Source organism: Choloepus didactylus, assembly GCF_015220235.1.
Source record: "Choloepus didactylus isolate mChoDid1 chromosome 5 unlocalized genomic scaffold, mChoDid1.pri SUPER_5_unloc2, whole genome shotgun sequence".
In the NCBI taxonomy this organism is placed as follows: Eukaryota; Metazoa; Chordata; class Mammalia; order Pilosa; family Megalonychidae; genus Choloepus; species Choloepus didactylus.
The window spans coordinates 339,510-411,598 of NW_023637574.1; the positions used below are offsets into that span (position 1 = coordinate 339,510).

The 72,089-nt window shown below is 36.5% G+C and overlaps 1 pseudogene; it reads right to left on the reverse strand.

The window, feature by feature from the left end:
• Positions 1-17,952: 17,952 nt before the first annotated feature.
• LOC119524354 lies at positions 17,953-36,191 on the reverse strand (annotated as a pseudogene).
• Positions 36,192-72,089: the final 35,898 nt, after the last annotated feature.

The following is a 72,089-nucleotide window of genomic DNA, read 5'->3' on the forward strand; positions in this document are numbered from 1 at the left end:
ACAGACCTGTTTGTTTTTTCAACTGATCTGCTCTTATCTGAATTATCTCTTTATGCATTTAGCCTATTTTCCCATTAGCTCATTCTTCTTGTCCATATAAGAGTTTTTTATCAGGAATTTTTTTGAATCTATTATTTGTTCTTTAACTTATTTGTCATGTATCTTGTCTTCTAAAAGGCTTTACATTGTTTATTGGTAAACATATCCTCACTTTTGGAGGAAAATGAGGGAGACTGCACAGAAAAGTTTATAATTTTCTGGACATAGGAAACTGAAGGAGTTCACTGGGCAAAAATAAAGAATTCAGATAGAAAATATTCAAATTTACAGTATTTTTTATATAAAAATACATTCCTAACTAGAAAGACAAAAACATGGGTTTGGAGAAAAAACCTGGAGACATTACTCTAGAGGCAAGAATCTGGAAAGGATACATGAGGTGTTGACGGAGTTTAAAGAACTGGGTACTTGAACGCCTGAAGATGGCTGGGAGTGGTGCCCAATGGGTAGCAGGCTGAGAGAAGGCAGGAGATTGCAGAATAAAATGCTTGTGCAGGAAAGTACAGTGCCTAGGGATGTAAGGAAACAGGAAAGTCCAGAGCCTGTTATGGAAGTTTTGTGCATGAGCATAATAAGACTGCGTGCGGGTCATTAATGAGGAGCACCAGTTAGAATTAACAACATGAATAGATTTCCTCTCTCTGCCTCCTCCAATTCTGTGGTTACATCTAGTTTTAGCCTTTCTCTCAGTTCCCTGTTTGGTGACCAGTTTCTGACACATAAGACCATCTCCTTCCATAGTCATATTTCACAGTTGAAGAGGACAAGACCTAGAGTCATTGCCTTGGTCATACACAAGCCCCAATGGGCTTCCAGAAGACTGTTGTGCCTTCCCAGTGGAGAAAATAGATACACTAAGATTCAAAGTCCAACTACTTCTCTTAAATTTGCCTGAATTATTTGGGTTGCAAACATACAGAAGTAACATTGGGTGAGAAGTTATTTTGGTGGTTGGCGTAAAAGGGTTAAGGATTCACACATCATATTTTAAAGCATCGCTCTCTGAAAGTCATGAAAGTCACCCACTTAATCCATGCCAGCTTTTGAAAAATGGGAATTTTTATAATCAAAACCACCTCCTTTAAGACTGTTTGAAATGTTTAAATAATTTCATTAACGTCAAAGTAAAATTAATTTAAAATGTCATCAACTCCAGATCCCCCTCCCACCTCCAACTCCCAGTTTCTTGTTCAATCCCCCAGACAGGATGTGCCTACCAAAGAGAAAACTCAGTGTGACAGGTAATAAGTGAGCCAGACCTCCGTTTCCGAGAGAATTTAGGTTGGAAGTCTGCAGATTGACTACAGAGGAAAAAATGTGAATGGCTTTTTAGTGCCTGTCTAGTAGAATGGGATCTCTTAGGTAAGGAAATGGGCCAAAGAAGGAATTTTATTGACACTCATTCTCAACTCAAATATGTCAAAGTAGAGAGTTTTGCTGATATTTTAAAACAATTGTTCCCTTATTTTAAAAGAAGGTAATGATCATGTATTAAAATTTTTCTTCTACTCTAGAGCATGCAATCTGGGAATAGCCTTCCTGGACATAAATGATAAAGACTCCATTTATTATATTGGTTGTTATTTGACTTCTCTGAGCCCAAGTCCTCATATGTTTTTGCAAGGGTTAACTGAGACTGCGCTAAATGACTTAGCAAAATTATTTGCACATGGTAAACTCTCAAAATATATGAGATATTGTTCTTGTTATTATTATTATTGTATGCCTGTACCAGTTAGCAATGCCTTCAATTTACATCAGAAGAATCTTTTTGTTTACTTGATTATGGGTCCAGAAAAAGTCAACAGATGGTCCAGATTCCTTCAACTCTGCTGTCCTCAGAGTGCAGGACTTAACCTCAGGTTTGTTGTTTCTGTGTGTCAAGAATGACTCCATAGTCCCAGGAATCAGCTCCTAAAATGACTGTTTCCAAAATAGGGAAGGAGGAAAGGGCAAAACGGCTTTCTTAGGCCATAGCTTTCTTTTCTAAGGGAGGAAAACTCTCTGAGGAGCACAGCAGCATTCCCTGCACCTCTGCTTGGCTGCACCTAGCTGCAAAGGGTTTCAGGACTCCAAGGCTCTTAGGCCTCCACAGCAGTGGGTTGGGAAGGGAAAGGTAAACTGAGTTGGCAATTAGGTAACATATCATCCAATATTCACAATTTTAAGTTAATTAACAAATGTATCTATTCCTTTGGAATCATTCTATGACCTTTCTTATTGCCTTTCTGTTGTTCTGATTTCAATTAACAAATTATTAGTATATTTTAATAAATTTTTATTCTGATTCTTGCAAATGCAAATTAATTAAATGAAGTGGTCAACAGATGTCATTAGGATGAAGAATAAGTTCAATTACTGAGCAAGGCCAGCTGTCAGTTGGTATTTCTCAGTCGATTGCAAGGTGAGAAATGTGTCCCTTTAATGTACAGAGGTTTTGGTGAAAGGCAACGTTGTCACAGTAGACATCTCTTCACAAAAGAATAGAATATTACTGCAATAAACTTGAAGGATCTAGGAAACAATCAACTTTACCACCTACTCTTATTCACATTGAACAGTAACCATCAATTATCCCGTTTAACAAAAATTTTAAACTTAATTCTGTACAAGAAAATGTCTTTTTCAGCAAAGCTTCAAAGTAATGTTTATTTAACAAACAAATCACATACTAATTTTGTTCAAGTCACTTACCACATACTGGGGTCATAATAAGAATAGTTGCATGAAAGAATGATTAATTTTAGCATCAAAATAGTTTTTCGTCAATAGTTATGGAGTAAAAATCATCAGTAGTTGCTCTTTAAAAGATCTGTTTTGTACATATCTATGTTTTGGCATGTGCTGTGTATGTGTGTTGTGTGCAAATATAAACCAAAATGTTATTTTTCTATTGTCAAATATTCTAACTCATCTTAAATCAGAATTTTCTGAGCCTGCTCTTTTGATAGACTTTGCCACATCAGGACAGCTGCTGCATGAGTTAAGCTGCAAATTGGAAAAATGGAAAGCAAGGGTGGAAGAATTCCAGGAACAAAGTAGAAACAAAGCACATGATGCACTGGTTCCTTATTCTAGTCCCAGGCACCAGTTCTGACCCGTAGAAAGAATGAGAGATAAATAAATTAAAGATTCTGGATTCAAGCAGTGTCGTTTCAGCACCCACGTGGCAAAGGAAGATGCTGAGCAGAGATGCGGCTCCCACTTCTGTGCAAAAGCATGTGCTGTACCAACAGTGCACTGAGCACAAGGGGCATGCTGCATCATTTCACATCTTGGAGTTTTATAGCTCTGGAATGATTTTTGGCAAGATATAATATTGTCTCTGCCTTTGCAAAATGTCTCCAACAAGTGGATTCAAAGATGTGGATATCAGAAAAGATACCACACTGAAAAAAATTGGCAGGAATAGCCATTAATATAGAGAGACATGCTGGACACTTCCAGAAATGAACGTGGATACACTGATAGTCTGCTGTGCCTTCAATCTGCAGATGTGGACCACACTCAGTCAACTTTGGGTTCTTGTTTAATTACGGGCTAGACTTCTCCAAGACAAATATCCCAGTGTGCTATTTCCCATAATTCATCATATTTATCTAAGACATTTTGATTTCTATGATTTGATGCTATGTTTTTGACCCACAAAGACTCATATATTTAAATTCATTGTATACCCATTATGAAATGCAGCAACTGCTTAAAACTCTGGAGTCAAACTTCTCCACCCCCAAAAGACTCTGGGCAAGTGTCCTCATCTCTTGGAATCTCAGGCCTCATGTATTAAAAATGGGATAATGAAAGTTTTTTTAAGAGGAAAAGGGAGCAGATGCTTAGCCCAATGCATGGCTGGCATGTTTAAATGCAAAATAGGAGTTAATTATTATTTGTATTACTGTTATTATTGCTGGTGCTTTTATTATATGATCAAAGTAAAAATCAGCTTATTTAGAAAAATTGGAAGATTACAATTCTTGTGTCACAGAAAATTTTACCCAAATACATGTAAAAAACTTTTACTGACAAACCAACCAAAATATTACTGAGAGCTACTTTGTCTCCTACTGACTGCCATAATGGATGAATCCAGTTTACTGCATTGAATGCAAGCAGCATTTAAGATGAGCGTGCGAAAAAGACTCAGTGAGCTGTACAATACCTGGCTCACAGACTACACAAATTCCCAATTTTAATGACTATGAGATAACTTTGGCCAAACTCCTTCAATTATGTAAATATACATTCTCATTTCCCTAAAGAATAATATAATTTATATTCCATAACTTCATGTGTTCTGCAGGGGGATCAACACTGACAACGGATTCATCAAATCCTAGATTTCCAATCAACCTTTCACCGAAGGTGGGTTGAAATGGCTGTTTGCTTTGTTACTCCAAGACCTGAAAAAACACAGCATGAGAGCTATTCTAAATGAACATAAACATCTCAGTGGTACACATTTCAAATAATAAAACATTAGTAAGCTGTGAATCAACACAGAAGAAGGGCTCCATCTAATTGTGCTTCTCATATGGCTCAGCAGGGGGAAAAAGAGCCTGTGACAGTGTATAATAGACTAAAAAATAAAAAAATAAAAAAAGAAATGAAACAGAAATAAAGCAAAAAAGAGAAGAAATGCCTGTGGGCTGATATGATGAAACATTCATTACTTCATGGGAAAGCAGCCAAAGTGATTTATACTTCAATACGCCATGCTGAAATCAAAGGGAATGGGACAGAAGTGGCAATGTGTCTCTGCTTGGAGAGATCTGTGAAACAGGGCACTGCCAGGGAAAATTTTGATTGAGACACTTAATGGCAATTCAAACAGACTAATTATGAATTAATGTACTAAAAATGTATGTGATTTCACTTCTTAGGCAACAGCTGAATTTTTATTTCTAGATGCAATATTTGACTACCCATCATAGTATGATTGGGACAATATACCTTTATTGTATAAGTGGTTTGTGCCAATAATAATACGAAAACTGAATTTCAGGGCCTGCTTAGCTGCAAAATAGAATTATTCAACATATCAGTTAGACTCTCTTGGCATTCACAAACAAATCACATGAAAACTAATGTTTCTGATGTTTTTCCAAAAATATTGTTATTAGAGAATATTATTTTCACAAAAGTAAACATTTGAAACTTGACTATATGCACATAATGCATTATTCTCATGTTCTGCTTTATTTACTGAGGAAGTTCAAGGAAGAGTTATAACTATGAAACCAGCCTAGAGCAATAACATACATAGAGGTGTCCGCTTCCAAAACAAAGTACTACAAAGCGTATAACTTAAAACAACAGAAATGAGCTGTCTCACAGTTCTGTCTGCAATAAAGGTGTCAGCAGAGTCATGCTCCATCTGAAGCTTAGGGAAGACTCAGTTCCACACCTCCCCCCAGGTCTGGTGGTGGTTGACAATCCTAGTGCTCTGTGGGTTGTGTCATACTCCATCTCTCACTCCATCGTCACATGGCTGTCTTTCTCTCTGTGTCTCCTCACCCCTTCTGAAATGGACACTAGACATACTGAAATAAGGGTCCATCCTACTCCAATATGACTTCATTTTAATTTTTCTAATTCCATCTCTATTGACCATATTTCCAAAGTAGGATCAAATTCTGAGGTAGTGGGAATTAGGAATTCAATACATATAACATATATATTTAAGAGACATAACTCAGCTCAGAACAGGTCACCCTCTTATTGCTCCCTGCTCCCCCAAATCCATGTTCTTCCTACATGCAAAATAAATTCACCCCATCCCAACATCCCAAAAACCTTAATGCATTCCAACATCAACTCTAGGTCCAAAATGTCATCTAAGTCAGTCATGAATATGGTCCACCCTGGGGCAGAATTCCTCTCCATCGGCAGGCCTGTGAAATCTAGAAAACAAGTTACGTGCTTCCAAAGTACAATGGTAAGACAGCTATAGGCTAGGCACTCCCATTCCAGAAGGAAGAAATTTGGAAAATCCCAATTCCAGAAAGGAAAGGGGGGATGAAAGGTCCCAAGCAAATCTGAATCCTAGCAGGGCAAGTCCAATAGATTTCAAGGCCTGAGTGTCATCTTCTGTGGTTCGATGCTCTCTTCTCCAGGCCACTAGGGCAGGGATCCAAGGATGTCCTAACCCTGGCATGGCAGCCCTGCCCTCTTGGCTCAAGGATGTCCCTTCAGCTCAGGCTCTGCATCCATGAACTCTACCATTGGAGTTATTCTTCTTTCATTTTATTCCATCCCTGTCCCTTTCAGTCTAGATTGGCAGTGTTTCTGATGGTAAAAATAAAATAAAATAAATCAGTCTGGTATGCAATTCATGGGGAACCAAGCCACTGGACCCAAGGGTCCTCCACTAATCTTTCCTGGATAACTTCTTCTCCATTCCCAAGATGGGTGACTGGATCTATGAGTCACAAGTCTAATCTCTTAAGCAAACAGTTGGCCCTGGCTTCCAAACATGCTTTCTGGATAGGCTAAGAATTTTCCAATCAACTGCTTGTTCCTTTTGCTTAAGAGTTCATTCCTCAATTTATCTTTTTCTCCTTGTATTTTACTATCAGGAGAAAAGAGAAACCAGGCTGCACTTTTTACACTTTGCTGAGAAATCTCCTCAGCTAAATATTTAAGCTCAACATTTACAAATTCTGCCTCCATCTTTCCAACATCAGAACACAATTATTTCAGGTTCTCTTATAGCAAGGATCTTGATTCCTCCAGTTTCCAATAACACATTCATAGTTTCCTTTTAAGTCTTCTCCGTAAGCACCTCTATTGTTTATATCTTTAGCAACATTCTGTTGATGATTATCTATGTATAGAAGCTTTCTCCACACTTCTTCCTGAGCCCTCACCAGAATTGCCTTTAGCATCCATATTTCTACCAACAACCTATACAAGGCAATCTAGGCTTTCACAACTAAGCACCTCAAAATTCTTCTAGCATCCACCCATCACGAATTCCAAAGTCATTTCCATATTTGTAGGTATTTGTTAGAGCAGCAGCCCACTTACCAGTACCAAAAAACTGTTTTAGTTTCCTAGGGCTGCCATAACAAAGTACGACAAAATGGATGACTCCAAACAGAAGGAATTTGTTGTCTCACAGTTCTGGAGGCTAGAAGACAAGCACAGAATCATGGTGTCAACAGAGCCAGGCGTCCTCAGATGTCTGTGGAGGAGATTCCTTCCTCACCTAGCTTCTGCAGATCTGCCATCAACCACCGGTGTCCCCGGGCTGCGGCAGCCTAGCGCCCGTCACTGCCTCACTGCCTCAGTGGTTAAACGGTGTTCTCCTGGTGTCTGCCTCTTTCTCCCCTCCTGTCCTCATACTGACACCTCTCTTACTGGCAAAGGGCCCACCCTACTCCAGTAGGACATCATTTCAACTTGCCCAAGTCCATCTCTGTTGACTGTTTCCAAATAAGGTCACATTCTGAGGTACTGGGGATTAGGACTTGAACATATTGGGGTGGTCACATAATTCAACCAATAACATGGAGCACTTGGAGATTCATATTTTTAAATCCCTTGATATTATTTGTTTGCTTTTAATTCAGCTTTCATATAAACATACATGTAAATTTACATATTTTATAAAGGTATATATATATATTTACAGTGTTACATAATTTAGATTAGTGGAGTGGAAGGTGCATGTGTGTTTTTGAGGCACTGTGATTCTGGATAAGTAGCACATGGTATTTTATTGCAACACCTTGAGTGACTGTGGACCACTAACTCACTCTAAAAACATATCTAGGGCTTCATTTATAAGTTATTCTTTATCTTATCTTAGTTTTCTCTCTTCATTTGTGACTAAGTTCTCAATTCATGGTAGATTTTCACTTCCTCCTGAATTACAGAAATGAAAATGCCCAAATAAAGTTGATACCATATAAACTTTTACCTCTATATATTATTAAGACAAAATGAACCACATATTGCATCATTTTTCAAACAAAATATACAAAATAAAAGAGCTATGAAATTGGTTTAGAATATTAGTTTGAATATATTTTAGACATTGACTTAAAAATAATGAACTTTCAACTAATTTGGTTATTGAGGTCATTAATAAAAAAGCCATAACCCATAAAATCCTGTTTTAGTGGGAGTAATACATAGGGAGTGTTGTAATAAGGGCAACATATTTTTATTGGCTCCATTAATAGTCCTTTGTTCTTAAACTACTGGAAACATTATTGCATTTTAATTGCATTTTAATTGCTTACACACTTTTAATATATTTCTTATGTATCAACACCTGAAAATGAATATCTAATTTTAAGAGGATTTAAATTCCTCTTCTCCTGATAAATTATGAGAATTTTCTGTGCTTATCACTTATTCTACATATCCAACTCCAAACACACATTCATGTGTCACAATTTCATACAGATAAATCTAATTATAATGCAATAATGTATTAGAAACAACAAATGCATTTATCTATTTATAATTTGCTTGCTATTACTAATTTAACAATTTCCATTTAATTGAGCAAAACTCAATACAGAGAAACTTATGAATATTTTGATACCCAAAAGTAGATTATTAAGAAATTTAATTTGCTAAAAGTATTTTTAAAAATCTTAGTACTATTCATGAAGATGATCATGAAGACTAGAGAAACTTAATGACTCTCAATAGTATAAAATATTTATATGTAAATGGAAGAAAAACTACTCCAATTAAGCCACACTGAATAATATTTGAGTATTTTTCCAGTGGAAGAAGCTACTCTTGCTAAAAAATGCTAATATTAAGTACAGCAGGTCTGATGGAACCATTTTAATCAATGTTTAGGGCTATGAAGAAAAGAATCAAAAGCTGTGGGTGATTGGGGCATTCAATTCTGATTAGTCAATACCTCATGGTACTTTTAATGATCTGCTGGTTACCTTGAAGCATGTTCTTAATAAGGAATAACTTAATAACTTGCATCACCTGGCTTTAACATACTGAACTTCATTATTTCTACTATACTTGAAACCTTTCCAGATATTAGGCAAGATTGCCTGGTACTGAGGGTAATCAAGTACGGCAATGAAAACAGCAGTCTTGAATCAAAGACTCCATCTTGGTACCTTTGGACTTTTCAGCATGGATGTGTGGGATAAACAAAATGCCTTTTTTTACCCTGTGCACCTGATAGTCTTGTTGGTTCTTTTATAGTTAGATTGAATACGATTTATTTCAGAACCCCTTCTGGATTCCAAGACCCCTTTCTGTCTGCCTTCTCTCTGCCAGTATATCAGGCATATTTTATCACCCTCCTACCTGTTTTGAAACTACAAATCTTTATCAACCCAGTTAAGAATCAAGCATGAAGAAGAGGAAGAGGAAGAGGAAGAGGAAGAAGAAGATGATTTTAGGCATGCGCAATCTTAAAAATCAACTCCAAAGCACACTTTCTCAAGGAACTACTGGAGGAAATTGTCCATCAACTCTAAGGATTAAAACAAGAAACAAGTCATGGTATGAAACCACAAAGAATTTCTATCACGATGAAGAGAAGTTTCAGAGCAAAAACCTGACATCTGGCTTTTAAAGCAATAGTCATGTTGTAACTGAAGAATGAAAATACATTTATGGTGGGATTCAAAGTATTTAGCCCATTGTATGTCATCAGCATTGAGCAATGCAAACTAATGCCAGCCTGATCAGAAAGGATGCAAGCTGTAAACATGATGAATAGTTGACTATTAACTGACTATTAACCCTTACCAAGTTGGTATTTGTGGGTGTATGACTTCTGCATCCTTAGAAGGGTTCTTGCTTGGTTTAATAATGATTTTCAGTTATCAAATTCTTGATAATTTTATCTCTGACCTTGTGTTTTGTAAGTGAAGTCTGTTGGAACAATGGGACATGTGTGAGAGTTGTTGAGATACCCGGGGTGGCAGTGTGTATTAGTTAGGGTTCTCTAGGGAAACAGAATCAATGAGAGGTGTCTCTGATTATCAAATTGTAAAAGAGACTCACGCAACTGTGGGTATGCATGACTCCAAATTCTGTAGAGCCGTCAACAAACTGTCAACTCCAAGGAAGATATCCGATGAACTCCTCAGGAAATGAACCGGCAACTTCGACGAACTCCTCAGGAAATGAACTGGGATCTTTGACAAACGTATTCGATGAACTCCTCAGGAAATAAACCAGTGACTTCGACGAACTCCTCAGGAAATGCTTCACTGGGCAGTCGAAGAAGTGAAGGTCCTCTATCTTCTTGCTTGTAAGTCTTCAACTGATTAACTGGATTAAATCCAGCCAATTGCATTCTCTCACTGTGGAAGGCATACCCTTTGGTGAGTCATCAGTCACAGCTGCAGTCAATTGACTGATGATTTAATAAACCAGCCTGTTGGTTTACTAACCAGCCTCAAATGTCCTCACAGCAATTGCTGGGCCAGTGTTTGCTTGACGAGACAGCTGGGTCATCCGGCCAAGTTGACACATGAACCTAACCATCACACAGTGTGTGGACACCTGGCTCAGGCACTCAGGCATGGCATGTGGTGTGCACACTGAGGAGTGGGCTGGTGGCCTTGCCTGCACACCACACGTAGGGGCTACCTGGAGTGCTGGATATATTGGCAGCCAAAACATCAGCAACAGCAGAAGTGGCATCAACAGACAATGGTCTTGCTCTACTAGAGAGAAGGGATTCCACATGGGGGTTGTTGTCTGGTTTTGAGAACTGCTGCAACATTGAAAAGCAAATGGAAATTAAATTTGAACATCATCATATTAGGTAGAAAAGAACACCATTTTCATCTTGAAGCATTCATGTAATTTGAAGATGCAGCATTAAATGCACAAATGGGCATTTTAAGTTATACATAAATCATGAGGCTAGTTACCACTTCTTGTCCAGGAACCACTAGTAATAGGAAATGATGTACAACACATTAAAATGTTATTGTATAAATTAACATCTAAAATTAGATTGAGTTTTATATGAAACTGATTTGTGCAAAGAGTTAAATCTTTTTAGCAAAAATGTCCCACAAGAATCATCAGTTCTAGATACATTAATATTCACTATGTTGTCATAACTTATAAAAGATTTTAAATTCCCATAGCAATTGTATTAGCATAAAGATCTTCCTAAAGATTAAAAGTTATCAAAAATTTTGTGATTTTGCATTTGCCAAGAACTGAAGTCCCTTTCAATTATATTGATTCAGAATGAATTTGCTAAAAGTATACATTTTGTTGAAGTAATAAATTAATTTGCAGCAAAGAGAGCCAGAAAAATCTTATCAGTCAAGATATCACATTGATAAGGAAGGTTTTATTTACTGTACTATATAAAATTATGATTCCATAAATATTATTTTATTATAATTTCTAAGTTGATACCATCATATATCATTATTATTCCTACTATGTTTTATAAGTAATAAAATATTTTTAAGGGAAGTGCTTTATATTTTAGTATATTTAATGACACTTTTTTCTGCTCTTGAAAAAGAGGGCTTTCATTTTCCTTCTGTAATGAGCCTTAGAAGTTATGCAGCCTGAACTAGTTGTGAACAAGATAAAAACACAATAACAGAATTCTAGATGCTTTTTAAATATGAAAAAGAGTGTTATAATTGTATCAAAGTATTTGGAGATGAATTAATGATAGATGCATAGAAAACCAAGCAAACAATAAACATCAGGTCTTATGTATTCCAGAGAAAATGAAATTTCTCTGAAAAGAAAATTTAAACCTAACTTCATGCCCTACCATGACCTTTGTTTAGGCCATGAGAATAATGTGAACATTGTACATGACAAGCAGAAATTGTGTTTTAACTATAAATGGGAGCATTGTATTCACAGTAGTGGGAGGGATGTGTGTGTACTTGTGTGTGTGAATGGAGGTGTAGGTGAACTACATCCCACTCTTAAAAGCAACAAGTTAGTAACCAATACGCAAACTTCAAAAAAAAAAAAAACAAAAGAAATTTTGATGGATGCATGAGAAATTAAAGTACAGGTATAAATACTAGAAGAAATGTCTAATATTACCTTCACAGAGCAGGATGCGTGAGGACTGAAAGGAGAGATGTGGTGTAGCACTGTTTTTGTAATAAACCTTTAAGATAATTTTTATTCTTTAGTTGTATAATATACCATTTTGATAAGAAATTAAACTGAAAAAATAAACACTACAGCACATCATGGAGAACCATCAAGTAAAAATATAAATCAACTATTGTAACAGAAACCATATTTGTAGATGAGAACATAGAAAAATAAAACAATTAGGGTTTAATATTTTAAGAGCTTTAAAAAGCAATTCATACATCTTTTACCCGCTCTGCTTTTCTCTGTGAGAACCTATTTACATGCGAACCTTAGGTTACCCACAGCTGCAGTTTGTTAAAGCAGCGATCTTGACCTTTCTTTTGTTTTTCCTTTTTATTATTATTATTTTCCTGGAAGTGCTTCAAAACATCCTTCATGTCTTGTTCAAGACTTTGGAAGAGCTCCTAAGCTCAGATAGCTCTTCTCGCTCCTGTCATGTATTTTATTTTGCGGCAAGAAAAACTTCATCCCAGGAGTACTTTAAAAAATGTGAAATATGTGGAGTCAAGATATTTGTTACTTTCAATAAATAGGTTTCTGACAATTTTTACAATCTCAACAAAAAGTTGAGAGCAAGTTTTGGACTTAAAGGCCATTGTTTAACAGGAAAAAAACTGTGTTGGCTGTATCTATGTGTATATATATTTGGCGGGGTGCTGTATTTCTCTCTAGTAAGTGAATATTCAGATATGAGAGAAATCAGTTTATCTTCATTCAAATTCATAGTAATAAAAATTGAATCAATATTTCAGAATAATTATCAAACAAACATTTGTTCCCCAATGTTTGGGGGCAAACCAAATGCACTTGCTCTATATCTTCAAATCAGTGGCCCAGGTCAGAGAATCAGGTCCTCCATGGAACCGATTCCTGTAAATATTACACAGATGCATCCTCCAACTAGATTTTAGAGATAAATAAATAAACAAACAAATAAATAAATATATAAATAAACAAAAAAATTCTCTTAAGTACTAATTTTAGAAAAAAAAAATGGCTTCACAATCCAGTTAAGATCATGTCCCTGTTTTAAGGGAACTCTTAAGGATAAGATGTAACACTCTGTCTTTCCATGGTAATTAACCTGATTTTTTTCCTCCCATTTTAATGTCAGACACAGGGGTTTTCCATGAAGATAGTGGAAAGATGAAACAACTGAATTTTTCTCTCCCCGAAGACCACTAAAATACACATGAAATTAGCTGCAAAAGAAAATCAGAGAAACCAACCCCAACAAAACTAAATAGCCTAAAGTCATACAAAAAAGCTTATATATATTCAAGAGGCCAGAAAATAGAAGCATTATATTAGAAAATGTTTCTTCTATATGGAAGAGTCTAATAAAATAAGTGTTTCATTTTTCCTTAAAATTATTTGTGCTTCTATAGTATAAACAGGAACTGTGAATATATATTTGACCAAAACACTAGGCTGACTGGCTGGAAATATATTTACTATTAGTGTCATTGTCATACTGACAGGATGCCTTTTGACGTTATATATATAGGTATAATTTTTTTTTAATTAAATATATAACTTTGAAAAAAATACTTTCATAAGATGGTGACTGGATGGCCTGGAATGGTTACTGCAGGTTGTTTCTATCATCTTTGATTTTTTCTTCAGACTTACTTTTCCAAAATAAGCATATTGAAGAGTTATAGCATTTAGGTTGCAAATAGATTATGAAGTACTTTATATTAGGTTTCTATTGCTGTCACAGCAAATTCTCCTGATCTTAGTGGCCTAAAACAACACAAATGAATTTATCTTACAGTTCTGGAGATCAGAAATCTGAAATAGTTTTCACTGGACTAAACTCAATGTGTTGGCAGGACTACAATCCTTTCTGGAGACTGTAGGGGAGAATCCATCACTTTGCCCTTAGAAACCACCTGCATTTTTGACTTCTGGCCCCTTCCTCCATCTTCAGAGCCAGCAAGGACAGGTAGGATGCTTTACATATCACATCTCTCTGACCTACATGGGTGGGGTAAACTCTCCTCTTTTACAGAATCATTAGATTAGATGGGTCACACCCATGCAATCCAGGATAATCTTCCCATCTCAAGTCCGAAACTTAATAGCTTCTGCAAAGTTTCTTTTGCCATATAAAATAACCTATTCACAGGTTCCAGAAATTAGAAGATAGACATTTCAGCGAGCCATTATTCTGCCGACCACATATTTCAAAATGTAAAAAGAAGGAATTATACCTACTTACATGCTCTAGAAACCATCTATTGGAAGGATTTATTATAATGGAAGGTGGTAAAAAGAGCTATTTTATTTATTTTACTCTTCTCTATAGCAGCAGTTCTTAAAGTATGATTCCTGAACAATAGCATCAGTATCACTTGGGGACTTGATAAAAATTCAAATTTTTGGACTTTACTTAGAACCAACTGAACCAGAAACATGGAGTGGAGCCCAGTACTCTGTGTTTCCCCAGTCCATCCAGGGGAAGCTGACACAGTCAAAAGTTTGAGAACCATCTGCTCTATCTTGTAGAATTATGGATTAGAAGAATTAACTTAATCCAAACTCCTAAAAATTGTAAGAAAATTCCATCATTAGATTGTCATAAAATATCACCAACGAACTGAATATTGCATAGATTTTTATTAATTCATTTTTTCATCAAAGGATTTGTAAGCATTTATCATGGATCAGGTGTTATACAAATAACCAACTCTGCATCTCTTTGCAACTTTACCTTCAGTGACATCCTATGGGAGTATCTGCCCCAGGAAACACGGTGAGAGTATTTATGCCATGGAAATAAGTAAATACTGTAAACCAAATGAGGGTTTTTTTTTCCTCAGACAGCTGATTGCTAAACATTGCCAACAAAACTTTGGTAATTATTTTAGTTTCCCAGCTGCTAAAACAAATACCAAACAATGGGTTGGTATAAACAACAGAAATCAATTGGCTCATGATTCGAGGCTGGGAGAAGTACAAAAGTGAGGCATCAGCAAAGTGATGCTTTCTCCCAAAAGGTTGGCATTCCAGGGCTGGCTGCTGGTGATCCTTGGTTCTTGCCTTTCTGTCACATGGCAATGTATATGGAGGCATCTTCTTCTTCCTCCAGGTTCCGTTGACTTCCAGGTTCTTGCTACTCCCCATGGCTTCCTGTCTCTCTTTCTGAACTTCATTCTGCGTATAAAGTACTCCAGTAATCCAGATTAAATCCCAAGGAGATTCAGTTGGGCCACATGTTAACTGAAGTAACATCTTGAAGAGATCTTGTTTATAATGGTCCACACCCACCAGAATGCAGACCAAGACCACAAACATTCCCAAACCAGGGTACACAATCCAGTCTACCATTGTGATGCTAAGGTATAAAGCCCTTGTCCTCAAAGAGTTTATATAATCTAGGGTGAACATGTACTGGAGAATTAGATATGAGCATATCATACATGTAAGAATAAATTTTTCTTGTATAATTCAGGAAACATTGATGGCTGTTGTGTCCCTCAGTTTCCAGTTTTCTTTTTAAGATTAATTGTTGTTATTTTTATTATTCTATGAATCATATAAAATGTTATACAATGAAAACCAAATATAATTCATCCCAAATAAAGAGAGTCATCACCTATAAAAAGTAAAATTAATTCACATTGAAGTATAAAATATAATCCAATGATTCATTGTTATATACATATATATGCTATATATATATGTGCTATATATTATGTATATGTGTATGTGTGTGTATATACAGATAGAATATACATACTTAAGAAGGGGGAGTAAGAAATGATAAATGTTAAAGAGTGAAAAAAAGTACACCAGGCAAAGTCAAATAAAATCAACACTGTCTGGGATCATGTTATCCGACAAAGTGAAATTCAGAATAAAAAGCATTCAGCCAAAGGAGGACACTTTTAATGCTAAAGGAAATGATACACAGCGAAGATAACAATAATGAAAACTGTGGCATCAAATAAAAGAGCAGTAATGTTCAAAAGGAAAAAACTAAACAAAATATGCAATGAATCCAGGATTTTAAAAATAGATATTCTAAATCTAACAATGAAATGTCCAGGAGAAAGAAATCCTGGGAGCAGCGAGCATAGTTTGTGTCAATGTATAGCTTTCTAAATCCATTCTTAATCAAAAAGATGGCAAGTTCTTTGGAGCACTGTCTGATTCCAGGCCTGTGAAAGAGGATGAATGAGGTGACCCTTGAAAATATTTATTGGGCATAAAATTTAAAAATTGGTTAAGAATTATTTTAGATGTTTCAAAAGGATAACATGACATACGATTCAATTTGAAGGGCCATGGCTGGACAAACTGGAACAATTTGAACTTAAAAAATGATGTACTTTATATTATAATATTAACCAAATAAAAATCCAAGAATGAATAATGATAGTTAGAAAAGTAGGAAACAAACTAATCCCTTCCCCAAATTTCTCCATCTATACAAATGCTACACTTCATGTAAGGAAAGCAAACTACAGTTAAGTAAATCAGGTAACACAGGTGAATCTAAAGTAATAATCAAGGTTTGCTTATCTAAAGCAGAAATCATTGGAGCCAAAGACAGGGAAGGCATTTAAATGGTAATTTTCATAATCTGCTGGAGACTGAGTTTTGACTAGTGTGAGAGGGCTGTGGTCTTGGGGGAACTTCACAGTTTTGTAGGTTTTACCTCCATGAGCTCCACCAGGTACTAAAGGTGTAAATCCTAGAGTGATCACTCCTGGCTCTGGCAGGGAGAGAGGAAGAGTTATGATGAAGTATGATCAGAATGTTTTCATAACAAAGGCCAACTCTCCAGGGGAAAATACTTTATCAGAGCCTGACCTATCTGGAGGAATAGATTTTCTCCCATTCCCACCCTCTTAAATCTTCCTGTCTTCCATAAGAGGGCAGTGGGGGCTGTAGTGAGGAGTTGTAGCCTTATAGAAACACTTATGCAAATCACAGCCCTGGGACACAGATCCAGAAAATGACTGAGAATTGATCATAAAATTATAAAATGTTCCAAGTCCTCGCATCTAACTGTCACACCCACATGGCTCCAGATTAATAACAGGGGATTGAAGCCAAAAGGGTGATAAGGTGCAGATAGTGTATGAAGAGCAGTATGCAGGAAATTTTAAAATCAACATGTTAGACAAAAACAATGACACTCGAAGAATCTGAAGCTTCTGAGGGCTATAGCAAATATTATACAAAGTCTAAATCCACACAAGATAAACATAAATCCTCACTGTAAACAGCTATTTACCTCAGTTCTCCCATCTGATACTTCATGTCTCACCTTCAACATAAAACCACAAGGTGTGCCAAAAGGCAAGCAAAAATGCAATCTGAATGAAATAAGCTGGAAACAAAAAGGCAAATATTGTTATGATCTCCCTTATATATAAGATCTAGAAGAAGCAAACTTCACAGGGACAGATAGTATTTAATAGGTTACCAGGGGTTGGGACACGAAGAGGGAGGTAGAGCCCTGTGGGTGAAGAGTTTCTGTCTGAGGTAATGACAAAATGTGGCTGGTGAATACCAGTGATGGTAGAACAATATTGTGAATATACTTGATAAAGGGCATAGCTCAGGGATATTGCAAGTTCAATTCCAGACCACTGCAATAAAGTGAATATTGCAACACAGAAAGTTGAATGAATGTTTTGGCTTCCCACTGCATATAAAAGTTATGTATACACCATACTGGAGTCTTTTAAGTGCACCATACCATTATGTCTAAAAAAAAATGTATGTACCTTTATTTTAAAATATTTTATTGCTAAAATTTGGTAACCACCATTAGAACCTTCAGAGACTTGTACTCTGTAGTCTTTTTGCTGCTGGGGGGTCTTGCCTGGATGTTGATGGCTGCTGACTGATCAAGAGGTGGTTGCTGAAGGTTGGGGTGGCTGTGGCAATTTCTTAAAATAATACAACAATGGAGTTTGCCACATTGATTGACTCTTTCTTTTATGAAAGATTTCCCTGTAGCATGTGATGCTGTTTGCTAGCATATTACCCACACAAATTTCAAAATTGGAGTCAATCCTCTCAAACCCTGCTGCAGCTTTACCAACTAAGTTTATGTTATATTCTAAATCCTTTGTGTTCATTTCAACAATGTTCACAGCATCTTCAGCAAGAGTACGTTCCATCTTAAAAAACCACTTTCTTTTATTCATCCATAAGAAGCAACTTCTCTTCCATTAAACTGTGATCATGAGATTGAATTAATTCAGTCACATCTTCAGGCTCCACTTCTTCTTCTCTTTCTCCTAATATTTCCAACACACCTGCAATTACTTCTTCCACTAAAGCCTTGAACCCTTCAAACTCATCTATGAAGGCTGGAATCAGCTTCTTCCGAATTCCTGTTAATGTTAATGTTTTGACCTCCTCCCACGAATCATGAATGTTCTTCATGGCATTTGGAATGGTGAATCCTTTCAGAAGGTTTTCAATTTACTTTGCCCAGATCCTTCAGATGAATCACTATCTATGACAGCTATAGACTTACAAAATGTATTTCTTCAATAATAGGATTTGAAAGCCAAAGTGCCTCCTCAGTACTCCCTGCAGGATGGATGTTGTGTTAGGAAGCATGAAAATGACATTAATCTCATTGTACACCTCCATCAGTGCTCTTGGGTGGCCAGGTGCATTGTCAATGAACAGTAGTATTTTGAAAGCCATCTTTTTTTCTAAGCCATAAGTCTCCATAGTGGGCTTAACATATTCAGTAAGAGATGTTGTAAACAGATGTGCTGTTATTCAGGCTGTGTTGTTACATTTAAAGAGCACAGGGAGAATAGATTTAGAATGATTCTTATGCCCTAGGATGTGGGGGATGTTAAATGAGCATTGGCTTCAACTTAAGTCACCAGCTGCCTTAGCCCCTAACAAGCGAGTTAAACTGTCCTTTGAGGCTTTGAAGTCAGTCACTGACTTCTCCTCTTAACCTATGCAAGTTGTAGATGGCATTTCCTTCCAATAGAAGGCCAGTTCATCTACACCTGAAACCTGTTGTTCAGTGTAGCCACCTTCATCAACTGTCTTAGCTAGATACTTTGTATAACTTGCTGCAGCTTCTCCATCAGCACTTGCCACTTCATCTTGGAGTTTTCTGTAATGAAGATGGCTTCTTCCCTTAAACTTCATGAACAAATCTCTGCTAGCTTCACTTTCCTTATGCAGCCTCCTCACCCTTCTCAGCCATCACAGAATTGAAGTGAATAAGAGCCTTGCTCTGGATTAGTCTTTGGCTTAAGGGAATGTTATGGCTGATTTGATCTTCTATCCTGACCAATAAAACTTTCTCCGTATCAGCAATAAGATTGTTTTGCTTTCTTATCTTTTGTGTGTTCCCTGGAGTAGCATTTTTAATTTCCTTCAAGAATCCTTCCTTTGCATTCGTGACTTGGATAACTATTTGGCACAAGGGACACAGCTTTCAGCCTATCCTGGCTTTTGACCTTCCCTATTCACTAAGCTTAATATTTTCTAGCTTTTTATTTAAAATGAGAGACTTGTGACTCTTCTTTTCACTTGAACACTTGGAAGCCACAGTAGGGTTATTAAGTGGTGCAATTTTAATATTGTTGTGTCTCAGAGACTAGGGAGGCCAGAGGAGAGGGAGGGAGACAGGGAGGGCAGGTTGGTGGGGCAGTCAGAACAGACAACATTTATCGATTAAGTTCACCACCTCATACAGGTGGTGAATTTTGTGGCAGCTCCCCCTCCCTGGCTGAACAATTACAATAGTAACATCAAAGATCACAGATCACCATAACTAATATAATAATGTCATCATTTGAAATATTGTGAAAATTATCAAAATATGACTGTTCTGGTTTGCTAGTGCTGCCATTATGCAAAATACCAGAAATGGATTGGCTTTTATAAAGGGGATTTAAGTCACAAATTCCCAGTTATAAGGCCATAAAAGTGTACAAACTAAGGAATCAGAAAGAGGATACATTCACTGAAGAATGGCCAATGGCATCCAGAACACGTCTGTCAGCTGGGAAGGCATGTGGCTGGCGTCTGATGATCCTTTGCTCCTGGGTTGTGTTTAAAAATGGCTTTCTCCAAAATGTCTCTCTCAGTTGCTCTCTCTCAACTGTTGTGTGTCCTTGGTTCTTTCTCCCAGGACATTTCTCTCTAAACATCTGGGGGTCTTTTCTTTGTTTCTCTGGGACAAACACTGGGTCTCATCTCTTAGCTTAGCATCTCCAAACATCCTTTTGTCCTCATCTCCAGCATCTCCAAGAGTCTGCACCTGTGTCAGCTCTTAGCTTCTCTCCAAAAGTCTCTCTCAGCTGTTCTGAGCTCCATCTGTTTGTGAGCTCCCTCATAGGATTCCGGTGATTTAATTAAGACCCACCATGAATGGGCGGGGTCCACATCTCCCTGGAAATAGTTTAATCAAACATTATCTCCCACAGTTGGGTGAGTCATCTCTCCACTCAATCAAAAGCTTCCACCCTAAGATTGGGTAAAAAGATCATGGATCTTTTTGGGGGACACAATATAACTAAACTGGCACAGTGACAGAGAGACACAAAGTGAGCACATGGTGTTGAAGAAAAAATGGTGCTGATAGACTTGCTTGATGCAAGGTGGCCACCAACCTTCAATTTGTAAAAACAATGTCTGTGAGGCACAGTAAAGCAAAGTGCAATAAAGCAAGCTATACTTGTACTACTGCATTGTGCACTTCAAAGTGGAAATTTTTGAATAGCATATTTGTCACTATATTTTTTATTTGATAAATAAAGTAATTTAAAAAATTAATAATGTAAAATATACAATCTGAAGTGACAAAGCAAGCATGAGAACCAGACTCAGATATATGAATTTTCAGACCAGGAATCTAATGCTAAAAGAAGACAACATGAAAGAACAGATGGGTAGTGCAACCAGAGATGCAGAAACTGTAAAACAAGAATGAAGAAGGAAGGTTGGCAATCAAAAACCCTGTGACAGCAATGAAGAATTCTTTTGATGGGCTCATCAGATAACTAGATGTGACTGAGGAAAGAAAGAGCGAGTTTATAGACAGGTCAATAGAAACTTCCCAAACCAAAATCCAAAAGATAAAACAATGAAGAGAAAAAACAAAGGAGAAAGGAAGGCATTAAATAACTGTGGAGAAATTTTAAAGGTGCAGTCATACGCTTAATTAGAATGCTAAATGGGGAAGAAAAAGAAAGTGGAGAAAAATAAATATTTGAAATAATAATGGGTGAGAACTTTCTGTTATTAATGACAGACACTAAATCATAGATCCACAATGTCCTGAGAACATCAATCAGGAGAAATTAAATACAAACAATAACAATCAACAAATAAACAAAAACAGAAAAAAATACACATCGTTATATCATTCAAACCGCAGAAAAGCAAATGCAAAGGTGATCTTGAAAGAAGCTGGGTGAGTGGTGGGGAAGGGGAAAGCACACCTCAGCTATAGAGGAATGAGGATAAAAAATGCAGTGAACTTCTAAAACAGAACTTCTAATAAGAGATTGGAGTGAAACAAGTAAAGCATTGAAAGAAAAAAGAACAGCAACCTAGAATTCTATGTCTAGAGAAACTACACTTTAAATGTGAAGGAGAATGAAAAACTTTTTCAGGCAAACAAAAACTGAGGGAATCCATTGCCAGGAGGCCTGCTCTGCAAGAGATATTTTTAAAAATGTTCTTCAGGGGGAAGGAAAATGACGTAAGTCAGAAAATTGTATTTATAATTTTAGAAAGGAAGATCCCTGAAGAAGTATCAAATGAAGATAAAATAAAACTCCCAGTTTTTAATTAATTGATCTAAAAGATAATTGTGTGTTTAAAGTAATGAAAGTAATAACATACTGGATGGCTACATCATGTGGATAAGTCTAACGAAAGACACCAGTGTTACAAAGCTCCCAAAGGAGTAACTGGGAATATTTAGTTACAAGGTAACTGCACTAAACAGAAATGTGCTACTTGAAGGTGAAGTTAGAGGTGTTCAGAAAGTATATTTGAAACTATAGACCAGAAATTTTTAAAAAAATTAAATAAAGAGGTGTAATTGATATGCTAAGAGAAGAAAAAAAAATGGAACCTTATAAATTAAATAAAAAATAAAACCCAAGAAGGCAGGAAGAGTAGGTAAAGGAAACACAAAGTAGAAGAGTAACAAATAGAAATCAGTTACAGGCATGGTAGGTATGAACCCAACTACATCAATAATCACTGTAGATACTAATGATTTATAATAAAACAAAGATTTTCAGGGTGAATAAAAATGAAACCATACTATATGTTTTCTGTAAGAAACAGTTTAAACATGAAGACTAGATTGGTTAAAGGTAAAAGAATGGAGATAGATATACTTTGTTAGCACTAATTAAATGAATGCTGAAGTTGTATTAATTTCAGACAAATACTTCAGGAAAAGGAAAATTATTAGAGATAAAGAAGGACATAAGTTAATGACACAGGAATCAATTACCCAAGAAGACATAACATGCATGCACTTGACATCAGAATGTCAATATTTGTGAGACAAAAATGGATAGAAACAAAAAGAGAAATAGACAAAATCACTATTATAATGGGAGATATCAACACCCATCTTTCAATAATTATTGTCCCACATAATTATCAGCAGTGACTCTTTTCACTTTCAGTGGTGTGTTTGGACCGTCAATTATATTGTCATTCTATGAAAGACTAATTGCAGTCCTTCAAATGGACATAAGAGCTGGCTTGAAGAACTGTGAAGGCCAAAAATGTGACAAATGATCCTCTGAAAAGAATACTGTGGCAATGCAATATAAGATACTGAATAAAAACAAACAAACAAACAGGAATCTCAAGTGAACCCTCACACAAAAACAGAAAAGGGAAATAAAAGGAAAATTCTTCCCTACAGAAGAATATCAATATATAAACAGAAGAAAATGATGGTGAGTTAAAGAAATCATCATTTTGTAACCATAGTCTGACAACAGATTCTATTAAGAATCATCAGTAGATTAAATCTATTGGAGTAAGTGCTGTTGGGGAACAGAATATTCACACTAACTCAAAGAATCACCCCAGAGATTACGTCACGATTACTTTTGCTGTGGAGAAATCTCATGATCACTGCCTTAATCACATGGTCATACTTATCTTAACCTTCTAGTGGGGAAATCTGACATTTCATGTCTTCCAATTAGATGTATAAAGGTGTGTGATGCATCACCTGTGCAGTATTCTTTTGACCAAACCATAGTATGAGATATTCTACAAGATTTCTGATTCAGAGCCTTCAAAAAAATCAATCCAGTGAAAAACAAGGGTAGAATGATGCTCTAAATTATTATTAAAAAGAAAGATATAACCAAATGAAGTGCTCCAACACTGATTTGATAATGGATCAACAATGCCTTAGACAAAATAAAAGAGATATATTTTTGACAAAAGAGTTATGGATATTTGTTGATAACTAAGAAGAGAAGGTGTGTTGGAAATTTTAAGGTGAGAGGGAAAATCAGTGAATTAGGCATTATGAAGTCCAAGCTAACCAGAAAAATAGGGTAAGGTTTCTGAGAAGTGTTAAGTGCACTTTGAGGTTGATTATCTTCAATTTATACCAAGAAAGAAAAGCTGCCCTGTTTGAGTTTTTTCAGAAATGCTTAACCACTGTGGTACAAATGCAATTGTTTTATAATCAAATGGATGTCGAAAAAAGCTGAACAAGAGACTGTAGAGTATTGGCAAAAATGTTTTTGAAGAGATAAACTATGAGGTGGAAGATAGATAAGTAGGAAAGGGAATAAAGAAAAAGAAGGGTGGAAGAAAGGTGAGAATTAATAAACTAATAGGCTATAGATTCAGATTATGTAGAAACACAGTGCATATATTTGAACTAAAAGCCTGGAAAGACAGAATTTTTGTCCAAAACTGGGAAATTGAATTATGATTCAAAGCATAAAAAATCGATTATCACTCTAGTAATTCAGAAAATGCAAGCTAACAATCCATATTAGAGGAGGGATAATGAGATAGAGAGGATTACTTGGCTGTAAGAGATCGAATATTAGAATTAGAGGATTTTAGAATAGTGATCGAATTAGAGGACTAATTTGGTATGGTGGGTGAGAAAGGAAGAAAATTCATTTTCACCAACTGTACTCCTTCAAACTTTCCATTTTATGCATCCTACTCTTGGAATGTCATCTCTTACCTTTTCCAGTTAACTTGTAAGCCCACCTAAAAGTTGCTGGGCCCCAAAAGAGCCCTCCTTTCTTATTTTTACCCTTTTTTTTAACAATCCTCACTAATATCCTCACTTCCTTTATTAAACTGCTTATATTAGATTCCAAGCACAGTTGAGTTGAAGGGTAGGAGGAAAATGCTACAAGTAAGGGGATCAAGTAATAAACTATCTAGATAGTGAATGACAGATCCCTAAACCCTTTCTCTCACTTGAGAACAAGAATAATAATAGTTTATATGCCTTGATATCCATTGCCTGCCCTCTGATTTGCTATCAAAAGAATGTGCTCCTAAGTTTTATGGAGCAGAACTTCCAGGGATTTCCTGAGAAAATGTGCATGGGATATTTATTATTTATAACCTTTCATGAGTGAAAAAGTCCCTTTGATAGCTTTATGTTTTATTTACAGATTGGTAGGGTATAAAACTGTAGGGGTGGGGGGATAGTTGTCTTTTGGTATGTTGAAGGTGTTGTTCCAAATTTTCTTTCAATTTGCTATGATGATGTGTAGATAAATGATTCCATTCTGATACAGAATCTTCTATCATCAGGGTTCATTTTCTCACTGTTTTTGTATACTTGTTTAAGTGTCACTTGAATATAAAGGCCTGTCCTGACCCCCATTTTCTCCCTTACTGTACTTTGTTGTTCTACTCAGCTCTTATCATCAGTGGACACTGTGAAGGTTAAGTTCATGCATCATCTTGGCTGGGTTATGGTGCTCAGTAGTTTGGTCAAATAAGCACCGGCCTGATTGTCACTGTGAGGGTAATTCTTAGACTGATTTGCATCTATAATCAGTTCATTATATACAAGGCTGATTGCATCAATAAATCCACAAAGGATACTATCTTCAGCAGTGTGGGGAGTCTCCTCTTCCAATCAGTTCAAGGTCTCAAAAGTCAGATGGAGGGTTTCAGAAATCAGACAGAAGAATTTCTGCCTCTACTTCAGCCAGCCAAATTTTTCAGAGGAATTGAACTTCACCTTCATTGGCATTTCCAACCTGCAAACTGCCCTATGGTGTTTGGAAATGACAGATTTCAAAATCATCTTTTTTGGAGTTCTCTACAGAATTCTGGCTTGCCGATCCCCATGGTCATGTGAGACAATTCTTATAGACAATCAACCTCTCTTTATCTCTCCCTAACACTGTGTGTGTGTGTGTGTGTGTGTGTGTGTGTGTGTGTGTGTGTACAGTATATACATATCCTGCCAGTTCTGTTTCTCTGGAGAACTTTGACTAATACAGACATACAGATGTATTCTGTACTGACTCATTTATTTTTTTATTCTCCTCCCTCCCCATTAGAGTATTAGCTGATGTTAACTGAGAAGAGCAACATTTATTCTTTGATTGTTGCTATTTACTGTTGATTAGCCCATTCTTAGAACTATGGCTTGAAAAAATATTTTTAGTCAGTAAGTAAATTCATCTTTTACCCCCGGAAGCTTTTATATGACTCTTTTCATCATCATTGTTTTAAAATTATGCAAAGTGTCTTTTGCATTTCATCAATGTGCATGTGCCTCTCTGTGCTGGAAAATTAGTGGTCTTTTTCAGTTTATTTAGTCTTAATTCTAAAAAATTTTCCTAAATTTTGTCTTTAATTTACCCTCGTCCTTCTTCTCTATCCTCTTTCTGGAAATCCTATTATTAGGGTGTTCATACTTCTGGATTGATCTTCTAAGTCACTTTATCTTTCACTTTTCTTTTTCATTGTTTTCTTTTGATTTTATTTTATCAGATTTATTTACAAGTTTTAGTTTAATTTTTTCGCTCATGGTATTATATCTATTAATTTATTTAAATTATTATTTTGTGTACATTTTAAAATATCATCCAGCTTCTCTTTTAAGGATATAGTATTTTTTCTTTTCTCAAGAATAATTATAGAGAGGTTCTTGTTTGTCTTATACTCCTTGCACTTTTTATGTTTCTGCTGAGATTTTTTTATCATTTTATCTGACTTGACAAATCATTTTCACATTAGAGACTTTCATCAACTGATATATTATTAAAGATCTCATATATAAGAGAGAATTATAAAAAAAATTAAGTAGATGGTTACATTGACAGATAGAGCTTATTGCTAGTGGGCATTCTTATAGAATAAACTGGCTAGACACCCAAATATGAGAATCTTTATCATAGATTTTAGTTTTGTTTCCTTCTTCGATGCATTAATTTCCCGAAGAGAAGACTCCTGCTAGCTCTTGCAAGGGTATTGGGCTTTATGGACTAGGCTTTCCATTTCCTCAGAGCAAAATGGGAAAAAGGAGTTGGAAGTTTCATCATTCAGTGTGTAAATTTTCACTCAATTCTATGCTGTTCTGTCCATGCCCCCTCTCTCAAATGTCCTCTTGTGTTCAGCCTTTAACAAGGAAAGTTCTGGGGAGTCACCTGTGAGTTCAGGGTGGGACAAGGGAGCTGATATCTAGAGCACCCACCCAGTTCTCTTGTTTCCAGCCCCATGAGCAATTTATTTTGAGAGTTAATGTTTGCCCTCAATTCCATAGAAATCTTGGTTCAAGTTTGAGAACTGGTCTACTTTATGCTTCTAATTCTCCATGAACAATTTACCTTTAAAATCTTTCTTTGGTCTACAAAATTAGTTACCACCTGTCTCTCAGCTTTCTAGATTTCCAAAATGCTGTTGCTCTTGTTTCTTCTACCATTGTTTCTGTCCTTGTGGGTTTGGCCCTTTGCTACAATTTTAGTATGACTCCAGGAGTTTGGTGAGGAGGGGTTAATTTCTATTTTCCACTCCTTTAAAATTTTCATTCACCGAGGTTTTATGTTTTCATGTTATCCATGTGATCCTTTACCCCAAGAGATTATTTTTGTCATTCACTTTGCAAAATTTACCTCCTTGAAAGCTGAATTCTCAAACACTGCTTTTTCCCTCTCCATACCAAAAGTCACATCCCCTATTCCTATTATTTAAACATCCCCTTTATGCTGAAAATTCTCCCAATGCATTTGTTTGGTTGGCATCTGCACACATGACTATCTAGTATATTATCTCAAAATAAAAGTTACCCAAAATGTTTCCACTATCCTAAACCTACTTATAGTCAGAAGTCCTGTTAAGTACATGGCGACTTTAGTTTTTCTGGGTTGCTGTTGCCAAAGTTTCAGCACTTCCCTCTCTTTCACTCATGCCATCTCCAATATGTAAACATTCACTTTTAATTATAACCTAAACCCCAACTCTACTCTCACTACCCTTCTGGAAGCCACTAGTCTAGTGCTGTCCATTAGCCACTAGTCTAGAAGCTATTCCTTCTGGGTGCTCAGTACTGTCTCCATTAAAAAGAGATACTTTCGATATCTCACATACAATAATTCCCCAATCCAATCCTTCCGATGGCTTCCTAACTTAGAAATACACATTCCTTACCACATCCTCCAAGGTTCAAGCCTCTTACTAACAGAGAGGGCTTCTCCGACTACCCCATCTAAAATCCTGCTGCTCACTTGGTGCCAGCAGTGCTCTCCACCCCACTCCATCTCCATCGCTGTTTCTCTAATTTTCCTCAAATAATTTTTACTAATGACATTGTATTATATTTTTTGATTTATAAATGTAACTGTTTAGAATAATCAGTGAAATCCAAAGAAGGATTATAGTATGAGAAGAGTAACGAGCTGAAGACAAAGCTCTAGGGAACTCCATATTATGGGATAGAGAGGTAGACGCCACAGAGAGGTGTTTCTGTGATAGGATTCTACAGAAGAAAATCTATGTTGGAAAATATCTAATTTAGATGGCACTGAATGTGTTAATTCTTCCCATTTATTCTAATTCAACCTTCTGGGGAATACGTAAGATAGAGTGGTGATGGTGGTAGTGGCGGTGCGCGCGTGTGTGTGTGTGTGTGTGTTTGTGTGTGTGGAGATATTGGTGTACATTAGAAGGAGGAATGATGAGAAAGAAGTGATCAACTAACTTTGTAAAAGTCATTAAAAGAAACTAAGTTAAGAAAATAGGAGATAAATAATGTGATAAAGTGTATGACTCTCAAAGTGAGCCTACAAATTATTCTGAGGGCAGAAGCAAGAGAATATGTAGCCTCAGAGTTCAGATGGAAGTGGCCAGTCAAAATCTAAATATTCCTTAAAGACCCATTTAGGCTTAAAAAACACACAAATTTTATATTTTCTTCCATATTATATCTATTTAACACTAAAATATTTTAATCACTCTGCATTAATGGTTGTTCCAGGAAATGCACCACATTAATCACTTGGCAGTGAGTTCATCTTAGATCTCTGCTGTCCATACTGCTTTAGAGATTTGCATAACTTATGTTTGGGAGTTGGGACTGAATGCAAACCTAGATACATAAGCTATAATGTGCATAAATATAAAAATATCCTTTTAATTAAAGGTAGCAATCACTAGAAAAATGGTAAAGCAGTTAAGCATTCAGTGACTCTCTTTGTAAAATTCTGTGGATTACTGACAAATTACTTCTGTAGCACCAAAACACCCAGAAGTGTTTCTCAAAGTGTGTTCCCCTCAAGAATCAGGAATTCTTTACCTAGTTTGAAGCAATGAGTTTAATGTGCATTTTATGGAGCCAGAGAACTGTATCTAATCTTAATCATGGTATGAAAAATCATGTAGGAGTGGGGTTTGCATAGATTAACCAAATTTTATGATCTTGGATTCCCTACTCCCTAGTTAGACACAAGAAAATAAATCAGAGAAAGAATAGATGTCACTGGAATTTGAATGATCCCTCCTGTATCAGCTGAGGATATTTCCTAATTTGTGGAGAAAGCATTTCTAACATAAAAAAATCTTTCATGGAATAATGTGGGGAGGGGTGGGGAGGTGGAGAGAATCGCCATTATCCATATGTCAGTCATTCCTTCTTCTGGGGGCCTAAATGAGCTAACTCATCACAGATCACTTAGCAACTGACATGCTAAACTTTGATAAAACAAATCTTGCTAAGTTCTGAAGCTGCTCTGTCTCACAGCAGCCCTGAATCTCCCTCAGAAGTTTCAAATGGATCTTCTCCTCTTACAGACTTGAAGCTCCACCTGAGTGGCTTAGAAAGCCGCTGTGCCAACACATCCAACATTCCTCTCTTCCTACTTCATGTAAATTTTAATGCCCTGCTCATTTCTGTTCTCCCAGTTCTTTTTCTATTCCTTCTTTTGCCACTTTTTTTTTCCCTCCGAATTCATAGGTTTCATTAGCTAGTACTAAAGGTTTTTCCTTCACGCTGTCTTCTCATCCGGCACTTACTATTACCAGACAATCCTGACTCTTTATCTCGAGCCTCCACCTCTGTGTTTCTTCATTTGAATAAATACTATTTTTGACTAGCAACAAAACACCTAAGTGTCTAAGGCAAGTCCCCTTCAAACTGATAATCTTCAAATATCTTTTTAACAGATTTAACAGATTTAGATCATGGAATGGAAAGCATCCTAGCAGTCCTATGAAGAGTTAAACTTTCATCCATGATGTCAAGCATCCTAGCTCTGACCCCAAAGTTACCCACACTTAGAATACAAAGCTCTGTAACTAAATGTATTTCCAAAAAGAAGAAAAGATGAAGTTCATTCACAATCAGTTGGAAGAGGGGTGATAAGTTAATGACCTAATAGAAGAGAACACTTGGGAAATGCGTCCTCAACCCAGCTTAAACAGATTACTGATTTTCTTCAAACTTCCTTTAATGAGGGCAGTTATAAAGTTGAATATTAAATAAAATATGCCTAAGATTTTGTTCAGCAAATCTATGACATTCTAGTTCAGGGAAACATAGCGACTTTATAGGAACACTTTAAATTCCATTGTTTGCTCCTGGTGCAAACTAGGTCTTCTTTTTTTTTTTTTTTTTTTTTTTTTAACCATAGTGATATGAAGCAGTTCTAGAGAGAAGATGGGAGAGGGAGAGAAAGACTTTAGAGTGCAGTAATAATAGTGATGCTAGCACTATTTGCATGCTATGTCCCAGTCTTCTACCTACTTGACAGATACAGACTTGTTTAATTCTTCTAACAACCCTACATGTTTCTATTATTCTTCATATTTCATAGATAAGGAGAAATCAGATGTAAAATGTTAATCAAAACTTGCCCAGGGAAACAAAAACAACAAGGAAGTAACAGATTATCTACTATTTAGTTACTGGATGCACAATTAACACCAGTTAAAGGTGATTTAATTTTTATCCATTAGGGAAATGAAAATCAAAACCACAATGAGATACCAGCTCAAACCCATGAGAATGGTTATTATTGAAAAAAAAAAGATGGAAAATAAAAGGTGCTGGCAAAGATGTGGAGAACCAGAAACCCTCACACATTATTGGTGGGAATGAAAAATGGTAGAGCCACTGTAAAAGACAGTTTTTCAGTTCCTCATAAAGTTAAATATAGAACTACCATAGTTATACAGCAATCACACTTCTAAGTATATACCTGAAAGAACTGACAGCAGAGTCTAACAGAAATGTGCACACCAGTGTCCACAGCAGCATTATTCACAGTAACAAAAAGATGGAAGCAACCCAAGTGTCCATGAACACAATAATTGATAAACACAATGTAGTATACACATGCGATATAATACCATTCAGCTACTAAAAAGGAATGAATTCATGATACATACTATGACATGGATGAATCCTGAAGACGTCATATTGAGTGAAATTAGTCAGACATGAAAACACAGATATTTATGATTTCATTTATATGAAGTAACTAGAATATACAAATTCACAGAGACAGAAAGTAGATTCTAGGTTACCAGAGATAGGGGATGGGTTGGAAGGGAATAGAGAGTTAATGCATAAAGGGTGTAGATTTCTGTTTGGGGTAAAGTAAACATTTGGTAATAGATAGTGATGATAGAAGCACTGCATTGTATGTGTGATTAATGCCACTGGATTGTATCCTCGGGAGTGATTGAGATAGGAAATAAAATGCTGTATATATGTTACCACAACTAAGAGAGGAGGGGAGGAGGAGGATAATGAGAGAGACTAAAGAAAGAGTCAATGAAATACACTTTTATCCTGTAATGGATCTAATAATGGAGGAAAAAAGTGCTTAAAACGATATTATGGGGACATTTGAAAAATTTGGAAAATGAACTCTATGGTTTATATCAAAGTTAAATTTCTTGAACTTGATAACTATGGTAGACTAAGTTATGTACTCCAGAAAAACACAGATTCTTAATATTAATCCACATCTTTGTGGGTGTGAACCCATTGTAAATAAGACCTCTTAAAGATGCTATTTTTAGTTAAGGTGTGGCCCAACTGGATGAGGATAGGTCTTAATCTAGACCACTGAAGACCTTATAAAGAGGACCCGGAAAGGAGAGGACACTGCGATGTGCAGGAGAGCCAATGAACCGCAAAGATTGACAGCAGCCAGCCCCAGAGTGCTCCCAGCCCAGAGGGGAAGCAAACCTTCTAGCCTCCAAGACCTGTGAGGCAATAAATTCCCATTGCTTAAGCCAACCCATTGTGAGGTATTTGTGAGAGCACCTGGTAAAGAGACAATACCTGCTTACTGTGGCTACATGAGTAAGTGTTCCTGATCTCAGAAAACGTACATGGAAATTTTAAGGTTAGAGGCACATGATGTGTGCAACCTACTCTGAAATGTTTAGAAAATAGATAAATAGGTAGTAGGTAAATAAATAATTAGATAGATAGAATGATTTATCAAATGTATCAAATGCTAATAGTTGGTAAATCTGGATATCTGGATTAGGGGTACATTGAAATTCTATGCATTGTTTCTGTATTAATTTTGCAACTTTCCCTTAAATTTGAAATTATTTCAAAATAAAAATTTGAAAACATGTTAAAAAGTCATTTAACTTTTATAAAAGTCCCATTTGTTTTATTCTTTGTGTTCAGAGGATCTTCCCCTTGTAAACAAGACATCACATGCCTATAGCTGATACCCAATTTCTTTGATTCTCTTCTATTCCTATATATTTCCCAGTGTCTTGGCTCAGCTATTCTTTTTAGCAGTATGTCACAGAATATCATCTTTGTTCTACCTGTCATTTTTTAATTTTCTGTCAAACATAGGCTGTTGTTTAACTTAGTGATTTATCAAAATTTCCCATTTCATTTTTTTAAAGCAATCAAACTCCTCCCAGCCACTGTCTATAAAATTGGGGGCAATCTACTTCATCAAAATAATTAGAGAAGCTGAAAATGTAAAGGGTTCTGTATGTGTCTTTTGCGCTGGAATCCTTTTCAAACTGCCAATTTCATTTGTGCCTATAAAGTTTTAAAGTTACTTAGTTCACCCAAACCTTCTGGCAGACACGAAATGGAATTCTCCACACTCGAATTGCAATCATTGAAGATAACAGGCTCCTTCTATGTGCTTGTACTGTGATTGATTTTCAGAGACTCTTCAATAATCCACTTGGTTAATTGAAAAAAAAAAAAAAAGAAAAGAAAAGAAAAAAAGAAAGCCATTCCTCCAGACAGTGTGATTTGCAAACTTAGAGCAAAGTAGATTTTCTCCTGATTACAAAGAATCCAAACACATTAGAGAATCGGTATGATCAAGATGCAGTGGCTAAATTCAAGTAGCTGAGCCCCTCTGGGGAACTTGGGATCACTTTTTTTTTTTTTTTTTTTTAAATATCACAGTGGTTTCCTGGGTTAGAGATTTGCAACATGGTTGTTTCAATAAAATATTTGAGGAACAATATAGGGTGGATCATCTTATTTACTAGGAAAACCTCTAAAACTCACCCATATACATGTCTACTCACAATTCTCCACCACTGCCACCACCCTATATACACACAGATATTACCTTTTACTATGACCCTCACTTTCTAAATGAACAGCAATTTTAAACAGTGAAACAGACAAACAAAACTTGGAAGGGCATAATTTCTGAACAAACAATAATTTATTAAATAGAAAAATTTTGTCTTAAGAAAATTTTGCTACAATGTCCTTATTTTTTCTTATTTTCCCATGTATATGTGACTATGTCTTTGTAGAACAGGACTGTTGAGGATAACAATTATTTTGCAGATTATAGAAACTCAAATGGAGTTCCAAATACTATTGAAAAGATCAGTTCAACACATGGATATTATATTATATTTGAATAGATGTGACAACCACATATTTGGATGTCTATTCATTCAACAGATATTTGTTAAACTTAAGGTGTCCAGTTCATATAACTAAGCCAAGATAAAGACAGATAAATTGATAAGCAAGAAACAAGACATTATAGACATGTATTTACATGAGGAAAACATATTCTGTGTGCATAGTTTATTGTGCAATTAAAAATCATCCTTATTTTTATAATATAATAAAATCCAAACATAAATTTATATGTATAAATAAAAATATGATTACTCCAATTAATTTGACAGTGCTTGCTTTTCACATTTCATATTTAATTAAAATGAGATCTGGGAGGAAATACTAAGACAGAGAAGTGGACAGATATGCTGTTCTACAACTCATAACTTATTGTATGGCTAGGGATCTGATATTGCAGATATGTAGTAAAAAGAATACCTTAGCATTTATTAGGAATCAAGGGGAGGTCACTAGTGTGCCTGATGTCGAGAAAGAGAGACAGACAGAGAGAGAGAGAGAAGTTATTGCCTTTAGCACATCTATTTAAGTCTTGGGGAGAAAGAATTGGATTGCCCATGAATTCTGGGTCCTGATGTCTAGTGTGTGTGTCAGCCTCAATTTCTTTTGGCAAAGCAGAGGAATGTTTATAATCCTCCTCTCAAGGCTACAATGTTAATAAAATTAGGTTTATCAGAGAAAAAGTGATAGGGAAATACTCAGATGAGTATAAATTTGAGCTATGTTCCGAGCAGGTGTGGCAAATGGATTTCAATGTGTGTGAAAACCAATATCCTCAGTAATGATTGTCTCTGGGAGCCATGTACTGAGGCAGCCATTCAGGCACTAAGTAACAGATAGCTTGAGAACTATTCCTGGCATTATTAAAACAACTTGTAATGACGGATTTCACTGGCAGAAGGTCAGTGACACCAGTTTCACATGCAAAAGCTGTACATAATTCTTTCCAAATACTTTTTCTGTTTCCCCTTTCCTTTGTTTGTAATAGCTGTGGTCCTTTAGGTATCTTTCTTTTTTAATGATGTGATAAAACCTGATTATGTTCTATTCAGAATTATTTTTTCACAGATTCTTTTGAACCATCCACTTGAGGTCTGACAAAGGGAGAGCTAACACTGTTGCTGGGGCAACTGGAAGAAGTGAGTTCTATTGTGTGCAAAACAGGCCCCCTCCTTGCAAAGACTGTCAATAATGATTTCCAGCGTGAATGGCTCCAACCCGTAGATAATGACCCATCAATAGTTTTTCCATGCCTGCGTTCTGGATCTCTGAGCTTCCTATTCTGTGCCCATTTCAACCCCCTGAACAGCAAAATGTGCACTAGAAATCCTCTGTACCTCTGCCCTCCCAAGCCCTTACTGATAATTAGAATAACAATAGAAAAACTTTGTACCAGGCATCATTTCAAGCACTACAAATATTAACTCATTTAATCCATAAAACAGTTGCATAGAGTAGGGCACAAGATAAAACTAAGAATCAGATGAGATATATATATATGCAAATGTTTGTAAAACTAGTGAGAGCAGAGCTGAGATCTGAACCCAGGCAATCCAGATCTACGGACCCTGCATGCAAAAACCCAGCTAGGCTGACACCTGAGACCTGGGGTGGGATGTGTACAGAATAGGTAATAAATGCACTTGCTATATATTAAAGTTCTTTAAAAAATTCTCATATGGTATATGTTTTTATCAGTGTCCATGCTGACTTTAATCCTTTGATTTGAGCTTATTATTTTTGCTGAACTACACAATGTCAAATCTGGTTGGGATTGTGGCCATGTCAGATCAGGTGAAGCCTGGGGACTTCATAACCCTACAAGAATATGCACACAACACACCTCCATTTCAAGGGCAGCTTTCAGATTACTAAATAACAAACCCAGGGTTGTATCTGTAAGCCAGTGAAGGTCATTCAAGACCTCTGCATGGCTAAACGTGAATGCCAAGGAACCTTGTTCTAGTTTGCTAATGCTGCAGAATGCAAAACACCAGAGATGGATAGGCTTTTATAAAACGGGGGTTTATTTCGCTACACAGTTACAGTCTTAAGGCCACAAAGCGTCCAAGGTAACACATCAGCAATCGGGTACCTTCACCGGAGGACGGCCAATGGCGTCCGGAAAACCTCTGCTAGCTAGGAAGGCAGCTGGCGTCTGCTCCAAAGCTCTGGCCTCAAAACGGCTTTCTCCCAGGACGTTCCTCTCTAGCAAGCCTGCTCCTCTTCAAAACATCACTCACAGCTGCACTCAGTTCCCTCTCTTTGAGTCAGCACATTTATATGGCTCCACGGATCAAGGCCCACCCTGAATGGGCGGGGCCACGCCTCCATGGGAACATCTCATCAGAGTTATCACCCACAGCTGGGTGGGGCACAGTCCAAGCAAATCTAACCAGCACCAAAACATCTGCCCCACAAGACTACAAAGATAATGGCATTTGGGGGACACAATACATTCAAACCGGCACAAACCTATTCTGTCCTTCTGGCACGAGGGATGCACACACTCACTTTCTTTCTCATTCTGATTAAGTTTAATGTGATGTACTGCTGCTGACGGGTTCATGTGTGCATCTTCCATGAGCTCTTCTGCTGCCACCTCCTCCAGCTGCCCCAAGACAAGGTCACACCTGCTGCTATGTGAGGCACCAAATAAGCTTGTCATTTGTTTACTTCAAGCAAACTGTGATCAAAAGCCCTAACATAAGCTAAAAAGATAGCTTAGCAGAATCAACATCTGGTAGATAATACTTAAATTCCCTGGAATCCTGCTTTCACATCTTTCTAGGATAAAATCAATCTTCTCTTTACTGGGAAACATGCAATAAACTATAACTTTCTCAGTGTGAGTTTGTTGGTTTTAAACTTTTAAAACTAAATCATTTGTTATTCATAGAGATAACTAGTAACTTTGAAGTTATTTGTGACATTATCTTTGGACAAACTGGGGTAGATAAAAATCTATCAATATCTTTTTTTATATTGGATTAAATACAAGTTTAAGTTGAGAAACAGTATCTTAAACTTTGAAAGTGTGTTTGTTTTTATTCTAAAATGATGAAAAATATAGCAAAAATCTCAGAATTTTAGCAGGATTTATTTCTCAACATTACTATAAGGAAATCTGTCCTACATTTGAAAACTATTTATAACAAGAATAATAAAATAGAATTATATTTTACATGCACTTTTCCTGTAATTAAGTGACTTCAGAGGATTTTTAAACTACATGTGCCTTCCTCATTCTTAAATTAATGAGAGCAAATGAAAATTGTTGCCATAATGGGTCAAGAATCTTGGAGTAAGAAAATATTTGGGAACTACTTATTAGAATAATAGCAGATGCTTTCATTATAGGATATTATTAATGGAGGCTGTGTTCCTAGTGTAAGATAGAAGCCATTCACAATCCATGCATACCTTCAGAAATGAAAATAGCTGTGATACTTAGTAGAGGGCAGTGCTTAATCGGGGCAGATAGTATTGGCTGAAAGTTACAAGTAACAAAAATATATTGCAAAGAAAATTTTATTAGTTACGGTTCTCTAGGAAAACAGAATCAATGAGAGATATCTATGAATATAAGATTTATAAAAGTGACTCATGCAACTGTGGGTATGCACGAGTCCAAATTCCGTAGGGCAGTCAGCAAACTGGCAACTCCAATGAAGATGTTCGATGAACTTCTCAGGAAATGAACTGTCAACTTCGACGAACTCCTCAGGAAATGCTTCACTGGTCAGCCAAAGAAGAAGTGAAGGTCCTCTATCTGTCTCACTTAACAGTCTTCAACTGACTGATTGGATTAAATCCAGCCAACTGCATTCTCTCATTGTGGAAGACACGCCCTTCGTTGAGTCATCAATCACCACTCCAGCCAATTGACTGATGATTAAATAAACCAGCCTGTTGATTTATTAACCAGCCACAAATGTCCCTATAGAATCTAATAATTATAAAATGGGACTTCTAATTGTATGTCTTTTTAAAGTGACTCATTTTTATTTTAATTTATAAAAGTATAGTTCTGAGATGTGTTGGGGGAAAAATTGTCTTTACACCATTGAGAACTAGAAAGGACCTGACATTTTAAAACAATAAGGATTCCCAGTTTACAGATGACCTTGTGGGTATGCAAAATATGAAAAATGGTTTTGTGTTGATAATGACTCAAGGCAGACTCTGTCTTTGCTTAATTTTGACAGGGACTAAAATAGAACAGTGTTGCTGTTGAAACTGTAAAGATGTAAACATACTTGGCAAGATGTCCCAAGCACATGAATTAGATGGGGTAAGTACAGGTCAAAAATGCAGTGAATGTAAAGGGCAAGGGAGTTTGGACAAAAGCTTAAGGGATTTGGAGCACTGTAGTTGAAAATGTTAGTTAACAAAAGCTTATACAAAAATAAGTAGTTAGAAATCATTGCAATGGCAATGGTCTTAAACCTTTAAATAATATTTTCTTCTTAATACGTGCCATTCCTTTGCCAACCCTAACTGAATCCAGTTTTGAGTACTCCCCCAGACACACAAAAGATCTAGTCTATAAGAATCAAATAACTCACTGCCCCAGATCATGGGATGCCAAGAGAAAGACCCCCATGGCTGATTACTTAAGACTGTGAAGTACTGCACGTAAGAAGTAACCCTAAGAAAAGCAAGTCATGATCAAAAAATCAGGAAAAAAAGGACATGATAACACTAAAAAGACTGAGATCAAATAATATGTGATTTTGTCTTTAATTTTAACCAGAGACCCCTTCCTCTACCTATAAAAACCTTAACTCACATCTTCCCTTCAAACTGGTTTTGGAAAGATTCCCTCCAGTTCCTTGCTGTGCACTTGCAACAAATAAATCGCCTGGTCACACGGGCCCTGCTATTGGAAAGAGAGATGCTTGTAGTATCAAAAACCTCAAGGAACACTCAGCATCCTAAATATAACCATCCTAAAGAGCAATTCCCCTAAACACTAATTTGCTAAAATATAACTCTGGGTGTTTTAGCATCTATTTTTGTGTTTCATGCACTTTATATATCGTTTTGGATTTTTAAGACTATATTTTTAGCAAATGATTAGATTTTATGAATGAGTTATTCTGTATAATTGGAATTTCCTTTTCAACACTGTATCACTGTATGTCAGAGCAATTTGAGGAATTTTAGTGAGTTTACATAAAGGACCTTATTAAACATTTAATTCTGTTTTTAACTTCATTTTATTTAAAACCAATACATACATTCAAATTACATCAAAGGTAATTGTTTCTATGCCAAAAATTTCTTTAAAGATTTCTTCATTTTGGCTATAGATAGAAAGGTCTATATGGGGAGATTTAAATGAAAATCAAGCACAGTAGTTTAGTAAGTTGCTCTTTAAATTCTTTTCTTGATTTTTTTTGCAGTGCCTCTCTAACTGATTGGTTTAACCACATTAGAACTTGTGTTTTTGAACTTTCTGGATTAAAACCTTATTATCTTATGGTGATTATTGATTTGAATTTTCCCTGTCCCCAGGGATGGAGACAACTAGCCAGAGGAAGGTGGTGGTGGAGGTGGTGGTATGTTTTATGTTATTGTCTCCACTGACAGTTACAAATATTAAAGCATAAAGCAGTGTATTTTTTTTTCTTTATCCTTCTGCCAACCCAACACACACACAAAAAGACCATTAAATAGAATCAATAATTGATGGGATATAAGTCATTGTAAATTGAAAATTAATAGTTGCCTGCTCAATATCCATGCATTCAACCAAATTTTAAGCTTTGTCTTTGTCTCAGTTTAGATGCTGGCTCTCATTTGATTAGCTCCCCCAAAAACCATGGCAGTGAGTAATAACATCCAAGGGCTTAGCTTTTTCTGTAGATAGGTGTAAGGTACAATGATATGAAGACTATCGCCTTTGTAAAATTGCTTCTTAAATTTGTCCAATTTCTTGTTCTATGAACACGTGATAATTCCTTTTGGTGATAACTTTAAGAGATTTGTTTCAGAAAAAGAACAAAATTAATGATATTACCCCATTATTAGGCAATGAGAGCAGAAATAACTTTCTTTTTATGTTTTGATGGCTGGGAAGCTTACAGACAAAGTTAATCTAAAAGCAAATAATAATCATAGTTTATATTTCTGATATATTTATTATCTCTGCCTTAGAAAAGTTTTATTCTATTTGTATTCTTTCTAATCATCAGAAGTCAAGTGCTGCTCTTCAAGGTAGAGTTCCTCAAGTCTTGTAAATCACTCAGACATTGTCAATGAACACATTATTATAGTATTTCCCCTGCTGTTTGCTTTCTGAGTAATTTGCTAATAATTCCACAGTATAATATTTCACTGAAATCTATCTAAACAGAAAATATTAATTTCTTAAAAACACTATTAACCAAAAATATGTCTGATTTTTTCAGGTGATGAAGCTTATCTGTTTTAGTTTAAATAGTTGGATTTTGTATTAAAGATTTGTGTGTATGTGTGCACGTGTGTGTTTAAATTAACCCTTTCTTCTATCCTGAGCCTTGAGAGTAAAAAGGCATTTTGCAAGGGTTTTCAACATAATGATGTATTCGGCTGTGTTATTATCTTTGAGGCTTCTGCACTTAACCTTCCCACCTGAGGTATCAGATAATCCCTGCAGTGTCTACAGGGCATCCCAAGTGTGAATACACTAAGTGAGCAAGTGTGTGTGTGTGTGTGTGTGTGGAGAGGGGGTCATGTCAATATCTGAAACATTTCTTTAAATTTAGATTATGGGAACACAAAAGTGGGACCTAAAATGGCCAAATTAATATTATAAATAAAATTTAAATAAACTTTCCTAAATATCTTAAGAAAAATATATATAAAGTCTACAAATGATAAACTGGGTGCCCCAAACAAATGTATACATGGAATTGCTTAAATCATAAGCTATATGTGCTAAGTCATTTTCTTTTTCCTATTTCTGTTTCTCAAAATGTGATTCTTACTTGATCTTCTCTACTCCAGGCTTGCTTGAGTTCATATATCTACACTTTCAATAATCATAGAAAAGTATTTTCAGACATTCCTTTCTTTGAAACCATTTCTATGCCTCTACATATCCCTGATATCAGTTGCATAGAAATTAATATATTCTTTTTAATCATTTCTGGGTGTGGTGTTTCTTTGTCTAAAAGGCACTGTGTCCATCTATCTTTCTGTTTCCATGACTCCATGGTTCCCTCCCTCAGTGCAGGGTTTTCTAATTAGCACCCATTCAGCTTTTGACAAGAAGATCATTCAGGTTGGCACTTGCTTGAAATGGTTCTTCAAATGGATAGAGTTCAGGATAATATAAAACATTTCCCCATTATTCCTAAACCTCCTCTCTCTTTCAATTTAATTTTGTCATATCATCAAACATGAGTATATCACAGAGAAAGATCTATTCCATTTTCATCACTATTATGTTTAAACCTTTGCATCTAACATTGACCTCTAGATTTTTTGGCTGAAGGAGGTCTAATCTCTCATTGTCACTGTTTTAGTTTCCTAGGCTGCTCAAAGCAGATACCAAGAAATAGGTTGGCTTTAAACTGTGGAAATTTATTAGCTTACAGTTTGAGGCTGTGAGAATGTCCAAATCAAGGCATCAGTCAGGTGATGTGTTCTTCCTGAAGACCAACTGCCAGTGATCCTTGGCTCCTCTGTCACTGGGTAAGGCACATGATGGTGTCTGCTGGTCTCCTCCTTTACTTCCAGGTTTCCATGCTTTCAGCTTCTTCCTTCCCTGGCTTTCTCTCTGTGTGTGTCTGAATTTCATTGTCTTATAAAGGTCTCCACTAAGAGGATTAAGACCCATCCGGATGGAGATGGGCCACACCTTGATTGAAGTAGCCTCACTGAAAGGCCCTATTTACAAGGGGTCCATACACACAGGAATGGATTAGATTTAAGAACCTACTTTTCTAGGATACATAGAGTTTCAAACCACCAGTCACTGGGTCAGATTTCCCACTTTATTATTACTTCTAATCTTACACAAACTCAAACTCCTCTCAGTTATGACCCCTATTATGGACCATGTGCTTCTTTTGTCCCCTAGGAATATTTAAATGGAGACAAGCTGTATCCTCAGTGTCTGACCCCTCTGATGGGAAAGATTTCAGGTTTGGATGGATCAGTGGTTGCTAGGACAAAGCTCAAGTTATAATCAAAGCTGACGAGGAACTGGGTGATGTACTGTCTGGTGCTATAAATAATGCTGGAAACCCCAATGGCTGAAAAAAATACAAATGTATTTCTTACTTACGTAAAATCCAAAATGTATTCCTAGTTGGTGAGCGGCTTTACCCTGGTTACACAGGGACCTGGACTCCTTCCTGTGTTCTGCCTTTACTGGGCCTGGTATTCTTCACCATTCAGCCGGTGGGTAAATCAAAAGACAGTGGAGAGGAACACTGAATTTAAACTACTTTGCCCACATGAAATATGAAGATTCTATTCACAGTCTATTTGGAAGAATGAATCACATGGCTCCAGCAGATGCAGAGAAGGGTGGTGAATGCAGCCCACTGTGAACAACCACTTCTCCACAGCTCTACATACATGCTGGAAGGTGAACATAACTTGTTGGTTAGTTGCTGTCTCACTACACATGGAATTTTCTTTTCTCCAATTTTGAATTAAATAGATGAGAAAACTGAGGTCCAGAAATGTAAAGGTGTATGTCTAAAGTCACTTATTCTGTCTCCCCATCCAACAATCTGTTAATCTCATCATGATGCGTGATCTAGGGTAGTCCTTGGGTTCAGTCCATCAACGAAAACACAGTTAACTCCTGGAAAGAAAAAGTGTCTGGGAACTGTTGCTTTTCCCACAGATAAGAATGGGCAGAAAGAAAGAAGAAGAGCTATAACTAGGATGAGCATATTCCAAACTGTCATACATTTGAGGGTGTCATGGGCAAACCAGAAAATGTGGTTTTTCTCTAGGTTTAACTCTCCTGCACAGCTCATCTAAGAAATCTTTGTAGCAAAGATTTCAAAGAGAGAGTTGGCAACATAAGGAATTTCTTTAGTTTCAACCCCTGAGTTAATAATTATTATGTATTTTAATATTATCTTGAGCAGAAATTCTTTGCAATTGGCATATCAATTGATTTTAGGAAATACTCAAACATGTCATTATGAACGATATGAAAAGAATATGAAAGAGGAACAGGTAAAGAACAAAGAACTCCGGGTGAACACAACTCTGAACAAGTCATTTCCACATATTGCCTGAAAATTTCAAAATGATCTATTACTAAGAGATGGTGGTGAGGCAGAAGACAAGAGGCAAGGGTGTCAATGAGGAAACCGTATTTCATCTTCATTCATCACCCTCAAATATATAAAATCATAGAAATAAAAAATAATATTTGAAAGAAGAATGCCTTTATACCATCTTTTCTGGGCAAGCTTTTGTGTATGCCAAGTCCTGTAGCTCAAAGAATCTTTCCCTTAAAGCCTCTGTAAACATTTGCAGTTCCCCGTAGAACGCCAACTGTAGCTAACATACGGTGCTATCAATGAAGGAGTCCAAAACGACTGCCCAGGTAGATTAATTCACTTGCAGCTGTCTTGTCATTCCAGTTCAAAGAAGTACCATTAGCTAACTCCTGTGATATCTTCCAGCAGGAAAGGGAAAGGATCAGTTTCAGAATCCTGTTTCAAGTAAGCAAATCACAACATCAGCTGTATCAGTTTTGCCATATAGTTACTAACTCTGACAAGTTCTCAGAGTTCCCATATGTAGGTGTTAACTGTGTGTGACTGAACGTGCTCTGCAGATGCCATCTACAAACGGCCTGGGAGTCACCCCACAATGGAGAGAGCTGGAGGGATTCAATATCCACTTAGCATTGGAAAAGGCAGTCACTTTCCTTAGGTAACTGATATTTTTCTTGTTTTAAATAGTTTGTTTGCTTATGGAGTTTTTAAATAAATTTAATGTTATCAAAAGATAGTTCATACTCCCTAACTAAAGGCAATGAATGTTTAGAAGCACTGGACTTTGCAATCTATTAAGGAGGAAAATTATTGTGTGCATTACTTATCACAGTATAATAACAATGACAATAGCAAGAACAACTGTGTATTGAGGGCTTTCTCTGAAATAAACACTTATCCTATGAGTGAGGTTTTATCACCTAGTCCATTTTATTAATAAGAAAACTGAAGTTAAATTTCCAAAAATTACTCAGCTAATAAAAGTAATTAAATTTAAGTAACTGATTAAATTTGAGTTTGTGTGTGTGGGGGGGGGGTATATACACACATATTCTGACATTTAACTGTGTATATACCATATCAGAGTTTATATGGGAATTATGATAAATGTAAGTTAATGTGTATATATCAGAACCGTGTGTGTATATCTATATACGTATCTGAATATATATATACACATATGTACATGTTTTCTTATATTTAACTGCTTCACATCCATGAAATCTTTCTTTATAATCCTAGGCACAATTCAACCTTCTCTTCTTTTATTCCCTTTAAACTCTTTTTCCACACTTTTTGGACAATTATCTTTCTTTTTTTCTTTTTGCATTAAACTAAAACCTACCTTATCACTCCTTTAATCTGATGCAGGGGGGAGGCATGTAGCTCCACTAAGGTTAGGGCCCTGGTCCCGTCCAGTGCTGACAGCATCTGTAACAAAGGCTGCCATACAATAAGCTTTCAATATAGAATTAACATAGTTAAGGGCATTGCCAGTAACTGGTCATCATGCAGAGAGGTTAGGATTGTGAGTGTGGATCCCAAGTTGCTAGGGACAGAACTTTCAGCAACTTGCTTCAGGACCCTTGCTTTTGTGATTCTCCACCATCAGCTTTCATCTCTGACTACAAAATAAGGGAGTGCAAATGAAATGCATGCTCTGTTAGGTCTAATTTTGTGATGCCTGAATTCACTAACTTCCACCATAACTTCAACATGAACGCATGCTCACCAATAATTTTGTTGGAGATAAAGATTCCCCAAAATACAGTTATGCATGGTGTTATATATCTAAACAAGTCAGACACAGGGTCAGTTTTTCCTTTCCAAGCCAGGAGGGCAGTTAGATGTATGTCCACTGGGGAAGAAACATGGTCAAGACCCCCACTAGTATCTGTGCCTGGGCTCTGCTAGTGACAGGTAACTCTAAAGTCTGTAAGAGTGAGAGGAGGGATCACAACATTCCCTCAGGTTGTGCTGATTAAGATTTTCATCTCTGTCAGTGGAGCTCGCAGGTGCTTTATGAGGAGATACCACTCATTGGGCATCTGCTTCTCGGGTGCAGTACTAAGGACATTACAAGCATTTTCTCTAGCATCCATGCCATTTCCTCAAGGAGAAAATCTGTTTTTATGATGCCAAACTGAAACTAATAATGGTTAATAGGTTTGTTAAAATTCACACAGCAAGGAAAAGAGAGGACTGCGATTCACACATCAGTCCTAGAAGGACATGGTGAAAGGCCTCAGGCAGAGTTGGTGAAGGCCCACTAACTCACAGGCTAATGAATTTTAGGGCTCATTGTCCCTCAGTTGTGCAGGCCATCCTAACAGCCCAGGGAGGGCCTTAGCCATTTGATCCCCAAGTTACCAGTTTTTATAAAGTATGCAAATATGAGATTCATTCACTTCAAGAGTGCCCACCAAATTTTATAAGCTTCAGAGTCCAAAAACCATTGATGTGACCCTGCCTCCCAATACTTCAATATAGTTCCTTTAGGTCTTGACTCTCTCACTCTTAAATTCCAGGAGAAAGGGCTCTAGATAACTGATGAATAAGCTTAACTTACCAGACTTCTCTTTCTCTTTCTGTCACTGTGTCTCTCCACACACATAACACACACACCACACACACACACACACACACACACACACACACACACACATGTTCAGGCTGACCAAAATTCATTAGGCACTTAGGGTATGTTGAGCACAGTTCTTGTCTCATGTTATCATACTGAAAGCATGCATAATCTAATCAATGAGATGCAACTAATGTTGATATACAAGGAAAGAGTATATGTGATCATTGATTATTTACATGAACATATATGCAGTAGCAGCAAAGAGATGAATGAAGGTTAGAGTGCTCATGTAAGGTTTCTTTACAGTCTGGATATTTGTGGACTGTTACTATTTATGAACCTAGTATTTTACATCCTAATATATTTAGTCAAGAATGGGTTAAGGATATAGCTGAATATTAATTTATTGCAAGCTAATCACATTGATTTCACATAAATGACTTTTCACAATCAAGTATTTAAGTATATTTTTAAAATAATTTTTATTTTAAAGCTAACATTCTTTGCATCTACTAAGGCACTGTTCTAGGCACAGCACTTTTAGTTTCATTTTTTCGTCTTAGTATATGAAATCAAATGAGTTGACTTAATGAATTTGCTCTCTCTAGATAATATTTAAGTTACAGTATCACAAATTATTTTTTTCACAACCTACTTGTGTAACTGTAAAGTAAGAAATCTGGTTTAAAAGCCTCTGCACCACCATTGCTAGTTCAGAATAGAATAGGTGGCCATGGTTGACTATTATATTTACCTTGTTTTAATACTTTGTCTCCATGTGGGAGAAAAGAATAACTAATGCCCTCAAAAAAAAAAAAAAAAAAGTTGTCCAACAGGTTTTCCCGAGAAATACTAAACTGTCGTTTTTTAGATCCCATAAACCCTCACACATCTGGCTTGAGTTTTGTGAAATCCCCCTGCTTTTCAGAGAGAATCGTGCAGGGGAGAGCTTAAACCCATCATGGCTGAGTCCTCACAGTGGAGGATGACAAATATAAAATAGAGCTTACAGAGCCGTCTTTTACTTATGTGACATCCAACCCGAAATCTGTAATAGGATTAACATTATTCTTTCTAGTTTGAGTCAGGAACATTGCTGCTTTACCTGGTCAGGTTCTCTATTCAATTTATTTTTCCTATGAAATGTGAAAAATCAGATTTAAAACCATCACAGGGATTCAGATATGCATGCCCAGAGTGAAAGGGCAGGATAAGAATTATGTGTAAAATGTTACAAAAGTAATATTTTTGCAGGAGTCATTTAACCAAGAGAGACAAAGCAAGTGATACAAGGCTGGACTATCCTTGTAGGAGAATCAGGAGGATGTGATCTATTGCTTGGCTCATCTATGGGAAATGAGAGCTTGACCCTTAAATCAGAATGAAATAAGGCAAAACATGAATTAAATGATCATCTGCACACCTAACAACAATATTCTCTTTTCCTTAGTTTCCCACTTTAAACTGAAAATCCAGTTTCCTTCATATTGTTAAAATATAGGAGTCTAGTAAGGAATTTGGCCTCATCCAAAGAGAAGTCTGGGCTTTGACCCTAGCTCCTAGGAGATAAACAATAATATCTTGGAATTTCCTGAGTGAATATCATGTCTTTGTTATTCATAGTGGGCCCCTTGAGCCACACCTGCCAGTTTATGCTAATGAGGTGACTCAAGGTGGGGCTGGCACCAACTGATGGTCCCGGGTAGGGGCTGGCCATGAGTGGAGGCTTCGGATTGTGCAGTATCAATTGACCTAGAGGCTGGGTTAATTCACATGAACAATCATTCATTCAGTATTGCTAATGTAATGAAGACTCAATAAAAACTCTTGAATGAAAGCTTGGGTGAGCTTCTCTGCTTGGCAATACTCTATAGAATTGTCACACATTGATTCCTGAAAGGTATGGGTCCATGAGAACCATGGAAACTCCACCTTTGAAACTTTTCTATCTGCCTTATGTGCCTCTTCCTTTGGATTTGTATCCCTTCCCTGTAATAAACCAATCTGTGAGTATAATAGGCTTCAGGGAGTTCTGAACCTTTCCAGCAAATTAACAAATCAGAAGGTGGTTTTGGGAAACCCTCCAAGCTACAATTAGTATCAAAAGTGTGCATCTTTTTGAGTGGAATCTTCTCTAACTTTGTAGTTAGGCTCTAACTCCTTGCAGTTGGGGACATAAATTTTGGGCAGATATGGCAGTCTGGAAGACTCTGCTCTCAACCTCACACTTTGCTATTTCTGAGGAACAGGAATACAATAAAAAACAATATATACCACCCTTCATGATGAGATTGTAAGACAAAGTTAACTGCTATATTTTATAGTGTGTCCTGGCTACCAATACATTATTTTAAAATAGAACATGAGCAATATATAAAAAATTTGACATGTCCTGCGTTCCTTATGACTTAGCAGCCATTTAGTTTGTGGAGACAGGATGATTAATAATATTAATCAGCTTAATTTAAACACCATAGGGTAAATATATTAGGTCATATGAATTGGTGTGCTATATTTACAGAAGCTGCTAGAGATAAATGAGTGTATTTTAAATACGCAAAATCTATATAAATATTCTAAGCAACAATATATGATTAATTCTAAATCCTTTATGACCTAAATGTGAGCATTTTAAAATCTCAATTAGAAGTCTCTTGGTTTTCAGACACTTCTAAGAAAATTATTTTGCAAATTCCTTTTAAACAGAATTTTACAGAAAAAAAGCAGTTTGCCTTAAAAATATAATAAAGAAAATGTGGAATAACACCAGCACTTCTATTCTTGCTTTTGTGTAACAAAATGTAAATATTATTAAAATTTAAGAACTACCATATAACTAATCATTGATATCTCACCATTTGGTGACAATTATATTGGAAGAAGTGGTCTTTACTTGCATCCTCTAAGCTCAGCTTTCAAAGTTCAAATTCATCTCTTACTTCTCCCTTTGAGAATTTCCTAATCACCCAGGATGACTGAGGTGCATTCTCTAGGCCATGATAGAATCCTGGGCCCATTCTTTGCTTAGACCTTCCATGGTCCTTTAATTAGATCTTTCAGCTAGATCCTTCCCTTCTGTGCTCCTCTCACAAGGCTGGCAGACAGAACCTGCCATAGAAGAGCTATTTAAGAGCTGTGTGATGAACAAATTAATGGGTGAATGAATGAACAAACAAGTGTAAATAAATAAATGCACAGAGGTATGCAAATCTGTCGCTACTCTTGCCACCATGCATTTGCAATTTGGTACATTTTTAAATTTGAAAACAAATAATGCAATTAAAAAAAAAGTAGTTTTAAGTGTTACGAGACAGTTAAATATTCATCAGCTCTAAACTTTTTAATTCTTTCCTTTCTAAAGGAAAGAAAGTAGAAGCATCTTGGCCTTCATCGTAGGACCTCAACTTGGCTCCAAATTACCTTCCTAAGCACTTACAATCCACAGACCACACCGCATTTTTATCTCTTCTCAACAAACTCAATGCTATCTTCTTACACATACAAACTAGAACTGATTTCTTCTTTCAAATGTCATTATGCTAAACTGGCTAAACTTTAACTCTGGTTAAATGCAAACATTTATCAACCATGAATGCATACCCAGTGTTCTAGTTTGCTAATGCTACCGGAATGCAAAACACCAGAGATGGATTGGCTTTTATAAAAGGGGGTTTATTTGGTGACACAGTTACAGTCTTAAGGCCATAAAGTGTCCAAGGTAACACATGAGCAATCGGGTACCTTCACTGGAGGATGGCCAATGGGTCCAGAAAACCTCTGTTAGCTGGGAAGGCATGTGGCTGGTGTCTGCTCCAAAGTTCTGGTTTCAAAATGGCTTTTTCCCAGGATGTTCCTCTCTAGGCTGCCGTTCATCAAAAATGTCACTCTCAGTTGCACTTTGGGTATTTGTCCTCTCTTAGCTTCTCCGGAGCAAGGGTCTGCTTTCAACGGCCAACTTCCAAATGTCTCTCATCTGCAGCTCCTGTGCTTTCTTCAAACTGTCCCTCTTGGCTGTAGCTCCTCTTCAAAATGTCACTCACAGCTGCACTGAGTTCCCTCTGCCCATCAGCTCATTTATATGGCTCCAATGATCAAGATCCACCCAATGGGTGGGCCAACACTCTATGGATATTATCCAATTAGAATCATCACCTACAGCTGGGTGGGGCACATCTCCAAAGAACACTCAAAGAAATCTAATCAAAACTGATAACATCTGCCCACACAAGATTACATCAAAGATAATGGCATTTGGGGGGGATATAATACATTCAAACTGGCACACCCACCCACACAGCTCACATTCGTGGGGGAAAAACAAGCAACTTTCTGAACAGTCTCACTTTAAATTCACAGCCACTTTCTTCCTGTGACCACTTCATTTTTTTCTCTTTCTCTGAAGATTGTTTTATCCTTCTCCTATATTCTTAAACCTACAACACCTCTTACCCCATCTCCACTCAGTGGTAACCTTGCTTCTTATTTTATTTACAATCTGAAAAGAAATTCCACGAATATTTTTCAATCACATCTGCCCTCTTATCAACATCTTACACTTTATATTCTGCTTTCTTGCCTGTTACATCAACTTTCCCTTCTCTACTGGATTATTCCATTATCAGAACTACTCGCTTTTATGTCTGCTGTTTTGGATACTTTGTTGCAGCAATAACACATTTCCACAAATTTGGTGGCTTAAAACAATTCAGATTTATTATCTTATAGTTGTGGAGTTTAGAATTTAAAAGATAGGGTGCCAGCAGAACTGTGTTCTTTCTGGAGGTTTCAGGGGCGAATCCATTTCCATGCTTTTTCCAGCTTCTAAGGCCACCCGCACTCCTTACCTCATGGCCTGGTGTCATTTTAACCTCTTGCCTCCATATCACATCTCCCATAACTGACTCTGATCCTATTGCCTCCATCTAGAAGGACCCTTGTGATTGCGCTGGGCCCACCTGGATATTACGGGATAATCTTTTCAGTTTAAGGTACTTAGCTCAATCACATCTATGAAGTCCACTTTGCAATGAAAGGTAACATATTCACAGGTTCTAGGGATTAGGCCTTGGGCATCTTTGGAGGAGGCATTATTCAACCCACCACATCTCCCACCTAAAAATAAAAATGAGTCACCTCTTGATCCTACCTTCCTCTTCAAGCACAGCCCCATCTCCATGGTACCTTTGACAAAGAAACAAACAAACAAACAAACCTCCTCAAAAAGCTTGTCACTACTTTCTGTCTCCAATTCTTCTTCTCTAATTGTCTCTTGAACCCACTCTAAAGCAGTCGTTCATTTTGACCAATTCAGGGAGCTCTTCCTAAGGTTACCATCGACATCATCACTGCTGGGTCCTTCTGTCAATCTGTCATCTTCTAGACCTTCCAGCAGCATTTGACAGAGGCAACCACTCTCTTCCCTGATTCTTTGATTTAGGAGCTCACCCTTCTCCTGTTAGTCCCCACCTCAAGAATCCATTCCTTCTTAACTTTCTGTGATGATTCTTCCTCTTTTCTATACCCCCTTAACTTCAGAGCATCTCAGGCTTCAATGTTTGGACACTTCGTTTTCTCAAACTGCACTCATTCCCTTGAGGACTTAATTAGACTCTTTATTTTAAGCACCAGTCAGAAACTGAGAGTCTGTACCCTTAGCCCAAACTGCTTCCTGAGCTCCGGACCCTTCTTTGTCTAATAGACCATCAAACATAATGACTAAGACATATTTCCTTCATTTTCCTCCCTAAAAGTTCCTGCTCTCTCATTGGCAACTCCACTCCTCCAGTTTCTTAAACAAAATGTCAATATTCATTCTTCACTTCCCCTTTTCTTCCACATTCCTAACACAGCAATTTAACAAATCCCCACCTCTGCCTTAAACTGATGTCCAATATCTGGACACTCCACCAGTCTTCCAAACTGCTATCACCATGTGCCTGGATTACAGTAATGGCCTCTGAAATTGTCTCCTGGCTTCTCTCCTTTTTTTCCTGCAGGCCATTCTCAGCAACGCTATCAGAAAACCATTTTTAATAATAAAGTCAGATTGTATACTTTTATGCCAGAAATTCCCTAAGCTTTCCTGATATCATGCATAGTAAAAGTAAAAAAATTTGCTATGGTCTACAAAGCTTGGAAAAACAAATAAGAGACTCTGCCCCTGCAGTAACCTCTTTGACTTAACCTCATACCCCCATTTCTCTTGCTTTTGCTTGTTCTTCTCTCACCACACTGAAAGGGAAAGGGCTGCTCCATACTTAGAATCTTAACATTTATCATTTTTTTTTTGCATAGAAAACCCCCTTGCCTCATATCTGCAGAGCACACAGTCTGACATTTCCCAACTTTTGCCCTAACACCACCTTTTCAGTGATAACTATTCTAATTACCATGCTTAAAATTTCATTCATCTCCCATCCCCACTCTCCGCCACAACACTGATCACCTTATACTCCACAGTAGCTAATTTACTTAATTATTTTGTTTATTGTCTAACCTCAATGAGGGCAGGGATTTTTATTGGTTTGGTAATTGCTGTATCCCTAGTGTCCAAAAGAGTGCCGACCACAGAGTGATTGCTCAATAAATACCTGCTGAATTGATAAGTATCTAGTTACAAAGAAAAATAGTCATATAAACAAATATTAAACAAGGTAGCAATTATTGTAAAAGCCATCTGCATGAGTTATTAGGTGCTGCAAGAAAGGGACTGACTATAGAACCATGGGGTATTAAATTGAGAAAGATAACTTAGCTGCCCACCATCTACCATGGGCATAAAACAAGTACATATTTTATCAGTCATGAGAGAATATGCACCAGTGAAAAGGAAAGAAAAGCATGCTAAACATACTGACATGCAGAATAGATGGTAGAGTAGTAACTGGAGGGCTAGTGGAACAGTCATGCAGAAGATGTACTTAAAAATAGGCATCCACTGAATTAAGAATAGGAAGCACTTTTGACATAGGATTTAGTATCAGCAAAAATACTGATAAGGAAATAATGAGTGGGGAATTTTGATGATGTGGGATAAAGTGAGTAAAAGATGGTAGTGACAGCGGGAAAAGATTGAAAACAAAGGCTATGTGTAGAACACAGAAAATATACCAAAATTAATGGATAGAAAAAAGAATGAAAAGGAAAATAACAATTTGAATACCTCACTATGGTTCACAACACTTTTAAAAATGGAATTTAATTAAACCTTGCAAAGACCCACAGATGGTAATATGTTTTTAAGTTTAACAGAAGTGAAGTCCCTTGCCCAAAGTAACAAGCTATCAAATGGCACAGTTTTATTTTTCCTTTGCTGAAGGCCAGGCTGTTCCCAGGAATACTGGGTCCCATTAGCAAAGAGAACAACTGAAAGATGTTTTGTGGGTTGGTGTCCTGCTTACAATGTTGCTTTAGAAAGATTCATTTCACAGAAGAAGGCAGGAGGCCAATGCAAAGAGGTGGGAACACAAATCAAAAGGCAATATTGTTCTGCTGAGTTGCTCTAACCAACCTAAAAGGAAGATAGTAGCAGAAATGGGGATGGGTAGAGAGGGAAAATATACATTCAGTTAAATTATGAAATAAAAATTTATGTATAGTCTGCATGTTTTCCAGAGAGGATATTCCCTTGAAGGCTTCTCTATCACCGTAAATTTAATTTGAAATCCAACTAATGCCAACTAAAGGTATCATCTTCACTCCGGAATATAGCGCAATTTACCCATATCTGTCAAAACCATGACTATACTTCCAGTCCCCAAGCTCACAAATATTCGGTCCTTTGATGCATGTCTTTCATCTTTCTGTAAATCACGTCATCCAGTTCCATCTATGACTCCTTCAGAATCTCTCTCCATATTGTACATCAGTAATCTGAATCACACAGAAACTATCGCCTGTTATTAGTACTCTTTATTTAAAGATTTGAAATCTGAAACTTTAGGAGAATAAATAACTTACACAAAAACATATTATAAATAAGAAAATGCACTTTTTCTAATTTTAACCGGGTTTCTTTGTTCTGTACCACTGTGCTCCAAATCGTACCTAGGCTTCATAGAGAGTGTCCTCTAACTTAATTTCAGAGTTCAGCCTTACCACCTGTTCTAGTTTGCTGATGCTGCGGAATGCAAAACACCAGAGATGGATTGGCTTTTATAAAAAGGGGATTTATTTGGTTACACAGTTACAGTCTTAAGGCCATAAAGTGTCCAAGGTAACACATCAGTAATCGGGTACCTTCACTGGAGGATGGCAAATGGCATCCGGAAAACCTCTGTTAGCTGGGAAGGCACGTGGCTGGTGTCTGCTCCAATGCTCTGGTTTCAAAATGGCTTTCTCCCAGGACGTTCCTCTCTAGCAAGCTTGCTCCACTGCAAAACGTCACTCACAGCTGCACTCAGTTTCCTCTCTTTGAGTCAGCTCATTTATATAGCTCCACAAATCAAGGCCTACCCTGAATGGGTGGGGCCACGCCTCCATGGGAACATCTCATCAGAGTCATCACCTACAGCTGGGTGGGCCACATTCCAAGCAAATCCAACCAGCACCAAAACGTCTGCCCCACAAGACTACAAAGACAATGGCATTTGGGGGACGCAATATATTCAAACTGGCACACCACCATTGAAGCTTTATCACATGAACTTTATGTGCTGGGATTTACAAACCTTGACTGTTCTATTGATTTATCAATTTAAAATTTCCCTTGAGTTGTTTAATTAATTTTTATAAGGAACAGCTGATGTAACCACAGTTGCTGCCTGCTACATAAAGATGACAAAGATGAGGTATTTAAATTTACTTTAAATATTTGAATACTCTCATGCGTCAGAGAAAATAATTTTATTATCTGTTGCTTCTAAAGGTAGGAGGAGCCAAATTTCAGCTCCATTTCAGATGATTTTTTAAACCATCCATCAGAGAAGGAAGGCGACCTCAACAAAGAGTGAATTTCCCGTAAAACAGCAATTACAACATCCCATCCTACCTTCTCCTCTACCTCCTGCAAGAAAGGATTCATTATTGATGCTAAGGGAATGTTGAATATTTTGGATGATGACATGAACTAGTGCCTAATAAAAATAATTTACAAATCTGATTCTTAGAGAACTGGATTATGTATCTTTATATCCTTGTCTATTTGAGAAGTGAAAGCCTCATTTGACAAAACTGTAGGCCGGCAGGTTTGATGAAGTTGATCTGGGCTTCTGCGCAGATGATGTATTTGTTTTTGCAATATGCCGTGTCAAGAATCAGGTGAGGGCTGTTTCTATACAGCAAAATGACGCCTGGGAATATGAATATTTAAATAATTGCCTTATCAATCAGAAGTACTTTTCATAACCCTTAACCAACAAGAATATCTTCCAAACTAGTATATTTTTTTCATGCCGTTCTTCAGGTTGTCCTTCTTTTCTCAGCTTTGATTATAATATGAATGTGTTTATCTTAAGCGATGGTTAGTGTAATCATATTTCACATTTTTGTTGGAAAAGTGAATTTTTTACATCTAGCAGTATTTTTTTAATAGAATCGTGTCATTGCTAGGAAAATACATAGTTTGCTCTTTCTTTATGATTTAAAGGGAAGTTATTTTCTAAAACTCAGACATTGTGTAGCATCTGCTGTAATTACAGTTCCACGATTATAATTTAAGAAGCTGTGAAACACCTACAGATACTCCACATGGTAATCTCTGTGACAGCACAGACAGTGGGGAGAAGTCTGTCGTATGTACTTACAGGATTTAAACTGCAGCAAGTGTTTTCATAGTTTGCGGTCGGGGTTACTGCTTCTGGGGGGAGGGGTGGCCGGCAGCTGAGCCCTCAGCTCTCGGGGCTGCTTAAAGGGTACCGGCGGCGGGGGCTCTTTCCCGGAGGCGAGGGGGAGGCAGAGGACTTGGCCGGGTCCTCGGCGGGAGGCGTGCAAGGTGTGGAGGGCGGCGATAAGGACAAGACACTCTTCATTCAGTCGGAGTATGCGCCAAAGAGAGCGATCTTTATTCAGGGGTGATTACAGGTTATATAGGCTGGTAAGAAGGGTAGGGCCGGAAAAGAGGTGAAGTAGCCTTAAATGGCAATACTGAAGGAAGAGGGGTTAGGATTGGTTCTGAGAGGACGCAGGAGCCGTTGCAGCGGGCGGGGGTTGTTCTGGCCACGGTGCATGCGCGCTGGCGGTGGCAGGAGTGGCCTTGGCACAAGGGAGTGTGTGGGCAAGATAAGGAAGTGAGGAAAGGGCGGTTGGGAGAAAGGCGGTTTCCTCCGGCAAGCCTCCCCTGTCCGTGACATTTTGGGTGAGGAAAAGGGAGCTGCCCCGACCTCGCTCCCCAGGCTCGGGGGGGCTGCAGAGGGCACTAACGCCCGTACCTACTACCCTCCCCAGGGGGTGATATCAGGTCCCCTGGCCCAGGCTTGGCAAGCCGAGGTACAAGCTCAGCTACCCGCAATAGTTCACATCCATAATGGCTGAGTGCACTCATATCATACATTTAAGAACATTTAAAACCCGATTAATACCTGGCTAACTGAATTTGCATCTTTCAGACAAACAAGAAAGCATATTCCTCATTTTTTCTTTTTTTTTCTGTCTTTTTTTTTTTGTTTTTTTTTTGTCTCCAGAAACTCTCATCTTAAGGTTTTTTAATCTCCAAACATAGATAAATATCACAGCAATTGAGAAAATCTCTTTGTAATATGATAGACCTATAATTTATTCTGTTTGACCATTTAAATAAAAACATTTGGGCAATAAATTTGAACTCTAAAAGCCTCAATTTCCTCTTCTGTAAAATGACTATTAGAAAAATAATATTCTTGTGGGATTGTTTTATGAATAAATGATTTAAGGCAGAGAAAGCAATTATCTAGGCATAGTAAAGTCACTAAATGCTTGCTAGTTTTACCCTAAATGGTATCCTAGCACAACTTTTCATTGTTTTTGACATGCCCATGTCTTTTTCTGACCTTTGAATTTGGATTATCATTTTACTTTATATGATGTATGTACATCTGTGCAATCTTGTAAAGAGTTAATACCAGAAACTACATCCTCTTTTATCTGTAGATATCTGTAGCTACCAAATAGAAGATAACTCCATAGATAGCTAGCATTTACATATAATTGTGGCTACTGTTTATCTGGCACAGTCCACTCTATGGACATGCAAATACTACACTGTTGATCATATGGAATGACAAGACAATGGCTCAGAAAACTCATGTTATCACAGACTTCTGGATCTCTGTGTAACACTCTAGATTAAATACCTGAAATAAATCTTTAGTCTCAGTGATTGGGTTTCGTGAATTTGGCTGTTTTTATGTTCTCTCCACCTCCCACAAAGATATGAGGATTTCTGTAAATTGTCCATCTACTATTGATGGTAAATGTTTTCTAGCTTTGATATCCACTTAGATAACAGTATATGTGTCATAACTGTCAAATCTTTTTGTGCACTGTCACCTTAGCCTCCCTCTTACTTTGGTTAAGGCACTGGCTCAGGTCAGGGACCTTTGGCCTAGATAACAAGCAGTTTTCTAGCCTGGGGCAGAAACTCTTCCAGGGCTCAAATCTGCATCTGTGGTCACCACCCAGCCACCCAAATGCCTCTCCCAGACTCCAAGCTGGTCCCAGATGAAAAACTAACCAACCACTGTCAGGCCCCTAGCCCCTTTCCCTTTTCATGTAACTCATTTAAATTGACCAAACCCTGACTCCCCTGGGAAACCTTAACACCTCCACCCCTGGGCCAAAATGAAGTCCCAAGCCAACGGGTCCCTCTTGCTCTGTGAGTGCTCCCCACCTGCTGGCTGAGCCACCCCAGCCCATGGGGCTTCCAGCAACCCTCGTGGCCCCCGCCCCCCTCTGGGACTGGAAGGAAGGCACTCTCTTTCCTCATGCCTCCTGGTCTCAGTTTCCCATTGTGTCCCACCTGACCTCCATCCAGATGCAAATTTAAAATCCAATTTAACTAAGTTCAGCAACAAGAAAGGTGCATCAGCTGCAAATACTTGTTTTCTGCTGTCTGCCTGATGAAATAATACAAGTCCTCAGATGTAAATATCTGTATCTAATCAATTAGAAGCTCTGACATTCTGAACTTAGAAGGTAAGCCAAAGTATTCCCTATGAATTAGTTGAGAAGTAACGAACTAATTAATGCCAATTACCTTTCCATTGTGGGTGTGCCCCTCCATCCTTGCACACTCTCTATGGGTCCCTCAGGTGAGAACACAGACAACAGAGCTTCTGTTGAATACCTGGAGGAACGTACTGCATGGGACTGGAAGATGGGGATGGACCACCAGCCTTAGCTCTCTGAATTAAGTTAGATTGCTTATAGAGAAAGATCTCTAAGCATCAAGCATTATCAACGTATCTTTGTCTAACAGCCATTGACTCTTTGTGAATTTACCGTTTGTTATGTTTTTTTCTCTAACAGCCATTGACTCTTTGTGAATTTACCGTTTGTTTTGTTTTTTTATTTAAACAATTGAAACTGAAATATAATACCCAGGGGATGCATTTTAGAGAACTAGGATTGACCTTCTTCTGCTCTAGACACATTATAAATGATGTGACTCTGTACCAATTCTCCTTCAGCTAAAAAAGGAAACTTCTATGACAGAAATATTATCTGAATTTTTCTCCATTTTTCTGATTTCAATCCTCTAGGACAAAATCTCAAATCCTCACAAAAACTACTGGACTATTAATTCCCTAACTCTACATAGCTGATGAGTGAAAACTGATGTGAAATGAAATCTCTAAAATAAGTTTGGTTGTAAATAACATACATAAATATGTTGGGCCTCTATGAGTGAGTGTTAAAATAATCCCATGTCTTTTCAAGAGAATATCTCTAGCACATTCATTTCTTATCCAGTAGATAACTCAAGAAAATAATATATGTAAAGTATTTTACATTTTAATGTTTAGCCAAAGGCTAAATGAATATTAGATGTGGTAATAGCTGGTAAATATCATGTCCAAATTCTGACCTAAAATCTAAATTTTTAGAAGGGCTACAAATACAAAAATTAAAAATAACAAAGCAAAAAGCAGCAGTATGCTTCTACCCCTCTTTTGTATAATTCAGGAGATTTTTTTCCATGACTTCTGCCAGTCCCTTAGTCACTTGATTCTACCCAGTTTCTGGAGCTCTGCTCCCTGCCTTGTCTGTGCTCCTGGGGATTTTCAGCCTTGCCTCACTGACAGCCTTGATCCTGTGGCTTTGTTTTCCTACACTTTCATTCTGAACCTTTGGTGCAGGAGCTCATGAGCAGTTTCCTGTCCCCTCCCCCCACTGTGTCTGAGAGGTTTCTAAGGATTGACTTGGTATCACCCACTACTGGGAGGCGAAGGTCCAAGAATTTCACTTTGATAACACAGGAAGAGTGCGAGATGAAAGTGAGAAAAGATGCAGACAGATCTTCACCCCACTGAAGGAAAGTTAATCTCTGGAAGTGGCATCCTTGCAGGTTCTTGCATTTTGGTGTCTTTATACCTGCTGTTGAGCCTACAAGGCAAGCTCAAGTCAATCCGTGGACAGTCATGCTAATTGTTCTAGTGCAAGATGACTAAGTGTAGGGGTGGTGATCTTGTTGCTTCTAGAAAGTTAGAAATTGCGGAAAGGATTTTATCAACTCTATTTACCAGACACACTGTGGGTATTTATATAATAGATGTTTGATTATAGCTATTTTACCAATAAAACATAATGCTTCCTCTCAGGTTATATAAACTCATTTTTATTTGTTGTTGTTCACATAGATTGACACTATTTTTCAAAATCTGGGTAGATATAATTTAAAGCATCTTGGTATAACTGTAGCTGACATTTATAGGGAAACTATTCTGTTAATGTAAATGACAGATATACCTGTGTCAAAATATGATTTATCTCTTTGGTTTTATTTTATCAAAGAACTAAATAAGGGAAGGTAGTAATTTTCTGGAAATAATAGACAAGCACTGGACCTTGATTTACTTACATTACTCAGGCCACAGCTTTAGAGTATCCTGGCTCTTGTTGCATAGAAGAAATCCCCACAAGAATTCTTTCATTCATGCTCTAAACTAACAGGTAAGCTCGGCACAATCAATCAATATGCTCCTTTCAATGAACTGAATCAAGGTCCACTCAAATCCTGCCCTTTGGGGAAGGCATGGAGATGACTTTGAATGCAATGTTCTCTCCATCATTGACTTCTATCACAGTTACTAATAACAGGTTTCAGCTTAATATTCTTAAGATATTTTTATTTGCAAAGTGATCAATGTGCTATAGTCATATATTCCCCCAAACATATAAGCCTCTCAGGAAAAACATCTTCTTTACCACCTTCATAAAACCCAGCCTGCACTCTAAGTCCATGAAGGTTGTTCCATAAATACCTGTTCATTGCCTGATTAAATCATATGATTTTACTAAAGCATCTTTGCCTTGCAATTACGCTTTGTTTATTCCATTATGAAAATGAGTTCTAATTTCCTCACTGTGATGGAGAGGCAGATTTCCTAGGATGTGATCCAGTAACAAAATGAAATCTGAGGTAATGTCAATAGGGCAGAAAAACTGCCTTAGAATAGCATTCAGTCAAATAATCTACTCAGAGCTGACCAAAAGATGATAGTGTCTATAAACTTTCTTTCTGTAGAAAGATAAATTTTATCTTTTATAGACCTCATGGTTTTCCTCCAGTCATGAGAAGGGATTTATGTGTGTAATCCCCTGAGAAGCTGACGACCATCATGAAGTCTGTAATGGAAGTGTCAAGACTTAGTCACATGTTTCTGCATTCAAACTGAGATTTTTTTAAAATCTAAAATACAATAGTGTACAGATGAACCACTTAGATTGTGAGAAACAAGTAATTAATTAACCTCAGAATTTCATATTTTTAAATATCTTATACATCTAAATTTCATTTGAAAAATTTATGGGATAAGTGAATTCAGATATCTTCCTGGAAGTGTCAGGAAAACATAAATAGGTTTACACAACAGAAAGGCCCCATAATCCAAATAAGGATCACAGACTCCTGGAAGAAGCCCTTTACTGACACTTAACATATCTAGGACAGAAGCTGAACTTAACAAATCTTATTCTAGAGTGTCTTCCCATGAAAATTTTGGATGTATATTAAGCCAAGTCAAATTCAAGGCAGAAAGAATTAAAAGAGATATATTTTTAAAATACCTTAATATGATCATATATTTAACTACAATGAATTTATATCATTCATGAACCATCACATGCCAAATAAGATACCACTGAACTACAAAAAGCAATGATAAGAAAGGCAATGAAAATTTAATCAAAACACAATACCAGATATAGAGTTTAATATTTTTATTTGCTTTTGTCTGATTTTGTCAACAGATAATAAATAGCAATAAATACAATCCAAATAAACAATGCAGTTGATTTCTATCTAAAACATAAAATCATAAAGTGCTGGAAGAAAATATTTGTATAGTAAATAGCTGTGTAGTCTTGGGAGTGGAGAAGTATTATTATGCTGAATATTAAAAGAAAAAACCTGACAGAAAACTAAAAAGAAATATTTGACTATGTAAGACTTATAAACACATTGTGGAGATGAAAAACAATTAAATTAAAAGATATACTTGTAAAAATATGGATAAATTGTATGATGGGAAAAGGGTGAATGAACTTAATATCTATGGAGTTGTCAACATATATGTACAGTGGCTAGAGAAAATGCTAACAGAATTCAGATAAAGATCATGAATGGGTAATTGAGAAAATAAATCCATACAGTTACTAGATATTTGGAAGCATGGAAGCTTGTTCAGCATTTATAATACTCAAACCCTGCTTAAGTCATGGACAAATAAGAGCATCCCCCAGACGCATTTGTGGAGAGTTTCTGCTTCCAGGACTGGCAACTCTATCTGGTCCCTTCCATGGCCTCCAGATTGTGGCCTGAAGTTGGTGGCAGCAATCAGTCATAAGATTCACCTTTATGGCAGAGATGAAACAATTTCTCTATTCAAAAATTTCCTGGAACAGTAGGTTCCAGGAAAACAGCATTTAATTGATTCTTAAATAAGTACCCCTATTTATTTTGCAGTTAAATAGATCCTTCAGTATGGTGATTCAAGAAGCAGGTCAGCATTTTAAGTCATCTGAGTCCTGTAGTTGAGGGATCCATTTACCTTCATCTGAGAGTTTCTCAGGACTCGGGGTGAGCACTGCCCTTATGGACATCCTGCTGAATTAGGTATCTGCAGATGCACCTTTGGAAAAATCCCATCTAGTCATTGCAAACAACCAGGGTCCATATTGTCTCATATTGCTTTGCTGATTCATTTACTATGAGAACAGGAAACTCCATTGCATAGCATTGCTTGCCACCCAATAGGCAGGCATCTCTAGCACTAAGGCAATTCACATGTAATCAAAATGAACATCTTGAGCTTTTCTTCTTGGGGTGGGGTATGGGGTATATGTTTCATTCTGTTTACAGGAAGTGTCTCAATGTGGAGGAAATAGTAGTTTATCTCAAGAACTGATGTGATTTCTCATTCAACAACCATTTAGCTATTATGAAGATGTATAGAACTATCTGATAAATTGTGGAGCTAAAAAGCATAACTTTCACTTCTAATCATCAGAAATTTATGGAACAGATTTTTTTTCACTTGTGCAGATTTTTTTTTTTTTTTGCATCTTTTAAATGCTATCTTTAAAAAAATTAAAAAAAAAACAGTGGCAATGTGTGTTTGTCCATGCATAGTCTGAATTGTACAAACACATAGCCAAAAACAAACATTGTTTTACCAAAAGATTTCATTTTAGATTCTGCTAGTTTATCATGTAATATTTATAAGTGTGTGAGAATTAGATTAAATTTAGCTTTCACACAGGGTGGGGGCACCTCCTGGTAATGGCAGAGGGTTAAGAAGACAAGCTATAATCGGTGGCCCGTCCTCCTGTTTATCTGCCTATTGTCCTTGCCAGACGGAGACTCCGTGGGTGGAGGTTCCTAAAACAGCCTCATAACTTGTTACCAAACTAGCTCAGCCTGGCTCTGCAGTTAAAGAACAAAGGAAAGAGGCCTGGGCGTAACAATTATAGTCAGGGGTGGAGATTTGTTTCAAATGTTTCAAGTTCACTCCAGAGACTTATTTTGAATGTCTCAAATTTGCCCAGGGCTGCATGTTTCAAATTTGCGCGGGCTGGTTAAGACTGCCCAGTAAAATGTAACCTGTGAAGTATCCAGCCACTGGAGAAAAAGGGAAGGGACTTGCCAGTTAGGCTTAGGAAGTAAACAGTGCTGGGTCTGTTGTTGTGCACGCCAACCCCCCACGTTCTTGTTGCGTGCTCCTTCTTGCAAGATCGTGAATAAATTCTTTTCTTCTCCACAATTGGGTGTTTATTCCTTTTTAGGGATAGTGCTTGTTTCTCACAAGTGTTACCACAAAGTTTCTAATGGCAGGCCTAATCCAAGAATACAGATTAACTAAAGGATTTCACTCTTTACTTGAAAGAAAAAAAAAAGGTAACGTGTTTTTATAGGTTTAGAGAATTACTTTTAAGCATCCATTGTTAATTGCCTCCCTATCCTACTGCTTTGAAATGCAGTCTCAGAACAATGTTGTATAAGCAACAAAAACTATCTGAGCCTGCTGAATGTTGAGAATGAAAACATTTATAGTTATTTTGCAATGGGAACAAAGTAAGAGAGTATCAAATAAATTGACTACATTTTCCTCCTTTTTCACTTTTTCAATGTAAATCAAGCACATTTTTAGAAAACTTTACTGTTTTTCACTACATATTCCTATGCATGTATTCAGTTGTATATAGTCAAAATACTATATAGTCATAATATTTTCTAAGGCATATAAAACACAGTTTAAATTATTAGATTTTAATTTAAGGATATAATTTGTAAAACCATTTGGTTGACTTTATATAGGCAGTTATTTCAAATTTCCATCCTTTTCATTTGAGAGTACAAAAGAGCTCATCCAATCATTAACCTACAAAATTATTGCATCTCACTGAAAACTAAATCTTTTAACAACTACTGGTATGAATTTTGTAGATTTTGATGAGATAAAAAATGAGATGATTGTTATTATTAAATAGTTCCAATGAAGAAAAAAAAAAAGACCTTATTTCTTTTCTTCTCTTATTAAAAAAAACAACTGAATGTTTAAAGCAAAACTTAACATTTTATTGTGGAATTTATATTATATGTAATGTAGTACATATAGCAACAATATTACAAAGAACAGAGAAATATTTTGAATTACATTGTCGCAAGACTCTTATAAATAACATGCAGTAATGCTATATTACTTAAAGGTAAATTGTGATAAGTTAAGAATGCATAATTTTAATCCTAGGTAACCATACAAATAGAGAAAATATAGCTAGCATGTCTTTAGAGGGATATTAAAATAGAATATTAAAAAGTATTTGATTTCCTCAAATAGCAAGAAAGGAAGAACAGAGAAACAAAAATTGATGGGAAAAATAGTAAACAAATAGGAAACCATGCACAACTATATTGATTATTATATTAAATATAAATGAACTAAATACCTCAAATTAGAAAGGCTGAGATTTTCAGACTATACAGCTTTCACAGGCCAATCTTCCTTGGTTAAACTTCCTTCCATCTTCCAAGCAAGCAATTTGACATTTATCTGATCATTCTTCCATAGTCATGTCTCCCCCTGATACTCAAGGGACATTGCCTCATCTCAAGATCTTTAACTTAATCACATCTACAAAGCCTTTCACCATATAACATATTCTCAGGTTCAGGGGATTTTTATGTAGACTTCTTTGGGGGAGGCATTAACTCTGTCTACCATAGCAGTAAAAAACAAAGAGCGTTACCATGGTTAAAGAAGGATATTTAATAATGACAAAGGGGTTAATTCATTAGGAACACATAACAATCATGCATGAGTATCCACCTAATAAGAGATACATATGAAGCACAAAGTGAATAAACTGAAGGGAGAAATAGATAAACCCACAAACAAGGCAGAGATTTTAACTACTCCTTTCTCAGTAATTTATAGAACAAATAGGAAAAAAATCATTAAAATTATAGAAGATATGAGCAACACTTTCAACAACCCTCATCTAGTATTTAATGTTAAATTTTTATTTATAAAACAGTGTAGACAACATCTGCAGACTATACATTCTTTTTAAATTCACATGCAATGTTCACTAGGAGACATCATATCTTAGACTACTAAAAAAGTCTCAATAAATCTGAAGACTGAAATCTTACAGAATATATTATCCAATTTAAATGAAACAAATAAAAAGCAATAAAAATAAGATACTTATGAACAACACAAATATTTGAAAATTAACAAATTTCTAAAAATTCATCTTTTTCAAAGAAGAAATCACAATGGAAATTAGAAAATATTTTCAAAATGATAATTATAACAGTGCATCAAGGACTATGGAATGCTACTAAAGCAGTGTTTAAAGAGACATGCATAGCTTCAAATGTTTTGTTAGAAAAGGTGAAAGATTTAAGTAAATGATATAAGAAACGAGGCAGTAAACAAATTAATCATAAAGAGAAAGCAAAATAATTGTGGGAATTAATGAAATATAAAACATGAAAACATGTAGAATATTAACAAAGTCTAAAGTTATTGTGAGAAGAATAAAATTCATATTACCTAGCAATAAAGATCAACTAAAACTGTGTAGAAAATTCAAATTATCAAATCAGGAATGAAAGAGTAGCATATCAATAAGAATCCTAGAGACTGCAAAAAGGTCATCAGTGACTATAAAGAATATTTTAATGCCAAAAAATTAAACAATATCAACTCCATAAGCAAATTACTTTAAAACAGAATGCCAAAAATGCAACAGAATATTTTAATATTTATATGCCTTTAAAGTAATGGAATTTTTAAACAAAAACTTCCCATAAAGAAAACTCCAGACTCAGGTAGAAAATTCTATCAAACATTTATGAAAGAAATAATGCAAATCTAAAGCAAGCTTTTCCAGAAAATAGAGGCAGATGGAAGACTTCCCTACTCATTTTATATATCCAGAATAACCCTGAGTAGCAAAAAACTGAAAAAGACATAAGAAAGGAAAATGCCTACCAATATATTTCACAAAACTAGATGCAAAAATACTTAAGAAAATACTAGAAAATCAAATAAACTGTATATAAAAATGTTAATATATCATGACCTGGTGGGAAACACAATTCTTACACAAGGAATGTTCGTATCTGCTTAATTCATGGTAGCCCCAAACTAAAAAGAACCCGAACATCCATCAATAGGAGGATGGGCATAAAATGATGGTACATTCATAAAATCAAAGTCCTCTCAGAAATAGAAAATATGAGCTATAAAACATAACAATAGATGCATCTTCTGGGCATTACAGAGAATGAAGGAAGACTGGTCCAAAGAATATCTACAATATGATTCAATTCGCATGAAATTCTGAAAAAAGTATCTCTAATTTGTGGCAATAAAAATGAAAACATTCAAGTTTGCCCATAGGGGATGGGTATGAAGGAACTTCCTGGTTCTTTTTTACCTTGGTGGTTACCTGGAATTTATCAACACTCGTTAAATTTTGCACTTAATGTCTGCATTTCACTGTATGTAAAATTTACCCTCTTTTTAAAAACTATAGTTTTAGAACTCTGGAATGAATTGTAATTTTAGATTTATAAGCTTTACACACCTTTGTCCTGGTTGAAAGCCTGGGCTCATGCACAGGAATGTGCATAGTAGGAGGAAATAATTGGTGAGGATGGAGCCTTGGAGAACACAAATATTTAAAAGTGGTGGAAGGAGTTGTATCTTGAAAAAAAGGCAGACTAAAAAGCTAACTATTAAAGAGACAAAATGATAATTTGGACCAAAATAAAATGAAGAACTCATTCTTTTCAAAAGACACCATTGGAAGAGCGAGAAGGAACCCATAGAAAGATGCAAGATGATTAGTTGACAGATAATGATGATAGACAGATAGATAGATAGATAGATAGATAGATAGATAGATAGATGATAGATAGGATGTTACAAAAATGTATTTGGAATGTACAAAAACTTTTAAAATGAATAAAAAGCACCAATAACTGGATAGAAAAAAACAGACTAAAGACACAGGCAGGTAACAAAGGAAATTATCCAAATCACCAATCAGGATATGAAAATGTCCTCAATATTATTAGCCATAAGGGAAATGTAATTAAAACACAGTGTAAAAATGCATATTGCCACCAGAACAAACTTTTATAAAATGAAGAAAAATATCAGGATTTTCTGAGGATGTATGGCTACCAGGATTTTCATACAATTCTGGTGGGACTGAAAATTGGTACAAACTTGTTGGAAAGTTCTATCAGTATTTTAGTAAGCTTAACATACACACACTCAACATCACCCCTAGGGAGATAGGAATAGAAGCATGTACATATGCTGGCAAAATACCTTGCATAGAATGTCTACAACACTATTCAGACTTAAAACTATCCTAATGGTCAACAGTACAGTGGATAATTGAATTGTGGTTATATTCACAACGTTTGAATATTGTAGAATCAGAATTGAATCAAGAGATATAGATGAGTCTCACAAATAAAATGTTGAGCAAATGAAAACAGACAGAAAAGGTGACATAATTTTTGTGTTTTGAATTAGTTAAGTTGGATTTTAAATTTGGTTCTGGGTAGAGGTCAGGTGTGGACAAAATGGGAAACCCAGGCCAAGATACTGTCTGTTACTCACAAGTTCCAGGGAGAGAAGGGGCCACAGGGTCGACAGGAAGTGCGATTGGCTGGGGGTGGGTGTGAGCGCTCAGCTGTCAGGTGGGGAGAACACAAGCAGGACGAAAGAGACCTGTGGGCTTGTACCTTCATTATGGACCAATGGAGGAGATTAGTAGATTTCCCACAAGAGTCAAAGATTGGCTCATTTAAAGCAAATGTCTGCAAAAAGGGAAAGGGACAGGGCTTGGAGGGAGGTGGGGAAGCTTTGCTTATCGTCTGGGTTCTGGGTGAGGCGTGTGTGGGGTTGGGTGGTGGTTGCAGATGTGGACTTGGGCAAAGGGGGAGTTTATGCTCAGGGCTAGAAAGCTGCTGGTAAATAGACCAAAGTTCAGTTGCACCAAGTGCTTTATCCAAAAGAAGATGAATGATGAGGCAGCAAGCAAAAAAATCTCTGATAGTTGTGATTGTCTGAATCTAAATATGTAAAATGTAAACACAGACAAAGATAAACCGTTTAGTTTGGGGAGGCACTTCTGGGGTGTTGGTTATGTTCTCTTTCTTGATCAGAGTTCTGGTTACATAGGTATGTTCATGTTTTAAAAATTCATCAAGAGCTGTACTTAAGAAATGCACATCTTGCTGTGTGCATGTTAGATTTTAAAATGTTTACAAAAGAGAGACTGGAGAAATGCAGCCCAAGATTAGACAGAGGACTAATAGGAGTCTTTACAGAAAGATGACAAATGATACGTAACATGTTAACCCTGACATAAATTATGTTGCTGAATCCAATTTCATATGCTCAATGATAAATTAATTTAAATTGTATAAATCTACTAGCAATTTTAGAAAGAGTTTCTCTACAATTCTGGAGTGGGAGGTATGAAATTACTGCAGGTAAAGCCCTGCTGAGGACGGGAAGAAGTGGTAACAAGTTGCTGAAAGTCTTCATCATGCTAAGTGCTCAGCGCTCTTTACCAGATTGATTTTATCAGACCATTGTATCATTCTCCCCATTTTATAGGTGAGGAAATGAAGCTTAAAGAGATGAAATATTTGGTGAGATCAACAGCTATGATTCCAGGAGTGACATAAAAGCCTCTTCTTGATTCATTCTCCTAAGCAACCTCCCTCAGAAAAGAAAAAAAAAAAAAATGTTTGTGTGTATATATATGTATATGTATATTTTGTTGGTTCTATGCAAATTAAATGTGTATTTCTCCAATAGGGTATTAAAATTGTTTAATATTTAAATAAATAGGGTATATTACTTAAAGGTAGGGCATTTTTCAACTCAACAGGTGAACTCACTACCCTCCCCCCTTCAGGGGACATGACTCCCAGGAGTGTAAATCTCCCCCAAGGTGGGACATGACTTCTGGGGATCAACCTGGACCTGGCATTGTGGGATTGAGAAAGTCTTTCTTGAACAAAAGGGGGGAAAAATGAAACAAAATAAAGTTTCAGTGGCTGAGAGATTTCAAATGGAGCTGAAGGCCATTCTGGAGGATATTCTTATGCATTATATAGCTATCCCTTTTTATTTTCTAGTGTATTAGAATAGCTAGAAGGAAATACCTGAACTGTTGAAATGCAATCCAATAGCCTGGATTCTCGAAGACAGTTGCATAACTAAATAGCTTGTATGGTGTGAACGTGTGATTCTGAAAACTTTGTAGCTCACACTCCCTTTATCCAGTGTAGGACAGATGATTAAAAAAAAAAGGACAAAAAAGTAAATGAATAGTAGGGGGATGGAGGGTAGGGGATGTTCTGGGTGCTCCTTTTTTATATTTCTTTTTATTCTTATTCTTTTCTTTTGAGTAATGAAAATGTTCAAAAATTGATTGTGGTGATGAGTGTGCAACAATTGATTGTATACTTTGGATGATATATTGTGAACAATTGATTGTATACTTTGGAAGATATATTCATATACCATACAGGTATATGAGTACATCTCAATAAAATTACATTTAAAAAAAAGTAGTGCATTTTTGCATCCATTCTTTTCAACTTTTAAAGATATTGAGATCTATAATATTTTGAGGAACACTCACTTTTCTTCCACATATTTTCTCACAGGAAGTCGATTTTTCTGATGAAATTAGATAATGGCACATTCCATTACCTTCCTATTTCCTTATCTCCCCATCTTTCTAATTTCAACTCAAATGAACTTCTGTCTAAATTCCTCCATGATTTTGTCAGCTCAAAATAGACTTTCCTTACTTTTCCTCCAGTTGAAATATGTATGTTTGTAAAATGATACTATGATGTTTATACCTATGATGCTTTCTACCATCCCTACTGTTAGCACTATGGCTGTTACAATTTATTAAGGGCCTTCCATTTCCCAAACACTACACTAAATGTAAATCAGTTTCTAGTTTTTTATAAAAGTTATTTACATTGATGTCCTGTTTCACCTAATTGATCCAAAGTTCCTCTGAATGTAGACTGTCATAATTATGTTTTTAGTAAGATCCATCATGATGCTTGGCTTACAAGAACCAGTCTACAGTTGTTTGGGGAATGATTAAATGCATAAATAAGTTTAATCCAATAAATGTACAAATACATGTTATCCAGTATGGATTTCTCTTATGTTATGCTACTGGTCTGGTAGCAAATAATCCTTGGCAACATATTGAGAAGCACTAGAAAATATGCTTGAATGTTATATTTCAAATTTCTAATTTATCAAAGCATTATACACTTTATTATAGTTTTTATAAAAGCAATCATACTCTCAAAAATTAAATTTTAAAGCAATTTAATGAGTCCCACCTTTGCCAATAGGCAAAAAATATGGTTGAATATATAGTTAACTTTTTCTTTTAGCATTTCATGTGCCCATAGACAATAAGGAAAGCAAGTTGGAGAGACTATAGATATAGGAGCAGGTTTACTTTAATTGCAGGGCACAGAATTATCATAGTTTAATGAATTAAAATGTCCTTTCAAATTTTAATATTTAAGATCCTACTGATTTTGCTTATAGGATCTTATGCTTAGATTCCTTGAAGAAACAAGTAATGGCTTAGCTTCATGAGCCCAAAGAATATACCTCATTTGAGTAAGCCTATTTTAATCTCCTTTGTTCTTAAGCCTGCAAGGTTTTCTGCTTCTCCTGGGAGAAAGAAAGCTTAGGGCACACTAGTTTCGATGTTAAGATTATCTAGGTAATGGAGAACAATGTGGAGGGGGGTCTGGAGAAAGAATGAACTGGAAGAGGGATATGTTCTAAAGTTAGCATTGGTAAGTTGGTTTTGTACTGTGGAGTGGAAAAGAGTGTGCATTAATTGTGCATGGATAATATTATTGCAGCAATAAGCATATTGAAGTTTATATCTTTATAAAATGCAATAAATAGCTTATTTTTATGTGGGGGGAAAGTCAGAATTTATCAAGGTGCCTAAGTGTAGAAATATCTTTAAAATCTGCTTTTGATATTTTGGAATTTTCCTTCATATTCACCAAGAAAAGACCTGTGCCTCAACTAGCCCTTGTTAATAACTTTTCCTTACAAAATATCCTTTTGGAAATTGTGATTTTGGCAAATAAGATGTTGACCAGTTTCTCAGTAGAACAGGAAATCCTGCAAATAATTGATAATAGAACAGTGCGAGTCCACTTCTATCATTTAACGAACAGCTAAGAAATCTAAATTTAATTTAAAAAATTTCCCAGAGCATAATGTTTTATTGTAGGTAAATTTCACCAAGCTATTTTTTAAAGTTCTTTGAAGAATCGCTTCATGTTGTGTTTTCAAACAGTTAAATAGCAGCAATTTACAACATCCCCTGTTCTTTGACAGTGTGAATATTTAAAATAGCTACAATTAATGTGACTGTTTGGAAGGGAAAATGAAAGCGAAGACTTGCACGGGCCAAGTCACACTTTAATCTAGGTTTTAAGCAGCAAGCAATTAACACAGGGAAATTGGTGCTCTCCCACCTCTAATTATGGCACCCCTAGGATCAGCAACCTGGGAGCGCAGAACCTCTCAGGAAGGGGGACCCATTGTGGATATCCCAACACTGAATTAGGACGTGCGAGTACAATACAAACTTATGCTCTTGCATTGTAAAATGGGCTTGACAGTGGCAGTTTTGTTTCATTATTCAAAATTACATGTGAGGTAACTTCATATATGATCCATTGAAAAATGTGTATCGGTAGATTTTATATAAGGCTGGTAGATTTCTTTTAGACATGAAAGCTAACTTTTGCTATTTTATTGACTAAGTAAAAAATAATATTGGAACATGAATAAGTGAGTTTAAAGTGATAAAATACTTCAAATGTAGAACTCTCCTGGAATGGGGCAAGATGAGCATAAATAAATAAGAGAACAGTGGATAAGAGTGTAATATATATATTTTATATATATATAAAATAAAATAACGTGAACTATACCTTCAGCTCTAACCTTTATGCTGGCTGTTAAAGATACAATCTTGTCTTTAAAGCCTCAGTGGCCGCAGTGAGTGGTTTTCTTCCATTCTTCTCTAGTCCACCTCTGCCAGCTGCACATGCATTTGTACTTTGGTACTATCTACACTCTGTTGTGCAGTGACATTTGTGTCTTCCATGTTTTGTCTACAGATTGATTCTAAATGTGGAAAACCAATTCCTTATTTTTGTATTATTATGCCTGACACTGATGGAATGAAAAATACAGTACATTTGAAGGCACAAATAGAAGCACCTAAGTAATAATCATTGAAAATTGTGCAGGGGCGAGCAGTGTTTTCAGTAAGCTAAATACCAAACTTTCATAATAAAATTGAATATGAAACTGATAAAGGAGATACGGATTGAAACATGAAAGAACTGAAAGCAACAATGGTTTCCATTCTTGGTGCTGGGCAGTGGGACTGGGGATAACCCAGGAGTGGGTTAAGTGCCAAATGCTCTTTGAGATGATTTTTCTGCATAAACCAATCAATGGTAGGTTAGATTGGAAGGTGGAGA